This window comes from Dipodomys spectabilis, unplaced genomic scaffold (genome assembly GCF_019054845.1).
Source record: "Dipodomys spectabilis isolate Male_0828 unplaced genomic scaffold, ASM1905484v1 ptg000612l, whole genome shotgun sequence".
In the NCBI taxonomy this organism is placed as follows: domain Eukaryota; kingdom Metazoa; phylum Chordata; class Mammalia; order Rodentia; family Heteromyidae; genus Dipodomys; species Dipodomys spectabilis.
In genome coordinates, this window is record NW_024871289.1 from 1,913,101 (window position 1) to 1,985,189 (window position 72,089).

A 72,089-nucleotide genomic window follows, 5' to 3' on the forward strand; every position below is an offset into this window, starting at 1 on the left:
TCAGTTGGTTCACCCACTGGGTCAGCCGCCCGGCCTCCTCCTTCTGCATGGACCTCTCAATGCTCAGGTCTTCTGTGAAGGTGTCTCTCTCTAGATTCGCTGCAGTCACCATCCAGCTCAGGTTATTCAGTAGTCCCTTCAGTCACCATCCAGCTCAGGTTATCCAGTAGTCCCTTTAGTACCTCACGCCCCGCCAGCGCTTGTTGGAACTTGCAGATTCTGCTCTTCATGTTGCTCCACTGTGTCCAGAGTGCTTCCAGCTTCTCCTGCAACTCAGTGTTCACTTGCTCCAAGTCATTGAAGCTTCTGATCCTTTCCTCCAGCTGAAGGGTCACATCATTCAGCTGTTCGAAGAACATTTCGGTCTCATTCTGTGATCAATGACCACAGAAGCCACCATCTCCAGCTCTGCCATGTGCTACTCTGCCGTCTGCAGGCAGCTGGTGAGAGCTTCATGCTCCCTTTCTCTGTCATCAGTCACCTGCTGCACGCGGGCTGGTGAACATTGTAAATCACTTTCTGCCCAAACCAACCTCTGTATGGGTGCCTTGTGGATCTCTAGCTCCCTTTTCATTGCTGCGTGCAGTTGGGCTATCTTCTCCCTCTCTTACTCCTGTTCATCCTGCAGGTCTGTCTTTTCCTGCTTCAGTGGTTGGATCTTGGCACAGAGCACCTCTTTTCTTCTTTTGCTGGGATCCAGGGTGGGCACCACATGTCAGTACACCTCTGCAGATCCTTGGTGTTATCGGGACCATTGACACTTTGGACCCTAGTGGCTGTGACTGTATCCAAAGGCAGGGGAGGCCCATGGTCAGCATCACATTTGGCTGGACTCTCCTTTGAATCACACTCCCCAGTGGCATTTGTCTTGGGGATTCTTCACTTTTTCATGTTCTTAGTTTTCTTGAATGTTGCAGATCTGTTAGGAGGATTCTTCTGCCAGTGTTCTTGTGGCAATTTCTTGCCCGCAGCTCTCTCATGGAGTCCTGTTGTTTCAGACATCTGAGCGCTGGGACAGGAAAGATGGGCTGGCCACTTTCCCAAGGTCTGGGAAATACTCTATTCACCCACTCACTGTCAAGGACCTCAATTTCTTACTCTACTCTAATGTGGCCTCAAGTATCTTGCTCACCACTCAGCCACCTCTACCTTCCTCAACTGCTAGTAGTGGTGTCATCCAACTGAGGGAATCCAGGTGCTACCGGGCAGCATGGAATGTGGGCATGGCCACCATTCCTGTTTCCGATTGTTCAGAAAGAACCATGAAAGAATGGGGGTGTGGACGGAATCCTGTGATGCAAGCAAAATGGGCAGAGTCAAGATGACAGCAGCCCCTTTCACATCAAACTCTGTCCAGTCCAGTTGGGGACAAGAGGGTGACCTGCTTTAGCTGGATGGCTGCACAGATTGTTGTGTATGTCTGTTTGTTGCCAGTCCCTGACCTTGTCAGGATCTGGACACAGTCCTTGAGCTGCTTTTGCTCAAGTCTAGCCCTCAACTAGTGAAGCCACATGGCTCTCCTTCTGCTTTGTTGGCATTGAAGTTGGACAGGGGTCTCAAGGACTTTCCTGCCTAGGGTGACTTTGACCATGACCTTCCTATCACAGCCTTGTAAGTATCAAGGAGGACTGCTGAGAGCCATTGGTGCCTGTCTAATCATTGGTCTTGCTGATGTTCTTGGACAGACCAGTGATTTCCTTATCCTCAGGTTTAAGAGCTGGAGCCCACATCCTGGTCCTGCCACCTCTAAATGGCAGGTGATCCTAAAAAACTCAATCCTATCCATATGAATATCAATGGCATGTGATATATGTGATTGAATGGGCAGTTCTTGAATTATTCTAGGATAAAATTATACACAATTATATTATAGGACACTGCTCAATTTTAATCAATACTTTATGAAGCATTTAAACAATCACATTCATTAAATGGAGGCAGAATGAAATACCTAAGAATTGGACTTCACTTAGTATACAGCTGCCATTTTTTCTGTCAGGACTGGAATCGGAACTCATGGTCTGGGTAACTCTTTTGCACTGTGTGGAAAGGGGAAGCTCCCCTCCTTGAAGTCATGAAATTCAAATCTGTTCCTTAGACCTGAAATCGATCCCCAGCACTAGAAAACATCTTTTTCATGTACATTTTAAATATATGATTTATATTTATATACATAGGTTGACTCCATATAGCATTCAGTGCATTCATTTTTATTTTTTGTTTTATTCATGTATTGGCCATTTATTTTATTGACAATTATAGCACATAGAACATTGATTCCATAGGATATAGGTCTGCATATGTGTTCACCTTCATACCTGACTCCCAGGACTTTCACAAAAAAGGAAAACGTTTGTCACCATCAGCTTCTTACTCCACGATTCATTTTTTGGGAGTGCTGGCATCTGAACTCATGGCCTACAAGGCCCAATTCATGAATGGGTGAGTGTCAACACACCATCCTGGGGCAAATTGAGCTGACAGGCAGTTCCTAGGCAGTTCCTAGATTGAGCCCCAGGGTTTGACAAAATAAGAACAGAGTAACACCCAGATGGTAGTATGCTAATAAATATATATCTTTATAGAGTGTCAGACATGTCTACACATTATTCAGTTATGTAGACTATATTCCTACCAATTCTTGTGTATTTATTATGCCTCCATGTAATTAATGTTATTGTTTTCATCCTTAATAAACTATTAAGTAAATCAGTGTCCTGAAATTATTGTGTCTCTCTAAGAAATAGTATTCTTTTAATGCTTCATATTAAATAAAATCAGTCTACTGAAATCATGCTGTCTAATTTTATATGAGTAGTAGTCACGATCAGCTCATTCAACCCTGCCATTGATAACATTCCATCATTATTACTATATAAACATACTGTTTATATACATTATAAAGATAGGATTTCTACTTACATACGGATATTTAGTCCATATTGTGGACTAAATGAATAAAACAAAAATACAATATTTTTGTTTTATTCATTTATTTACCATTTATTGACTGTGATGACACATGTTCCATTTATTATATTGATGACATCCCATCACATAGTATCTAAATTTGTAGATGTGCTCTCCATCATGTCTGACACCCAGGACTCTCAGAGAAAAGGAAAACAAGTGTCACACTCGGCTTCTTACTCCATGATCCAATTGTTTGCAGTGCTGGGATCTGAACTCAGGGCCTAGCAGACCCAATTCATGAATGGGTGTGTCAACATGGCAACCTCTAGCCAAGGAAGCTTCCAATCAGTTCACAGACCCTGAGATTGAGCCGCAGGGGTGGACAAAATAGCCATACGTGGACAGGCAGATGGTATATATCAATAAATATGTATTTGTATAGAATTCCAGAGACATCTACCTAGGATTCAATGACATCAACTACATTCCTACCAACTCTTAGGTATTTATTATGACTCCATTGAAGGAATAGTATTGTTTTCATGCTTAATAAACCATTCATTAAGATCAATCAACATCCTAGGATCATTGCATCTAATTTTAGACTAATTTTAGTTCACTTTGCCCAGAGTTCAAGCCCAAAGACCGACAAAAAAAAAAAAAGAAGTAACATCAACTGTCCCAACCTTCTAGGGAGAAATGATATCCTCATTTACATTCTCACTCTTTATGGCAGATGGTCAAAAACACCAATGTACTATGCTGAAATGTAAAAGTTTAAATCTCTTTTTTGAAAAACTCTCATGTTATAAAATCAAAGTGTTTCAAATAAAGGCAAAGTGAACTTTAAAAAAATATTAAAAATGCTAATGAAACTCCTTGGCTTGGAATGTGCGATTTTTTTGTCTGCAAGGCCTGGGATTTGAACTTAGGGACTGGGTAACTATGTTGCACTGTGGGGGAAGGGGAAGCTCACTATGCTTGAAGACCAGAAATTCAGGCCTGTTTCCTATGCCTGAATTCATGCCCCAGTCATACACCTTATATATATTTTAAAGATAGGATTGAACTTCCATAGAGATGCTCAGTCTATATCATGTTTGGTGTGGTTATTCATTGTATTTGTTGTTTTGTTCATTTATTTACCCTTTATTTTACTGACTGTGAGGACACCTAAACATGTATTACATTGTTTACATACTATCACATAGCAGCAAGATTTGTAGACTTGTTCTCCATCATGCCTGACACCCAGAACTCTCCCAGAAAAGGAAAACAGGTGTCACACTTGGCTTCTTACTCCAGGATGAAATTCTTGGCAGGCGCTGAGATCAAGCCCCAGAGGTGGCCAAAATAGCCATAAATGGATAGGCAGGTGGTAGTATGCCAATAAAGGCGTATTAGTAAAGGGTGCCAGAGCCATGTATCTAGTATTCAATGATATCTACTATGTTCCTATGAAGTTTTAGGCATTTAGAGAGCCTAGATATTATAGAGAAAGAACATACAACCATCCAAGAAAAGTCCAAGAAATATGATAGATCTATTCAACATTTGGAAGACACCATCAGAAGGCCTAATCTGAGAATAATGGGTGTAGAGGAGCACCTAGAAACAGAAGTTAATGTTCTAGGAAATTTGTTTAACAGGATCCTAGCAGAGAACTTCCCAAACATGCAAAAGGATAAGCCTATTCAGATACAAGAAGCTTTTAGAACTCCAAATAGACCAGACCAGAACAGGACAACCCACATTATAATACTCACAGGAACAGTTCAGAACAAGGAAAAGAAACTTAAAGCTGTCAAGGAGAAAAAATCAATCACCTATAAAGGGAAAACAGTTAGAATCACCTCAGATTTCTCAGCAGTGACAATCAAAGCAAGAAGAGCCTGGAATGATGTATGCCATGCCGTAGAGACAAACAACAATCGATCAAGAAAATTGTACACAGCTAAACTCTCCTTCAAAAATGAAGGTCAAATAAAAAACTTCCATAGCAAAGAAAAACTGAAACATTATATCTCCACCAAACCAGCCCTACAAAAGATTCTTAAAGATGTCCTACACATAGAAAACCAACAAGACCGCAACAAAGGCCAAGAAACTGCACCCAAACTGAGAATCCAAGAACCATAGAAAGAATCCCATTGCCACAGCCCCCAAGAAAGTGGATAAAATAGCAGGTACTCCCAAATACTTCTCAGTTCTATCTCTCAACATTAACGGACTTAACTCTCCAATTAAGAGACATAGACTGTCTAGTTGGATTAAAAAGCAAGAACCTTCTATTTGCTGCCTTCAGGAGTCACATCTCGCCCATAAAAACAAACACATTTTCAATGTGAAAGGCTGGAACAAAATCTACCAAGCAAACGGCCCCCATAAAAAGGCACGAGTTGCAATCCTAATACCAGATAAAATAGGCTTCAATTTAAAACTAGTGAGAAGAGATAAAGAAGGTTGCTATATACTAATTAATGTATCTGTCCTTCAGGAGGATATTACAATTCTAAATATCTACTCACCAAACAACGGAGCATCCAAATTTATCCAAGAAACCCAACTTTCCCTCAAATCCCACATAGATCCAAAGACATTAATTGTTGGGGACTTTTACACACCACTATTCCCACTAGATAGATCAACTTGGAAAAAACTCAACAAAGAACCTGCATATCTAAACAACTGCATAGATCAACTAGATTTAACAGACATCTACCGAATATTTCACCCAGCAGCATCAGAATATACGTTTTTCTCAGCAGCATATGGAATATTTTCCAAAATAGACCACATTTTAGGCCACAAAGCAAACTTGTCCAAATTCAGATACATTGAAGTTATACCTTGCATTCTCTCAGACCGCAAGGGATTAAAAGTAGGAGTCAACACCAAAAGCCACTAAAGAAAGTCCTATAAGACATGGAGGCTGAATAACACACTGCTGAATCACGAGTGCATCATGGAAGAGATTAGAAATGAAATTCAAATGTTCATGATATTCAACAAAAATGAGCACACAAATTACCAGCTCCTCTGGGACACAGCAAAGGCAGTAGTCAGAGGCAAGTTTATAGCTCTGAGTGCCTAAATCAACAAATTGGAGAGATCTGATACCAACAATTTAATGAGACATCTGAGCCTCCTTGAAAAAGAACAGCAGAATAAACCCCTACCCAAAGGACAGAAAGAAATAATTAAAATTAAATCCGAAATAAATGAATTAGAATTCACAAAAAGCTATAGAAAGAATCAAGAAAACATTGGTTCTTCGAAAAAATTAACAAATTTGACAGACCCTTAGCAAATCTTATCAGAAAAAGAAAAAAACACATCCAAATAAATAAACTCAGAGATGAGAATGGAAACATCACCAGAGAAACAAACAAGATTCAGAACATTATAATGAAATACTTCTCAATACTTTATGCTAATAAGATTGAGAACTTGGCAGAAATGGACCTCCTTTTCCTAGCAAATACTGACATGCCTAAACTAAACCAAGATAACTTAAATCACCTTAACAGGCTCATATCAAGCATTGAAATATAAACAGTAATAAGAGATATCCCATCTAAGAAAAGCCCAGATCCAGATGGTTTCACAGCAGAATTCTACAAGGTCTTCAAAGCAGAGCTCACATTAATAACCCTCCAACTCTTCAATGAAATTGAAAAAGAAAGTTCACTACCGAACTCATTCTATGAAGTCATCATAACTCTCATCGCAAAACCAGGCAGGGTCTTATCAAAGAAAGAACCATAGACCCATTTCTTGGTTGAACATTCATGAAAAACTTCTCAACAAAATTTTGGCCAATCGATTTCAAAAATTCATCCAAAAAATCATACACCAAGATCAAACAGGATTCATTTCAGGGATGCAAAGCTGGTTCAATATACGGAAATCAATTAGTATAATTCATCACATCAACAGGAACAGGGATAAGAACCACATGGTTATCTCAATAGATGTAGAAAAAGCATTTGACAAGATCCAACACCCCTTTATGATGAAGGTTCTGGAAAAATTAGGAATCCATGGAACATTCCTCAATACAACAAAGACTGTATATGACAAAGCAACAGCCAGCATTCTATTTAATGGTGAAAAACTACAGCTATTTCCTCTTAACTCAGGAACAAGACAAGGACGTCGACTCTCTCCACTTCTCTTCAATCTAGTATTAGAATGCCTAGCTACAAATAAGACTAGATGTAAACATAAAGGGGATCCAAATAGGGAAAGAAGTAAAACTCTCCCTCTTTGCAGATGACATGATCTTGTATTTAAAGAATCCCACAGACTCCACTCCAAAATTACTCAAGCTGATTCAAAACTTTGGCAAAGTAGCAGGGTATAAAATTAACCCCCCAAAATCAATGGCCTTTCTCTATGCCTACAATGAGAAAAGTGTGGCTGAAATTAGGAAAGCAACTCCATTCATATTAGCCCCACAAAAAATAAAATGCCTAGGAATTAACTTAACCAAAGAAGTGAATGACATCTATGATGAAAACTTTGAAAACCTGAAAAAGGAAATCAAAACAGAACTTAGGAAGTGGCAAAAACTCCCATGCTCCTGGATTTGAAAGATCAAGATCGTGAAAATGGCCATACTTCCGAGGCCTATCTCCAAATTCAATGCAATACCTATCAATATTCCAACCTCATTCTTCAAGGAATTAGAAGAGGCAATCCAAAAATATATATGGTACAGTAAAAGACCCCGAATAGCAAAAACAATCCTTAACAGAAAGAACTGGGCTGGAGAAATATCAATACCAAATTTCAAACTCTACTACAAAGCCATAGTAATCAAAACAGCATTGTACTGGCACAAGAACAGATCTCAGGACCAATGGAACTGAATTGAAAACCCAGAAATGAACACACAGACCTATAGCCAACTAATCTTCGATAACGGAGCTCAAAAAATAGAATGGAAGAAAGACAGCCTCTTCAGTATATGGTGCTGGCAAAATTGGTTAACTACTTATAGAAAATGAAAGCTATATCATTCTGCACCAGAATAAACTCCAAATGGATCAAAGACCTCGGAGTCAAAGTAGACAATCTGAAAACATTACAGGATGGAATAGGAGAAACCCTAGGTCTCCTTGGCACAGGGTGAAATTTTCTTAATAGAGACTCAGAAACACCACAAATCAAAGAAAGGTTGAACAAATGGGATTGCACAAAATTGCAGAGCTTCTGCATGGCCACGCACATAGCTAGCACGATCAATAACGCCCACAGAGTGGCAGAAGATCTTCACTAGCCATACAATGGACAAGGGCCTCATATCTAAAATGTACCTGGAACTCAAAAAATTAAATCCCCCAATAACAAATCTCCAAAGAAACAACTGTTCAATAAATATGTGGGCTAAAGACTTACAGAGAAACTTCTCTGAAGAGGAAAGAAGGATGGCCAATAGACACATGAAAAAATGCTCAACCTCTCTAGCCATAAAAGAAATGCAAATCAAAACAACATAGAGATACAACCTCACCCCAGTTAGAATGGCAATAATCGAGAACTCTAATAACAACAGATGCTTGAGAGGATGCGGCAGAAGTGAACATTACTACATTGTTGGTGGGAGTGTAAACTTGTTCAACCACTTTGGAAAGCAATATGGAGGTTCCTTAAAGGACTCCACAAAGAGCTCCCCTATTTCCCAGCAATCCCACTTTTGGGCATTTACCCCAATGATCACAAACAAGACCACACTAAAGCTACCAGCACGACTATGTTTATTATTGCAGCATTATTTACCATAGCTAAGATATGGAAACAACCCAGATGCCTCTCAGTAGATGAATGGATCAAGAAAATGTAGTATATATACACAATGGAATTCTATGCCTCCATCAGAAAGAATGACATTGCTCCATTTGTTAGGAAATGGAAAGGCTTGGAAAAAATTATATTAAGTGTACTTGTTAGATTGGTAGTTAAATAAATGATATTATTGTCCATATGAATTTTAATGCAATTTCAGGGAACTCTCCTGTCTCTGACCTCGTAACACTTGTATTTTGGGATTTGTCTCTGGACATCTAGGAGTTAGCAGGACTCAAAATAAACCAATATCTTGCCCATGTAGTTGTAATTACTTTGTGTGGTATTCTCACAATTATAAAAAAATAAAATAAGCCTAGAGTATTTGAATTCTACTATGATAGATCTCTACTGATCTTTCTCTTAAGTGTGTTGAGAAACCAAAGCTGAAATTAACTTGGACTTTTGTGCTGGATGTAGATGTCTTAACTACCATCTCTGGTAGTACCATTGAATTTCAATTAGCCATCACATGCTCAAGCCTGTAATCCTAGTTACTCAGGAGGCTGAGATCTGAGGATCGTTATTCAAAGCCAGCTCGGATAAGAAAATCCATGGGACTTTAACTCCCGTTGACTGCCAAAAAGACTAGAAGTGGAGATGTGTCTCAAGTGGTAGATTGCTAGCCTTGAGGGACAAAGCCCAGGTTCTGAGTTCAAGCCTCAATACTGACCATCAATTAACAAATTCAGAGGTTCCACTGTGAGTGCTATGTTCTTTTAGAGACTGAAGTATTTTTTTTTCGCATAGTCTTTCAAGCATCAGCATCTCTAATGGACAATCATTCTAGATCCTTCTTTTCCACTTGAATAATTGTTATTCTCCAGGAGTAGAGTGGCCAAGAGGCTTGCAGATCAAGAGCTCAGTCATTAAATTGGCTAAAAAGAGATCAAATTAAAATTTATTCTTTGGTTGCAAATACCACATTTTTGGTATGTGTTTGCTAGCCCTGGCACTTGAACTGAGGACCTGGGTGCTGTTCCTGAGCTTTTGTGTCCAAGACTATTGCTCTACCACTTGAATCACAACTCTACTTCGGGGTTATTGGTGGTTAATTGGAGATAAAAGTCTCACAGACATTCTGGACCTGGGTGGCTTCAAACTAGAATGCTGAGTAGCCAGAATTACAGGTATATGCCACCAGCATATGGCTCAAATACCACCTATAATGTTAAAAGTCAAGGATATCTGTTAACATCTATCTCTGACAGATGTACCATGTTTTACTCCTTACTGAATGAATGTTCCTTTGAACAGTATTGCATCAAATGGAGTGGACTCAAGTTAGGTCTTGAACACCAACAATCTGGTTTGTTGGAAGTGGCCTTGTTTTTCTACACCTTTGTTTTATCATTGGAAGACAAAATAGGTACTGGTAACTTACTAGCATTTGCTTGTGTGCCTTAAACAACTTAGGATTTAGTAAGTACTCTGTGTGTGTGTGTGTGTATGTGTGTGTGTGTGTGTGTGTGTGTGTGTGTGTGTGTGTGAGTGTGTGTGTGTGTGTGTGTGTGTGTGTGTGTGTGCTATGTGCTGGGTACTGGGGCTTGAACTTATGGCCTTTGCATTCTTGCTTGGCTGATTTTTCCTACAGTAAGTAGTTTTTCTCAACAGATTTAAATTAACTTAAGTTATCAAGAAATGCTGACATGCTACTTTAGAATATTATTCTCATTTAGTCTTGAATTCCTGACAATGTCACAAGCCTGGTAAAGAAGAAAAATATGCTGTTAGAATCAAAGATGACATATATCATATTGATAAACAAAAGCAAAAACAGACAATTGTCATATTTATTAGTATTTTAGTGAAAATAATAGGATTGGGATATTATTCATTTTAGTATTTTTAATTTTCATGTGCCAGTACTGGGGCTTGAACGCATGGCCTGAGCACTATCTCTTAACTTTTGCATTCAAGGCTGATACTCTACCACTTGTGCCATAGCTCCAATTCTGTTTTTGCTGGTTTATTGAAGATGAGTCTCATAGAGTTTTCAGGCTGGGCTGGATTTTAACCACAATCCTCAGATATCAGTATTCCTAGTAGCCAGGATTACAGGTGTTTGACCATGTTATTATATTTTTTAACTCTGTACATACTTAAAATTAGACTCAAAGACTATGGGTGGAAGAACTTAAAGCCATGAATTGATGGGAAGAAATAAAACAGGTTGTTATATTCAAGGAAGAAAAATGGAGGAAAGAGGAAACAAAATTGATAAAATCCTGTGCTGGATAGCACAAAGACAAATTTTCCTATTTCAATATTTTATAATAAGCAGGTTCCTGAAACCATGAAAATAATTATCTTGGCTGGAATTCCTGTGCTAGAGTAAACAGAAATTTGAGCACGTCAACATATTATTTAATCAAACAGAGTGGGTGGCAGTGTGAAGGCAAAATTAAAATGTTCACTAAGATAATATGAAGCTGGCACTGGTGGCTCACACCTGTCATCCTAACTACTCAGGAGGCTGAGGTATGAGGAACCTAGTTTGAAGCCAGCTCAGGCAGGAAAGGCCAGGAGACTGTATCCCTAAGTAACCAGTGAAAAGCCAGACGTGTATATGTAGCTCAAGTGATAGAGCGCTAGTTGGATCAAAAAAGCCAAGCAAGAGTTCCGGGAAGATGGCGGAGGAGAAGCTGGAATCTGAACAAGCTCTCACATAGAAAGCAGTTTTAGAGTTCCAGTGAACAGTCCTAAGCCAGAGAATCACACCAAGTGTGCCATCACAGGACAGAGAGTTAGACAAGAGAGGGGAAGCCAAGACAAGGAGACACATCTGAGCGCCTGCCACCAGCCGCGGCGGCGGCGGCAGGGTCGCAGCGGCGACCGCAGCCGCGGCCATACCTGAGCGCTCACACAGAGAGTCCGGGATGAAGGAGCCAGACACAGCGGGCGAGAGGATTCTACTCAACACCAGCAAGAACCGACAAGGAGCGGACATCTTCATCCTGCAGTTTGCAGACCAGAGACGACCCAGGACCCAAGACTCGGTGTGAGTAGAAGCCCGACATCCTCACTCCTTCTCAGGCAGCAGAGGAGGGAAGGCCACCCCTCCCCCCCCAGCACCGGTGATCTCCATCTTGGATACCGACAAAGCTTGGAGGAGCTGCTAGCTCCAACTCAGGCCTTGGAATAAAACGAGTCATTTAATAGGTCACAAGAACTTAACGGCGAAGTGACCTGCCAGACTCAGCTCCATCCAGGGAAAAGTCACCCAGCTCAGGCACCAGCCATTGGAGTGGCTTTCCTCACTGGGTAACCAGAGCCAGAGGCTGCCCCTCCCTCTAGCAGCCTCCACAATCAATTGAAAAACAGAAACCCTGAGAATGGCTCCAGGGTGGGCTCTGTGAATTTATCACAAAATAGCCCCAGGGAAAAGCTACTGTTTATTGAAAGGCCTCAACTCTACGAGAACCTAGCCTCATCACCCCTCTTTTGTGATTCTCAAAGCAGATCACCCTCCCATTAAACTAACCTGGGAGGGGGATCTCAAAATCTTGGGTAAAGCAGAGCATTTTTCTGCCTGTTAGAACAAACTGACTTAAGAAACCAATCAAGCCACAGGACCTCAAGCTGACCAGAGACTCCAACAAGAGCCTGGTTACAGACAAAAGGGAGATACAGGATTCTTCCCACCCCTCCCAAAAAAATTAAAAAAAAAAAATCAAAGAACTTTTTTTTCTTCTTTTCTTTTTTCTTTTTTTTTGGTACCTTATATATATAAAAAAATTTTTTTTTCCTTTTCTAAAACTTTTATTAATCTTTAATTTTTGCCTTTTTTGAAAAAATAATTGTTTTCCAGTAACTTTTTTTTCCCTCTTATACTTTTTATTTTAGGAATACGTAAATGTACGTTTTCCTTTCTTTTCTTGTCTTCTCTCTCTTTTTCTTTCTTTCTTAATTATCTTTTTGTTTTTTGTCTAGCTCTACTGAAATTCTGATCTTTTTTTTTCTCCCTTTCTTATCCTTTTCACCTTTTCCTTTCTTTTGTTCTTCTGTATGTGACTTAACTCTTGTCCTGCACATCCTCAGATAAACCCATAGTTAACTAGTAGACCCTATCCCCCATTGTGTACACACTTAATCCACAAATTTATTACTCAATCCACAACCTCTGAGACTTAAATTCCTTAATAGCAGTTCTACCTCTTTATACCTATATAATATTTTAAGCATTTTCTAAGTTTTTCACATCTCCTCTATCTCCCTCCTGTTTTCTCATTATATTCACATTCCTTTCTAAATAGATGGTCTTTCAATCTCCATAACTATATTAATTTTTACGTTTCTAATTTTTTTTTCTGGTCTCTTTTCATTTCCCTTTCCCTTTCTTCTTTTTCTCTCCCTCTCTACTTGCGTCCTACCCAACCTATTTCCTGCATTGAGATTAGGACATAGTTAACTCTCCCTGTGCCACCCCACACCAATCTATTCCTAATTTTTACCCACATCTCTCCCTAACCCTAAAAATTTCTGGTTTTCCAAATTCTTCTCTGCGGTTTGAAGCCCATTAACATATAGTTGTTTGATGTTGAATACATGTATCTGTTGAACTAGATTGTATCTGTAGACTATTGACTGTATAAATGCAAACGTTGGTTGATGGTTGCCTTAAGATGGTGTTCTAGCACAAAACTGGTGCTATTTTCATCTCAAATGGGCAGAGTAAGCCGGAAAAACACAAGAAAAATGGGAAATCTGGGTATCTCAATTCCCAATCTTGATAATCAGGGGTCAGATCAGATAATGAACAATCCAGAGGAGAGTTCCCAAATAGCTCTACAAACACTGGTGGCAAACATGATAAATGAGAAGTTTGACAACTTACAAAGGACTCTGTATGAGCGTGATAGGGAGAGAGAGGAGGCATCCCAAAAGTTTATTCAGGAATATCATAAGTGTGAGGAAGCTACTCAAAAACTGATACAGGATTTGCGTGAACAACTTGAGAATACTCAAAGAGAAAGGGAGGAATGACGTGAGCAGGCTGAGAACACTCAAAGAGAACTGCAGGAATCCCACGAACGGGAGGAAAGAGAACTGCAGGAATCCCACGAACAGGAGGAAAGAGAACTGCAGGAATCCCACAAACGGGAGGAAGCTAATCAAAGAATAATTCAGGAATTGAGAGACCAGGTGGAGAACACACAAAGATCACTAAAGGCATTCATGGAATCCATTAACAAAGAGCTGAAGGAAGTCAGGGAGACCACAAAGGGAATGCTGAATGGAACCCAACAGAAGGAATGGGAGTCCAAAGAAACCATAACCAATCAACTAAGTGATTTGAGAACAAACACTGAACACCAAATTAAGGAAGTAAAGAAATTCATACAAGACCTAAAACAGAGCTTCAACAAAGAACTTGAAGCCATTAAAGCTGACCAATTAGAAGGAAAAGAGATAAAAAACAAAGTAGAGAGTCTTGACAGCACGTTAGACCATGCAGAAGATCGAATCTCAGGGATTGAAGACAGCCTAGATATTATAGAGAAAGAACATACAATCATCCAAGACAAGTCCAAGAACTATGATAGATCTATCCAACACCTGGAAGACACCATCAGAAGGCCTAATCTAAGGATAATGCGTGTAGAGGAGCACCTAGAAACAGAAGTTAATGGTCTAGGAAATTTGTTTAACAGGATCCTAGCAGAGAACTTCCAAACATCCAAAAAGATAGGCCTATTCAGATACAAGAAGCTTTTAGAACCCCAAATAGACCAGACCAGAATAGGACATCCCACCGTCACATTATAATCCACACAGGATCAACTCAGACCAAGGAAAAGATCCTTAAAGCTGTCAAGGAGAAAAGGTTAATCACCTATAAAGGGAAACCAATTAGAATCACCTCAGATTTCTCAGCAGAGACAATCAAAGCAAGAAGACCCTGGAATGACGTATGCCATGCCCTAAAAACAAACAACTATCAACCAAGAATACTGTACCCAGCTAAACTCTCCTTCATAACTGAAGGCCAAATAAAAACCTTCCATAGCAAAGAAAAATTGAAACAATACATCTCCACCAAACCAGCCCTACAAAAGATTCTTAAAGATGTCCTACACATAGAAAACCAACAAGACCGCAACAAAGGCCAAGAAACCACACCCAAACTGAGAATCCAAGAACCATAGGAAGGACCCAGTTTTCGCAGCCCCCAAGAAGGTGGATAACATGGCAGGAACTCCCAAATACCTCTCAGTCCTATCTCTTAACGTTAACGGACTGAACTCTCCAATTAAGCGACATAGACTGTCTAGTTGGATTAAAAAACAAGACCCTTCTATCTGCTGCCTGCTGGAGTCACATCTTGCCCGTAAAAACAAACACATTTTCAATGTTAAAGGCTGGAACAAAATCTACCAAGCAAACGGCCCCCATAAACAGGCGGGAGTTGCAATCTTAATATCAGATAAAATAGACTTGAAATTAAAATTTGTGAGAAGAGATAAAGAAGGTCGCTACATACTAATTAAAGGATCTCTCCTTCAGGAGGATATTACAATTCTAAATATCTATTCGCCAAACAATGGAGCACCCAAATTTATCAAAGAAACACTACTTTCCTTCAAATCCCATATAGATCCAAAGACATTAATTGTTGGGGATTTTAACACACCACTCTCCCCACTAGATAGATCAACTCGGCAAAAACTCAACAGAGAAACCACAGATCTAAACAGCTGCATAGATCAACTAGACTTAACAGACATCTACCGAACATTTCACCCAGCAGCATCAGAATACGCGTTTTTCTCAGCAGCACATGGAACGTTTTCTAAAATAGACCACATTTTAGGCCACAAAGCAAACTTGTCTAAATTCAGAAACATTGAAGTTATACCTTGCATTCTCTCTGACCACAAGGGAATAAAATTAGAACTCAACACCAAAAGCCACCAAAGAAAGTCCGGTATCACATGGAGGCTGAACAACACACTGCTGAATCAAGAGTGGGTCATGGAAGAGATTAGAAAGGAAATTCAAATGTTCATGCTATTCAACAAAAATGAACACACAAATTACCAGCTCCTCTGGGACACAGCAAAGGCAGTACTCAGAGGCAAGTTTATAGCTCTGAGATCCTACATCAACAAATTGGAGAGATCTGAAACTAACAATTTAATGACACATCTAAACCTCCTTGAAAAAGAGCAGCAAGATAAACCCCAATCCAGTAGACGGAAAGAAATAATCAAAATTAAATCAGAATTAAATGAATTAGAATCCAAAAAAACTATAGGAAGAATCAACAAAACAAAGAGTTGGTTCTTCGAAAAACTTAACAAAATTGACAGACCCTTAGCAAATCTTATCAGAAAAAGAAGAGAACACACCCAAATTAATAAACTCAGAGATGAGAATGGAAACATCACCACGGAAACAACCAAGATTCAGAACATTATAAGGGAATACTTCTCAAAACTTTATGCTAATAAGTTTGAGAACTTGACAGAAATGGACCTTTTCCTAGCAAATATTGACATGCCAAAACTAAACCAAGATGAGTTAAACCAGCTTAACAGGCCCATTTCAAGCATTGAAATAAAACAGCAATAAGAGACCTCCCAGCTAAGAAAAGACCAGGACCAGATGGTTTCACAGCGGAAATTTACAAGGCCTTCAAAGCAGAGCTCACACCAATTCTCCTCCAACTCTTCAATGAAATTGAAAGAGAAAGCTCACTACCGAACACATTCTATGAAGCCATCATAACCCTCATCCCAAAACCAGGCAGGGACTCATCAAAGAAAGAGAACTATAGACCCATTTCTTTGATGAACATTGATGCAAAACTTCTCAACAAAATTTTGGCCAACCGACTTCAACAATTCATCCAAAAAATCATACACCACGATCAAACAGGATTCATTTCAGGGATGCAAAGCTGGTTCAATATACGCAAATCAATTAATATTATTCATCACATCAACAGGAGCAAGAATAAGAACCACATGGTTATCTCAATAGATGCAGAAAAAGCATTCAACAAGATCCAACACCCCTTTATGATGAAGGTTTTGGAAAAATTAGGAATCCATTGAACATTCCTCAATACAATAAAGGCTGTATATGACAAACCTACAGCCAGCATTATACTCAATGGTGAAAAACTAAAGCCATTTCCTCTTAACTCAGGAACAAGACAAGGATGCCCACTGTCTCCACTTCTCTTCAATCTAGTATTAGAATGCCTAGCTACAGCAATAAGACAAGATGCAGACATAAAGGGGATCCAAATAGGGAAGGAAGAAATAAAACTCTCCCTCTTTGCAGATGATATGATCTTGTATTTAAAGAATCCCATAGACTCCACTCCCAAATTACTCAAGCTGATTCAAAACTTTGGCAAAGTAGCAGGTTATAAAATTAACCCCCCAAAATCAATGGCTTTTCTGTATGCCAACAATGAGAAAAGTGTGGCTGAAATTAGGAAAGCAACTCCATTTGTAATAGCCCCACAAAAAATAAAATACCTAGGAATTAACTTAACTAAAGAAGGGAAGGACCTCTATGATGAAAACTTTAAAATCTTGAAAAAGGAAATCAACACAGAACTTAAAAAATGGCAAAACCTCCCATGCTCCTGGATTGGAAAGATTAACATCGTGAAAATGGCAATACTTCCCAAGGCTATCTACAAATTCAACCCAATACCTATCCAAATTCCAACCTCATTCTTCAAGGAAATAGAAGAGGCAATCCAAAAATTCATATGGAACAATAAAAGACCATGAATAGCAAAAACGCTCCTGAATAGAAAGAACACTGCTGGAGGAATATCAATACCAAACTTCAAACTCTACTATAAAGCCATAGTAATCAAAACAGCTTGGTATTGGCATAAGAACAGACCTCAGGACCAATGGAATAGAATTGAAAACCCAGAAATGAACCTACAGACCGGTAGCCATCTAATCTTCGATAAGGGAGCTAAAACAATAGAATGGAAGAAAGACAACCTCTTCAGTAAATGGTGCTGGCAAAATTGGTTAACTACATGTAGAAAACTTAAGCTAGATCCTTATATATCACCCTGCACCAGAATCAACTCCAAATGGATCAAAGACCTTGAAGTCAAAGCAGACACTCTGAAAACATTACAGGATGGAATAGGAGAAACCCTAGGTCTCCTTGGCTCAGGCCGAAATTTTCTGAATAGAGACCCGGAAACACAACAAATCAAAGAAAGGTGGGACAAATGGGATTGCATAAAGTTGCAGAGCTACTGCAGGGCAAATGACATAGCTAGCAAGATCAATAGAAAGCCCACGGATTGGGAGAAGATCTTTACTAGCCATACAACGGACAAGGGTCTCATATCTAAAATATACTTGGAACTCAAAAAATTAAACCTCCCAACAACAAATCCTCAAAGAAACAACTGCCCAATAAACAAGTGGGCAAAAGACTTAAAGAGAAACTTCTCTGAAGAAGAAAGAAGGATGGCCAATAGACACATGAAGAAATGTTCAGCATCCCTAGCCATAAAAGAAATGCAAATCAAAACAACATTGAGATATCACCTCACTCCAGTTAGAACGGCAAAAATCAAGAACTCTAACAACAACAGATGCTGGAGGGGATGTGGACAGAAAGGAACCTTACTTCATTGTTGGTGGGAATGTAAACTTGTTCAACCACTTTGGAAAGCAGTATGGAGGTTCCTCAAAAGACTTCACATAGAGCTCCCCTATGACCCAGCAATCCCACTTTTGGGCATTTACCCTAATGTTTACAAACAAGACCACACTAAAGCTACCAGCACAACTATGTTTATTGCTGCATTATTTACCATAGCTAAGGTATGGAACCAACCCAGATGCCCCTCAGTAGATGAATGGATCAAGAAAATGTGGTATATATACACAATGGAATTCTATGCCTCCATCAGAAAGAATGACATTGCCCCATTTGTTAGGAAATGGAAAAACTTGGAAAAAATTATATTAAGTGAAGTAAGCCAGGCCCAAAGAAACATAGGTCCCATGGTTTCCCTTATTTGTAATATCTAGTATATGTATGAGTCAAGCGGAAAAGGTCAGATAATGTGATGTCAGGAAAATGAACCCTTAGATGTGTATTTTAATGTTTTTTTCTTTCATGCATGTGTTTCTAACACATTTATAAGATTATCTCTTTGTTGCTTTGTATGTCCCTCCCCCACAGTATAACCCCTGCTTTCACTATATTTGATGTCAGTATAACTTGTGGAGGAGGTGGGGAAAAACCAGTTGTTTAAGGATACAGGTGGACCTGTTGCAACAATGAGAAGTACATGTTGTCATGTCCAAAACGAGCTTTACAACGTTGGTGCGGGAGGGTGGGGGGGTGGGGGGGAGAAGGATTGGGATTAGGGGTGGAGGGGGGAGGCTGGGAAGGGATGTGAAGGGTAAACAAAGGAGGAGGCTGCAATGCTTGGTAAGAAATGTACGCATTATCCTGCCCATGTAACTGTAACTCCTCTGTACAGTATGTTCACAAATAAAATTAAATTAAATTAAAAAAAAAAAAAAAGCCAAGCAAAAGCATGAGGCCCTAAGTTCAAGCTTGAGTACTGGTAACAACAACAACAACAAAAGACAATGTCTGAAAAACTTCAATAGGGATGGAGTAAAGAAAGACAAACTCTCATATATACATAAGTATATACATATACACACATATATGTATATATACATATATGCAAAATTGTTTTTTGAGCACCAACTTAATCAGAAGAAAATGAAACAAAAATAAGATTAGGAAAATGAAATTATATTACCGAAGAAAATATACACATTTGCATCAATCTGTTGAATTTTAACAATTTTTTGTGTATGCCACTACTGGGGCTTGAAATCCAGGCCTGAGCATTCTCCCTTAGCGTAGTGCTCAAGGCTGGCACTCTGCCACTTGAGCCACAGCTCCATTTTCAGATTTTTGCTGATTAATTGGAGATAAAAGTCTCATGGACTTTCCTACCTGGTCTAGTTTTGAACCTTGATCTGCAGATCTCAGCCTGCTGAGTAGCTGGAATTAGAAGTCTGAATCACTGGTGTCCAGGTGAGTCTTCTTGCTAAGTTGGAGCCTGGGGTAATTTTAAACAGCATTAAGACATTAAGACCTTGGAGCAGGAAGAAGCCAGGATGAGGAGTCCCTGTGTCTCTACATACCAGAAATAAGGGCACAGTTATCTGGAGGAAATCAGGAAGGCAAGTTAGCAAGCTAAGAGCTACCAGTACAAAGTCAGGAAGTACCAAAAGAAAATAAATATTCTGTACTCCAAATTCAGAGCTTCTTATTCTTGCTTGGCTTTTTCACTGAAGGCTGATGCTCTACCAATTGAACCACAGCTCTACTTCCTTTTTTCATTTTTTGCTGGTTCACTGGAGATAGGAATTTCACAGACTTTCTAGCCTTGGCTGGCTTTGAACCAGAGTCCTCAGACCTTAGCCTCCTGAGTAGTTAGTATTACAAGTATGAGAACTTGGCAGTTTTCTTTTCTTTTTCTTTTCCTTCCTTCCTTCTTTCCTTCCTTCCTTCCTTCCTTCCTTCTTTCTTCTTTCTCCTTCCTTCCTTCCTTCCCTCTCCTTCCTTTTTTCCTTCTCTCCCTCCTCTTCCTCCCTCCCTCCCTTCCTCCTTCTCTTCTTTCTTTCTTTCTTTCTTTCTTTCTTTCTTTCTTTCTTTCTTTCTTTCTTTCTTTCTTTCTTTCTTTCTTTCTTTCTTTCTTTCTTTCTTTCTTTCTTTCTTTCTTTCTTTCTTCCCTCCTTCCTTCCTTCTTTTCTTCCTTCCTTCCCCTTCCTTCCTTCCCCTTCCTCCCTCCCTCCCTTCTCCTCTCTCTTGCTTGCTTGCTTGCTTTTACCTATATCTTTTTAATATATTGCTCTTTCTGTCTCTCTCTGTCTCTCTGTCTCTGTCTCTGTCTCTCTCTTTATCCCTGTCATGAGGCTTGAACTCAGGGCCTGGGCACAGCCCCAAGCTCATTTCCTCAAGGCTAGTGCTCTACCATTTTGAGCCAGATAGCCACTTTAGTGATTAATTGAACATAAGATCTTATGGACTTTCTTGCTTGAGCTGGATTTGAACCACGATCCTCAGATCTCAACCCTCTGAGTAGCTAAGATTACAGTTGCTAGCCACTGGTGCCAGTTTTTTCTCTAATTTTTATTTCACTTTTCAAGCTTTCATAATAAACTTAGTTGTGACATTCTCCTTTCTTTTTAAAAAATTATAAACATTTCTGTCCCTTGCAATATCTAATGATATCATTCTTCTCCACACTAATTGAACTATATACTTGCACAAGAATGGTTCCTTATTTTTAACTCTTACACAAATAAATTTTGTTTGTCTAACCCCTTCCTATAGCAATAGGAACACTAGTTCCTTTCCCATAGTTATGACCAGTCGTACGAATCATGTATTCTAGTACATATAGAATATGTACAATGTCAGATATGTATCTGGCATTGCAAATATTGGTACTTGGTATTGAATTGGGGACTTTGTTATACCCAAGCCAGTGGTGAGAAATGACACATAAACCGTGCCACAACCCACACCTGCCAAGTCAGACAGAATAATTCCATGGAAAGTTGTTAGATAACTGAAACTCCAAACGAGAAATGACAACAAACTTCAGATGAGCAAAGTTCAGTACAAAGAACACACAAATTATACAAATGAAAGGCAATTAGAGGCATTAAAAAGTAAGTGATATTATAACAAAGGCTCTGCATGATAGTAAGGGGATGGAACCTCATACACTGAGATCAACCAGGAGAATGATGATAAGAACATTTAATGAGAGAAAAGAAGGTATGTATAAACACTTCAATGAAATCCAAGAGAAAATAAATAAATACCTAATTGAATCCAAAGGGAATATAAATGAATAACTAAATGAGCTGGCAAAAGGATACAAATGGGGGCTGGGAATGTGGCTTAGTGGTAGAGTGCTTGCCTAGCATTCATGAGGCCCTGGGTTCGATTCCTCAGCACTACATAAGTAGAAAAAGCTGGAAGTGGTGCTATGGCTCAAGTGGAAGAACACTAGTCTTGAGCTGAAGATCTGAGGGACAGCGCCCAGACCCAGAGTTCAAGCCCCACAACTGACAAAAAAAGGAGCAAATAAACCCATAAATAAATGCAAAGAAGATGCAAATTAAGAGCACAAGAAACAAGAAAGATATGACAAATAATTTTACTAAAGTTGGAATTATTGAAAAATCAAACTGAAATCCTGAATATGAAAACTCTACATGAGAAATAAAAAGAAAGTTGAGCTGGGCACTGAGGGTCATGCCTGTCATCCGAACTACTCAAGATTCTGAGAACTGAGAATCACAGGACAGGTGGCTAGCAGAGATTCTTATCTTCAAATAACCACCCAAAAACTAGAAGTAGAGGTGTGGTTCAAGGGGTAGAGCTCCAGCCTTGAGTGGAAAGCAAGAGTTCAAGGCCCTGAGTTCAAGTTTCAAGGACTGGGAGGAGACAGGGGGAACCCCTAGTCCTGAGCCACAAGGTCCCCACATAATCTCCTCCAGCTCTATGTCCTAGAGTCTGAGCCTCAGACCACAGTGGGGGTCTAAGGCCTCAAGGCACCCTCAGCACCCCCTCCCCCCAGCAGTCTCTGGCTCACCTCCTCCTGGACTATTTTTGAGCCTTAGATCCCCAGGCCAATCCCCTGTTATGGAACTCCCTCCTCTTCAAGCCCCCATGGTTCCAGACTGGGGTGCAAATACCTCAGGCCCCCCTCTACAACCTGCTTCCCACACAGCACCAGGTCCTGGGGAAGCCCCAGCTGAGGCCCCACTTCTGTACCCACCAGCTGTCTAGCCAAGGCCTGCAAGGATTTTCCCATGAGCTCTTCTCACAGTGACTAACACAGAGAAATGAGAAGACCACGGATTTTGAGAAGTGAAGAACATGCCTAAGTATTTAATATGCAAATAATGTTTGTATGTTAATAGATGCAAACACATGTATTGGAAGACTACAATCTGAAAGGCCACTGTAAGTCACAACACGGTCAGAAGTACAGACAGTACAGAGCAGAATCAGTGCCATCCTCAATGGACAAAGCAGGGGCTCGAGTGTCAGCTGGGATGGAAGAGAACACCCTGGGCATGACCACTTCACAACAGACCACAAGTGTGGATAGGAGTTACAACTCGACTGAGACCAACTGATTGTCATGGGTATTTGCATAAGGCCATGAGTTCACGATTGGCCTAAGGCTTTCCAGACCTCCGTGGTTGGCAGAGTCCCATCACATGACCTTTGCCACCACTGCAGTTACCAGCCACTGAGGTATTTTACTTTAATGCATTTTTTACTGTTATTTTAAAGATGATGTATAGGTGGGCTTACAGTTACATAAGTCAGGTAATGAGTCCATTTCTTTTTGGACAATGTCCCCCCTTCCCTCACTCTCTCCCAGTTTTTCCCTCCCATCCCCACCCACAAGCTGTAGACTTTATTTTCCACAGTGTCCAGTGAATACCACAGCTGCGTTTGTTTCTCCTTTGTCCCTCCATTTCTGTGTCCCCGCATGCCCTCCAAAAGACAGATAAATGGACAAGAAAAAATAAAACAAAAACAGTAATAAGAAACAACCTCTTGTTTCATTTTCCTGGAGTTCATTTGGATAAATATTATTTTGTATGATCAGAGGTACATAGGCATAGTGCCTTTGTGTTCCTCTTCTAAGATATCCTACTTTGGTTTCATTGTGTGTGATTGTCTAGAGACTTGTCTAATTTATCATGTCCTAGTGAATTGTGTTTTTTTAAAACCATCCAGTGTGTTTATTTATAGATTTATTTATAGCTCCCACAAACGAGGGTAACCACATAGCCTATGTTTCTTTGTACTATAGTTTCTCTTCAGATCGTATAAATCTTTTGCCTTTCACTTCGTTTGATTTATTTGTGTTGCTGAGAATCTTGAGGTGACTGAATAACTCTCCTTGGTGGCAGGATCTTCACTGGAATATGGCTTCGTTGTGGTGGATTGAGACAAACCAAGCATCCTCGTGCCGGGCAGGTTTCTTAACTGCAGCTGCACAGGGTGGCATTGACCTCAGAATCTGTCACTCTATGCGGTATCAGGTAGGGTCAGGTCATTAGGCAGTGAGACATGTCACGGATGCCTTTGACACAAATCTCTGTGCTTCAGCCATGCATCAGTTAACGTGACCTGAAACATGACCCAGAATCTCCAAGACCTGCTTGTGTCAGAAATACCCGTGGTTGAACTTGGGTCATTTCAGATCACACAAATGCCACGCCTTGGTCCTCCTGAACTTTGGCTACCACTGCAGGACTGTGCACAGATGGCACCTTGAATGTGTTGGTCCTATTCCTGCCACTGCAAGGTATAATTGAGTTCTTTCCTCTGCTGTAGTTGCTTTCTGGACTTCCAGGATCACCCCTCTTAAATGAGCCAACACTGGCCTTTCTCCTTTGTCAGTCCATGGTCCACTGTGTGAACTCAGGCCCCAAATGGCAGCAGTAGGTTGCTGATTCCTGAGCACTGTTCTTTTGGAAGCCAGGAGGAAAAAAAGAATTATGACACAGTAAGGTTTTATATTTTTTAAGCACAGACAAATTGTTTATTTCCTGTTTAAATTAGTCTTCACTTACTATATTTTCACTTATTAGGAACAGAAAATATATCTTACCTTGTACATAGCAAAAGCAAATGGGTGCAATCATTCAAACATTAAAAATTGTAATTAAATATGTACAACAGATAAATAAATGTGTACCTCTAAGAGTTATCTTATACAAAAAAAGCTAGCACAAAAATGCACACATTTATTGCCCAAAGTCACAAGTTCACTCCCAATTCTACTGTGGCCATCCATCTCAGTCACAACTTGAATCTTCATGACACTGCACAGGCTTAGATAGACAAATATTGTTTAAAAATAGGCAGGGTTCATAGGAAATAGCCAAATGGCTATGAAGAACTTTCTAAACATTGGAAATAATACACAGAAATTAATTAATAGGAAGAAAACATATCAAATGGGTCTAAAGAGTACCTGACATTATACTGATGTAGTATAAGGAAAACAGACAGGTGAGTATTTGACCTTTTTGTAAAAAGAAGCAATGACAGTAACCAACAATGACAAAACCCTGTCATAACTGCTCATAACAACTCTGTGAGAAACTAAGTGAACAAAGATTTGGGCTTTAATAAGTACAACATTTCTATTTTCCAGTTGGTATTGAATACAATTTTGAATTTAAATTTAATGCATAAGAGGTGTCCTTTTATGCATTAAATTTAAATTCAAAAATGTATTCAGACTTATTTGCAATAACTAGTATATATCTGAATGATGACTTTAAATATTCATATTTCTCTCCCCTTTTAATGATAGATTTATCTCTTCTTTCAATCAGAATATTTTGGATGATTATTGAAGTAGTTATTGGCTTGATAAGAAATGTACTCGTTATCTTGCCCAAGTAATTGTAACCCCTCTATATGGTATTTTCACAATAAAAAAAAGAAAAAGGAAAACTAAGAAAAGAAAATCATTATTCATAGAATTATACAAATGCTTGAGGAAAAATTATGTCAATATCATTTTTTGAATCTTAAATGTAAGAAAAGTTCCAAATCTGGATATACCTTTAGAACATAAATATGTATCATTCTAAAAGCCATGCTGAAAGTGGTAAAATATTTTTCCCAGCATAAACACTATTTAATGAAAATAATAAATATTTTCAAAGTAACCCAATTGCTAAGCGTTTATAGCAGTTCCAACTTCAGCTCCAACTCCTTCAGTCAAAGATAAACAGATATTTAGGTGCAGAAAGCAACTGAGTTATGAGCTCTTTGGTGGGGGGGGGGAAGTGCTGGTACTGGGGCTTGAACTTAGGGCCTCATGTTCTCACTTAGATTTTATATTCAAGATGTAGCTCTGCCACTTGAGCTACACCTAGATAATCTGAGATAAGAGTCTCAAGGACTTTCCTGCCCAGGCTGGCTTTGAATCTCCCTCCTGAAATCTCAGCCTCCTGAGTAGCTGGTAGTACAGGTATGAACATCAGCACCCAGCCTTGTAATTCATTCTTTAATGATCAGATATTCCAATGATAAGAAACATTTTTAAATAAACAAGGCCTAGAACAGTTAAAAATGAAGTGTATTTTCTAGAATATTGTACAAATATAAATTTCTTTTGCTCACTTGTCCAGTTTTCCCTCTCATCATCATTATGGTCGCAGAGTCTTAGTTAGAATACAGCTAGATAGAGCAAACCCCCACCCCCAAGACAATTCAAGGGACCGTGTCTCTAAGGTGTCGCATAGTTACTAATGCTAGAAACTTGAGACCAATTTTGTGGAAGATAAATAACTAAAACATCAAGTGTTCACTTAACATGTTCCAAATGTTGTAAAGCAAAGTTTTAATCCTACCAATCTGGGTGGCAATTGCTCACCTGTAATCTCTCTTAACTATTCAGGAGGTTGACATGTGAGGATTTAGGTTTGAAGCCAGCTTAGACAAGAAAGTCTGTGAGACTATCAAAAACCCAGAAGTGGAGGTGCGGCTCAACTGGTAGAGCACCAGTCTTGAGGGAAAAGCTAAGAAGAGACAGTGGCTAGGCCCTGAGTTCAAGCCCTAGTACACAGAAACACAGAGACACAGAGACACACATGAGTCTCAACTGGCCTCCCCCTCACCCCCACGTACACACCATTTTTAGTCTTTCCAAAGTTCTATGAGAAATCACAATGAGTGTCTTCATGTTGAGAATGAAGGAGTCTAGATACAGAATAATGCATGCTTCAGGGTGAGGAATTAAAAAGTGGCAGAACAAGGTTAGGCTTAAGCATTACTTTGCATTGTCAACTATCTTTAAACAAGCCATAAAACCAATAACTCAGTGTGATTAATTTTATTTCAAGAAGCCAGGGAACTGTAAAATAACCGGCTCAAGATTATTTAGAAGATTAAGTGTCAGTGCAAGGGTTTAAACCTGAGTCAGGTTGACTACAAAGCCACCTTCCTCCTGCTTTGCTGCTTTATATCAGAGTTGAGACCAAATTCCGTACCATACACTGGCATCTGGAACTTGGTAGAGTCTTGATATGTGGTCATGGGTCTTTTGAAGGCACTGATTCAGTCAATGGAGTTGGGGAAGAGAAAAATCCACAGAAACTCACACGAGGCAGGAACTGATGGTTCACACCTGTAATCCCAGCTACTCAGGAAGCTGAGATCTGAGGTTTGTGGTTCAAAGTCAGCTCAGTTAGGAAAGTCCATGAGACTCTTATTTTCAATTAACCAGCAGAAAACTAGAAGTAGAGCTGTGGCTCAAATGGTAGAGCACTAGCCTTGAGCTGAAGAGCTGAGGGACAGCCCCCAGGCCCAGAGTTCAGGGCCAAGACCACCACCACCAACAACAACAAAGTCAAACTAGATATATCAGTGGTAATAAAAGAAGTATATAATATTAGAATCTTTAAGAACTAATAATATAACTTATGCAACGTAATAATATATAATATAAAATGTAATATTAGAGTTTCTAAGAATTACATGAATTTTAAGAAATACATTTGAATACATGCATACAACTAGAATATTGCAACTTAGAAACAGGCTTTTAATCAATTTACCATTATAGGATTAGCAATCAGCAGAAAAGCCAGAAGTGGAGCTGTGGCTCAAGTGATAGAGCACCAGACATGAGGGAAAATTATCTTAGGGACAGTGCACAGGCACTAATACTAGCCCACTCAAAAATAGCAGCAACAACAAAAACCAAAGTAAAAGCATAATGTGAATAATGTTATACATATACACTATATTAAAAGGTTATATACACTATTATTAAAATGGTTAAAAGGTTATACATATATACTATTATTAAAATAAGATTATGTATACTATATTATTTTAAAAAGTAGCCAAGTTTGGTAATGCGTGTCTATAATCCTTGCACTCTGGACGCAGGAAGATTAAGAGATCAAGGCAGTCTGGGCTACATTGCAAGACCCTGTCATGAAAAGAAAACCCAAAACAAAAAGCACTAAAACTAAACCAAAACCAAAACAAGATATTATTCTTCTTGTATTATTATCATTATTATTATTATTATTCCTGAATGCTATTACATATAGAAGTCTGCTTCCTTTTTTTGCCAGTCCTAGGGCTTGAACTCGGTCTGGACACTGTTTCTTTCTTTCCTTCTTTTAAATACATTTTTGTAAAAATACTGTACAGAGGGGTTACAGTTACAGAAGCAAGGTAATGAGTACATTTCCTATTGAGCATTGTTACCTCCTCCTTTGTTTTTCTCCTACCATCCCTTCCCTCCCCATCTCCCCAACTACACTCTCTCCTTCACCCCTTCCCCGCTTAAATTGTAAACTTCATTTTTCAACATAGTGTCTTGTACATCTCATTGTTACAATGGGTCAATCTGTATACCTACTTAAGAATTTTGCTTTTTCCCTTCCCCTCCCCAAGTTACAGAAGTGTATATATAAGATGCAGAGAACGACATCAAATACAGTGAAAACGGGTTATACCATGGGGGAGGAACATACAAAAAAACAGAAAAATCACATGTTTCTTTGGGCCTGGCTTACTTCACTTAATATAATTTTTTCCAAGTCTTTCCATTTCCTAACAAATGGGGCAATGTCATTCTTGCTGATGGAGGCATAGAATTCCATTGTGTATATATACCACATTTTCTTGATCCATTCATCTACTGAGGGGCATCTGGGTTGGTTCTATATCTTAGCTATGGTAAATAATGCTGCAATAATAAACATAGCATGCTGGTAACTTTAGTGTGGTCTTGTTTATGAACATTTGGGTAAATACCCCAAAGTGGGATGGCTGGGTCTTAGGGGAGCTCTAAATAGAGTCTTTTGAGGAACCTCCATACTGCTTTCCAAAGTAGTTGAACACTCCCACCAACAATGAAGTAAAGTTCCGTTCTGTCCTTATTTGCAATAACTAGTATATTTCTGAGTCAAGCAGAAAAGGTCAGATAAGTTGATGTTAGGGAAATGAACCCTAAGATATATATTCAAATGTATTTTTCTTACATGTGATTGTCTCTAACACATTTATAAGATTATTTCTTTGTTGCTTTGTATGTCCCTCCCCCACAGTATAACCCCTGCTTTCATTGTATTTTTGATGTTGGTATAATTTGTGGAGGGGAAGGGAAAAAACAAACCGTTTAAATAGGGATACAGGTGGACCCATTGCAACAATTAGATGTACAAGTCGTTATGTCGAAAACTTTACAATTTTTGTGGGGGGTAGGGGGAGAGGAGGATTGGGTGGAGGGGCGGGGGGGGGGGGAGGATGGGAAGGGATGGGAAAGGGAAACAAAGGAGGAGGCTGATAAGAAAGGTACTCATTATCTTACCCATGCAATTGTAACCCCTCTGTACAGTGTTTTCACAATAAAATAAAAAAATGGGAAAAAATCACATGGTACATTATAAATTCGTTAGGAACAATAGCAAGAAAGAAAAAAAAACTTGTGTCCCTATCTTGGGGTTCATTTCGCTTAGACTTCACATAGAGCTTCCCTATGACCCAGCAATCCCACTTTGGGTATTTACCCAAATGATCACAAACAAGACCATACTAATGCTACCAGCACAAATATGTTTATTGCAGCTAAGATATGGAACCAACCCAGATGCCCCTCAGTAGATGAATGGATCAAGAAAATGTGGTATAAATATATAATGGAATTCCATGCCTCAATCAGAAAGTTAGGAAATGGAAACTCTTGGAAAAACCCTATATTAAGTGAATTACGCCAGGCCCAAAGAAACATAGGTCCCATGGTTTCCCTTATTTGCAATGACTAGTACATGTGTAGGATAAGCGGAAAAGGTCAAAAGCTCTGTACATAGAACCAGATAAGATGATGTTAAGCAAAATGGACACTTTCTGAGCTTCTTTTGCTCAAGGTGATCACTCTACCACTTGAGCCACAGCGCCATTTCTGATTTTTTTGAGTAGTTAATTGGAGATAAGAGTCTCAAGGAGTTAACTGCCTAGGGAGGCTGTAAATCATGATCCCCAGATCTCAGCCTCCTAAGTAGCTAGGATTACAGGCATGAGCCATCTGCACCCAGCTGCTTATTCCTTTAAAATGATACCTGAGAGAGTGTGGACACTCCACATACACATGCAAGTATTAGAATTGTTTAATTGTGTATAAGCTGACAATGGGATGAAAATTGTTGGAATCATTAGAAATGTGTTTCTTCCAATGGATCTTTCTCCCTCCTCCTCTTTCTCTCTCTTTCTCCCTCCCTCCCTCCCTTCCTCCCTTCTTCCTCCCTCTCTCTCCCTCCTTTCTTCCTTTCTTCTTCCTTCTTTCCTTCCCTCCTTCCTTCATCCCCACCTTTCTTTCCTTCTCTTTTCTCTTTTCTTTCCTTCTTTCTTTCTTTCTTTCTTTCTCTCTTTTTCTTTCTTCCTTTCTTTCTTTCATTCTTTCTTTTGTTCTTTCTCTCTCTATGTGCCTCTGCCTCTGTCTCTCTGTCCCTCTCTCTCCTCTCTCTCTCTTTCTCTTTCTTTTTGCAAGTCCTGAGGCTTGAACTCAGGGTCTGGGCACTGCCCCTGATCATCTTTTGTTCAAGGCTCTACCACGTGAGCCACAGTGTTACTTCCAGCTTTTTCTGTGTATGTGGTACTGAGCCATTGAACTGAGGGTTTCATGCAGGCTAGGCAAGAACACTACCACTGAGCCATATTCCCAGCCCTCTTTTCTTTCTTTTTTTTTTTTGGTGAGTGGACAGCCCTTTTGCACTTTTCCAAAAAGGCCACAGAGATGAAATACTGGAAATATTAGAGAAATTATTAGAGAAAATGCTGGGTAGAAAGAGTGCTCCAAATGGGAAGTGCTTTGCTGAGCCCCATGACCTTTCAGGGTTGCTAAGGAAATTCTTGTAGCAGGTTTTTTTGCTTTCCTGCCTCCCCCCATCAGTGAAATAGTCAGCAAATGAAGCAATGTATCTGAGCATGCTCAAGTGCTAGGAAAACGAAACTGCTGTTTAAAGGACTTCTCTAATAAGAAGCAGAAGACAGATGACAGAGCTGGGTTGTGTTCTGTTCCCTTGGGGGACATTCTTTGGTGATGAACTTTTGCAAGAGCCCAGGGCTGATAAACTTCTCACCTCAGGAGCTCCTGCCAAGCCTGTGGACATTAAAAACCAGACACAGAGCAGAGACCAGTCCCACTGGCTCAGCCAGGTCTACCCTTCTTTGGTCACAGGGAAGAGACAGCAGGGCAACAAATACAGATCCAGTGTGATTTAGGGACTTTTTAAACACCTTTAAGTCTAAAGAACTGGCGACTATTCCTGAAGAAATAACCCCAACTTCTTTCATGATATGAAATTACTATAATTTAAAAACCGCACCATTTTCCCTACTGAGGAATCAATATTATTTCAATTAGTTTAAATATGTCTTTATTCTGGCAAAAAAAAACAAACCCTCAATGTCAATAAAATGTGACATACTAGGTGGAAAAGTTAAAATATAGAAATAAAAATGTAAGTAAAACTACTACAGCCTGACTACAGGGTACATGAATGCAGGGCTTCCATGATGTATTAATTTACCATTCCCTTGTAAGTCTCTACTCTACCAAAATTGCTGCCATCTGTTTTTATGAGTACAGTTAGAGCTAGAGTTTGGGTTTGGAGTCGTTTAGTTTGCTTTTTTTTCTCCCACTACCCTCACAGCTTTGCATATCAAGAAAATCCAATTAGGTTAGTGTAGAGAGTTGCCTGTTTGAGAAAGTTCATGATGCTCAACCATTAAGGAGTATGTCTTATATGAGATTCATCTAACCACAGCCCAAGTTCTCTAAGCAACAAAAGAAAAGACTGATGAAATTCAAGGAAGATTCTGGAAGGATGACTCAATGGATTTTTAAAGCTACTAAGTGATTCACTATTGTAGTTAGGAGGTAACTCTTCCCTTCAAAGTTCATGGATACCATGGAACAAGTTCAGATTTTATACAAACAAGAGGTCTATTTGCTCAGAATAAAAGATCTTATATCTCAAGTCCTAGAAAAGAATGGTGTGAAACATGCTTTCAGGAAAAACAACAACAAAAAGACACCATGCTTCTGTTTAGCCATGCTGGGAATAAATTAAAGGTTTTATACCATAGGTAAAAACAGTTTTAACGAAGTTGTTTATTTTAGAGAGTGGAAATTTGATGATGGGGAAGGTGGAGAGCATGATGTGACTCATCCTGTCTGGCATTTATTTCTTCCTCTGATTCTTTTTACGCTCTCTCCTATCCAGCATCTTATAAATTGCAAAAATTCTTATTTGCATTGCAGTGGTGCTTATTTTTTATATCTCTGTATAAAAATTTGAGCGTCTTTCTTGCTTTGACCATTGGAAGAAATAAGAGTTCCATTTCTGTCTGCTTTGCTTGACTTTTCTTTTCGACTTTTGTGTAGGACTTTTGTTTGCAAGAGAACTATAGTTTTGGGTCATTTTAACTACTTTATACCCACAAGTGATCCCTAGATATCTACGTATCTTAATGCTCAGACATTTACTTATATGTTGATAGTTTTAAAATATTTAATCATACTTATATTAAAAAGAGAAATATCAAGTACTACATTTTTGTTTTTGCTTTTTTTTAATAGTAGCCAAAGTTAAATGTATTGAAAAGGGGTGGGGATAGAAAAGGATAAGTAGTGTGATGGCTTGTTTATCTAGAAATATTATTTACATTAAACTCCCTTTCCTGTGAATAAAATAAGAAAAGAAAATGCGGGAGCAGTCAAGTTCAAAGTGAAGTTGGGATGTTTTCATATTTGTCTTTTGTTTTTGCTATTATTTCTTAATTAGAGAAGTAACATAATTGCAGTAACACCTAGACAAGCATTCCCTTAAGTTGCACAGCCCCTAAGACCCACGAACCTCTCTTTCTTCCCTCTCTCCACCAGTCCCTCCCTCTCTCCTCCTTCCTCCCTCTCTCTTTGTCTCTCCTGGTACAAGGGCTTGAGTATAGTCTCTTAGCTTTTTCACTCATGGCTGGCACTCTAACACTTGAATCACAGTTCTACTGCCAGTTTTTAGTGATTAATTATCAAGACTGTCATAGACTTTGATGCCTGGGCTAACTTTGAACTTTGATTTTCACAATCTCAACCTCCTGAGTAGCTAGGATGATTGGCTTGAGTCACCAGTGCCCAGCTAGATTTATATATTTATGTATTTATGTATGTATTTATTTATTGGAATTCCATAAAATTATATCTGAACCCTAGTTATGGAACTCAGATATTAGGATTGTGGAAAATTGGGTCTGAGGTAGTGCCTTCTCCCCTTATAATCGCAGAATTTATGCCTATATTATGCATTTTGAATATTTGATGTCTTGAATGCTAAGATGGTCGTTCCTATAGTTCTAATATCTTAGTCTTCAGGCTCTGTCTCAGAATCCAGGCTACTATCTCTAATTTAGGCTTTAGAATTTTATATAAATGTAATTTTAATCAAGAATAGTTAATACGGTATCTTTTTTCCATTTATTGTTTTATTTTTTGTGCTGTTACTGTAGCATGAACTCAAGAGTTTTATCACTCAAGCCTAGCACTCTATTACTTGAGGCACATCTTTACTTCCAACTTTTTTGGTAGGGAATTAGAGATAAGAGTCTCATGGACTTTCCTATCAGGGCTGGCTTTGAAGTGGGATCCTTGGATTTCAGTCTCTTGAGTAGCTAGGATTAGAGGCATGAGTCACCGAGGCCTGGCTTTATTTTTTATTTTTATTATGAGGGGACCTTTTTTTAAAAAAATCTTTAAGTAATTGTACAAAAAGTTTTCAATTCAACGTGGCTGTTCATTAGTACAATGCATCTAGAGTCAACATCATCTAGTACTGTATTCTTTTGCCCTCAATTATTTAATTTGCAGAATATGGCATTGCAAAGGAAAGTCGACTGAAACTGGACATGCAATTCATGGAGGGACTTCCTGTGGCTGAGATATAAATGGAAGAACATCCTTTGTGAAACACTGTGATAGCTTGCACACTTCAAAGCCACTTTCTTTGAGAAAGCTTGGTGATTAAAGTTCTAAACAAAACCGAGGTCAAACGGCCTGGGGCAAACTGAATTAGGGAACAAGGATTTTAGGGGGTTCAAAAAAAAAAAAAAAAGTAAAATTGCAGTTTCAGTGCTTGCCCTAATGAAGGTGTTAAAGAAAGCTTAGCTATTAACATTATATTTTTATATTTTATTTATTGTTTCTGTTTTATATTATAGACACTTATATTTCCTTCACATATAATCAGAGGCTGATTATTGTTTAATTTTTCATGATCGGCTCTAATATCATATAGACAGGAATCATTTTATCTAAAGGAAAGGGAAGAGAATGCATGTCTTTTCTACCCCCACTCTGCCCTGCTGCCTGCCAATCCTGGTGTGCTGTCCCTGAGCATTTTTCCTTCTTCTCTTCTCTCCTCTCCCCCTCTCTCTTTCTTTTTGTTTCTTTCTTCCTTGCCAGTCCTGGGGTTTAAAACTGGGCACTATCCCTGAGCTTCTTTTGCTCAAGGTTAGTGCTCTACCATTTGAGCCACAGCACCACTTCCAGCTTTTTTTGTGTATGTGGTACTGAGGAATCGAACCCAGGGCTTCCTGCAGGCTAAGTGAGCACTCTACCACTAAGCTATATTCCTAGCCCTGGACCTGAACTTTTTTGCTCAAGTCTAGCACTCTACCACTTAAGAACCAGCTCCACTTCTGGTTGTTTAGTAGTTAATTGGACATAAGTTTCTCTGACTTGTCTGCCTGGGTGGACCTGTGATCCTCATATCTCACCCTTCTGAGTAGCAAGGATTACAAGTATGGGCCATAAGTACCCAGTTAACATAAAGGATTTAAACCATTGATTAATCATAAAGAACAAATCATAAGGTTATCTCTATATGATAATAGTGTGACCGTGACCCTTCCCTTCCCTTCTTTATTTTCTCTTCATTTCCCCTCCTTTCTTTTCCCTTCTTTCTCTCCCTCCTCTCCCTGACTCTGATCTCCACAGCAAAACAACATGGCCACCAAGTGCCTTCTCATACAAGCAACATATTTGCAGTGAACCACAGATTGCATCTTTCTAAAAGATTTATTTTAGCCAAGCATTCATGGTTCAACCCAAAATGGCAATACTTCCCAAGGCTGTCTACAAATTCAACGCAATACCTATCAAAATTCCAACCTCATTCTTCAAGGAAATAGAAAAGGCAATCCAAAAATTCATATGGAACAATAAAAGACCCCGAATAGCAAAAACGCTCCTCAACGGAAAGAACACTGCTGGAGGAATATCAATACCAAATTTCAAACTCTACTATAAAGCCATAGTAATCAAAACAGCTTGGTATTGGCATAAGAACAGACCTCAGGACCAATGGAATAGAATTGAAAACCCAGAAATGAACCTACAGACCTATAGCCATCTAATCTTCGATAAGGGAGCTAAAACAATAGAATGGAACAAAGACAGCCTCTTCAGTAATGGTGCTGGCAAAATTGGTTAACTACATGTAGAAAACTTAAGCTAGATTCTTATATATCACCCTGCACCAGAATCAACTCCAAATGGATCAAAGACCTTGAAGTCAAAGCAGACACTCTGAAAACATTACAGGATGGAATAGGAGAAACCCTAGGTCTCCTTGGCTCAGGCCGAAATTTTTTGAATAGAGACCCAGAAACACAACAAATCAAAGAAAGGTTGGACAAATGGGATTGCATAAAGTTGCAGAGCTTCTGTAGGGCAAAGGACATAGCTAGCAAGATCAATAGAAAGCCCACGGATTGGGAGAAGATCTTTACTAGCCATACAACGGACAAGGGTCTCATATCTAAAATATACTTGGAACTCAAAAAATTAACCCCCTCAACAACAAATCCTCAAAGAAACAACTGCCCAATAAACAAGTGGGCAAAAGACTTAAAGAGAAACTTCTCTGAAGAAGAAAGAAGGATGGCCAATAGACACATGAAGAAATGTTCAACATCCCTAGCCATAAAAGAAATGCAAATCAAAACCACATTGAGATATCACCTCACCCCAGTTAGAACGGCAAAAATCAAGAACTCTAACAGATGCTGGAGGGGATGTGGACAGAAAGGAACCTTACTTCATTGTTGGTGGGAATGTAAACTTGTTCAACCACTTTGGAAAGCAGTATGGAGGTTCCTCAAAAGACTTCACATAGAACTCCCCTATGACCCAGCAATCCCACTTTTGGGCATTTACCCAAATGTTTACAAACAAGACCACACTAAAGCTACCAGCACAACAATGTTTATTGCAGCATTATTTACCATAGCTAAGATATGGAACCAACCCATATGCCCCTCAGTAGATGAATGGATCAAGAAAATGTGGTATATATACACAATGGAATTCTATGCCTCCATCAGAAAGAATGACATTGCCCCATTTGTTAGGAAATGGAAAAACTTGGAAAAAATTATATTAAGTGAAGTAAGCCAGGCCCAAAGAAACATAGGTCCCATGGTTTCCCTTATTTGTATTATCTAGTATATGTATGAGTCAAGCGGAAAAGGTCAGATAATGTGATGTCAGGAAAATGAACCCTTAGATGTGTATTTTAATGTTTTTTTTTTCTTTCATGCATGTGTTTCTAACGCTTTTATAAGATTAACTCTTTGTTGCTTTGTATGTCCCTCCCCCACAGTATAACCCCTGCTTTCACTATATTTGATGTCAGTATAACTTGTGGAGGAGATGGGGAAAAACCAGTTGTTTAAGGATACAGGTGGACCTGTTGCAACAATGAGAAGTACAAGTTGTCATGTCCAAAACGAGCTTTACAACGTCGGTGCGGGGGGGGGGGAAGGGGGGAAGGAGAAGCATTGGGATTGGGGGGGGAGGGGGGAGGCTGGGAAGGGATGTGAAGGGTAAACCAAAGGAGGAGGCTGCAATGCTTGGTAAGAAATGTATGCATTATCCTGCCCATGTAATTGTAACCCCTCTGTACAGTATGTTCACAAATAAAATTAAATTAAATTAAAAAAAAAAAAGAAATTGCTTACCTTTCTGTGTCTTAACCAGTTTGTGTTTTAAAGATTTACACCACTGACATAATCTACTGTGTGTCACAAGAATGTTATCTTACATGCAATTAACAAGGTTGAATGGTATAAAGGAGAGAAAATCATACTGCAATGGGAGTGGGTTCCTTAAGTATACACCAAATTTCCTAACAAATGGGGCAATATCAGTATTTCTGATGGAGGCATAGAATTCCATTATATGTAGATATATATGCATGCATATCACATTGTCTTGATCAATTCATCTACTGAGGGGCAACTGGGTTGGTTCCATATCTTAGCTATGGTAAATAATGCTGCAATAAACATAGTTGTGCTGTTAGCTTTAGCCACTTACATTTAAATCAGATGATCTACTGAGTGTTTCCCTGTTCTCTTTTATGAAAATACACCTACCCAACAGCAAAGGTAAAAGAACAAGTTAAAAGTTGTTCTGATACCCCCAACCCAAAGAAGATGCATGACATAATTATTTAAATACTAAGATAAAAAATTTGGAGTTGTTGAAAGACTGAGTTTCTTTAGTCACATTTTGGGAAAAGTGAATCAAATATTCAAAGTATTCCTAAAGAGAATAAAGTAGACCTGTTTTTTAAATAAGTAATGAGAAGAAGAATAGTTTTTGTGTCATTACTGTAGCCTATTTAAAAGAGTTGGAAGGTACAGATGATCAGGTATATTTTTTGTGTAGCAATCACTTAATTCTAAAATTCTTAGTTTTCTTCTGCATTTTCAGTTTGTTCTCAACAGGTGTTTTATTTGAAACATATACCTTGGTACTAGGTGTTTCTGTAGTTATTTTACTTTTATGAAAGTAATTTTAGGTTTTTTAAAGCCAGAAAAGCTAATAATGATAGTCATTCTCTGATATCCTTCACCAAGATCTCCACATTTCATTATATTTGTTTAATATGCTTTCAGAATATTTATATGCTATAAAGTTTGGTGTTGCTTTTGGTTTTTGTGCTGGTATTGGGGTTGAAGTCAATACATTGGTCTGTCACAAATGCCAGTCATTAATGGATCATGCCTGTAATTCTGGCTACTGGGAGGCTGAGATCTAAGGATCAAGGTTCAAAGCCAGCCTGGGTAGGAAACATTACGATACTCTTGTCTTCATGACTAAAAAGTGAAGTGTTGTTCAAGTGGCAGAGCACTGGCCTTGAGCAAAGAAGCTAAAGGGGTAGCACCTAAAGGATAGTTCCACACAAACCACACACACACACACACACACACACACACACACACAGATTTTCTTTCTCCCCAAATCATATGGTTCTTTGTGTGGGGGGGAGAGGGTTCTTTTTTATGTGACCCTGAAATACACTTTGTTTTCTTTTTCATTTATTTGGTGATTTTTGCACAGGGAGAGCAGATTAATGGGGTTACCTGAGTCCTGGGTGCCAGTGATTACGCTGGATGACTGAGGTCTGACTTAGTGAGCAATGGGACACCAGGAAAACTCCACGAACAAATGGATGGAAACATGGAAAGATATGCATTCAGGTAATTCTTCAGTCTATCTTCTTCCTTCCAATTGTCTTTCTCTCTCTGTGGGGTGAGTTCTTTTTCTTGCCAGGCAAACCTGAACATTGCATGGCTTTGTGTGTATACCCATATGCGAATAAGGGTTTTGTAAAATGTCAGCCATCACAAACTTGCTCTTTTTTCTTCTCTTACTATTAGTGAGTTTGTTAGCAGCCTTCATTGTTCTGAGAAAAATGGAATGTTCTAGATATTTTCATGGGATATTTATAGATGTAGGTCAGAATTTATTGTTTTTGCTCTAGTGAATTGAGAAACATCTATGTAAATTTATAGGTAGCCTATAGTTAACTTATTTCTACAGTATGGATGAATTTTTGTATACGATATCTTTATGGAAAACCAAAGACATCTTTAAGTACTTTATCTAAATGAGGCAGAAATTGAAAGCACTTCAAAATTTTCAGTTTTAATCAGAATCTTGTACTAATTTGGCATAAAAGATTTTTTAAGTGCTGCAATCAATTAATTTCATTTGTAGGAAAAATGACAGAAAGGAATGTCCCTTAGATATAGAGTAAGTTTTTCCTTTTGATTAATTAAGAACATTATCTTTAATTGCAACTAAGGTATTGTGAGAAATGCCAAGATATGAGATTCAGTTTCTACCAATAATTAGATTAAATTAGGAGGAAAAGTCCTCTGTTTGCAGTAAAAATTGCAATATGATATATAAAAAGTGTGTGGTCAACACATTTGTGTCGTTGTGTAGTTATAGAATTTTAATAAATTTCTTCAAGCACAAGGAAAAGTTTAAGACATGTTAGAGTTTTACACACTGCAAAGAAAATACCAGGTTGTTTTCAACAAATGTTTTCATTTTTTAATTTGTGTGTGTGTGTGTGTGTGTGTGTGTGTGTGTGTGTGTGTGTGTGTGTGTGTGTTGGTAATTGGTCTTCAACTTAGGGTATTGTGCCATACCAATTTCCAGGGTTTTTTTCTATATGAGTATCACAGACATTGCTGCTTGAAATCCCTTTGAATCTACATCCTCAGATCTCAGACTCCTATGTAGCTGGGATTACAGGTGTGAGCCACCAGCATTCTGAGTGAAGTTTTTGTCATGTTGTGTGGCAAGTTACCAGAAATTTAATGTTTGCTCACTGAATACCAACTATTGTAGGCTACAAGTTTGGGCTAGTAGATTGGGTGTGGCTTTTTTTGTAGCAGTTGCTCAGTTACTAGCAGGAGGCCACCAGGCTATAGTCTCTCATGAAATGTGTGGACCTCTTCCAAACTTAAGGATGCCTGGTAGGGTTTAGGTCCTCTAGCTGTAAGATTGTGGTTTCTGCTGTCTGGACACCTATCATACAGCCAGTTGTCAGCTCCCAGATACCCCCATACTTCCTGGACAAACATACCCTACTTACTGTTTCATTCACTCTGTGTTACTTACTTCTAGATAGGTCTTACTTTCACTCACTCCTTGGAAGTAACTCATAAGCACCTCTTGTGGGAACTAATTACATCTGTAGACTTTAAATTTGTTATCTACCAGAGCATATTGTGGGGTTAGCGGAAAATAAAAGACTTCCCTAGCATCTAGGTTTTTGTGCATTGACTTCGGTAGATTATTAGCAATTCATTATTAGCTATTTATTAATCTAAGTGTCCTCAATTTCAAACACTGGAAATATTGAGTTATTGTTTGATTTTAGCTTATCAAGTGTGCAGTTTAAGAAAATGAAAGATAATTCTTTCGATGGAGTAGAAAATAATTTGCGTTACAGTGAATGAAAGGCAGTTAGGAGTGAAACAAATAGATTCAAGAGCACTGGCAGTGGCTTCAGAGATGGGACAGAAATAAACAGGTTAGAAATATTTTTTAAAGAGAACATGTGGGAATGTGATTTAGTGGTACAGTGCTTGCCTAGCATGCATGAAGCCCAGGATTCGATTACTCAGTACCATATAAAGAGCAAAAGCCAGAAGTGGTGTTGTGGCTCAAATGGGAGGGTGCTAGCCTTGAGCAAAAAAGAAGCTCAGTGATAGTGCCCAGGCCCTTAGTTTATGCCCCAGGACTGCCAAAAAATAAAAAGAGAGAACATGTCAATAATGGATGAGGGAGGGATCCAGAGGCCAAATTCATCACTGAATTTTTCTCCTCTATTTCAAAATCAAGACATCATTCTCAGAGAAACAATGGGGCAAAAAGATGATCCAGAAAAAACATACCTTATGAAGTAATACTAGAATTTTTTAGTGCAACTCTCCTGTAGAGATAATTTATTAAGTATAATTGTGTCATTTTTTCTTTTTTTTTATTGTGAAAATACTGTACAGAGGAGTTACAATTACATGGTAAAGATAATGAGTACATTTCTTATCAAGCATTGTAGCCTCCTCCTTCCCCTTCCTATCCCTTCCCAGCCTCCCCCCGCCCCCTCCACCGATTCCTCCACCCCCCTCTCCCTCACCAAAGTTGTAAAATTCATTTTTCTACATAACGACTTGTACATCTCATTGTGTCTTGCAATAGCACAAGAGCTCATTGTAATAGCCCATTGTTATCTGGAGATTTTGTTTGGGTACTGGTCCTGAAACTTGATCAGAACTCAGTTGTTATTCCTATTTTTCTTCCTCAAGGCTAGTACTCTATTACTTAAGCCACGGTTCCACTTGTGACTTTTTGGTGTTTAAATGAAGATAAGAGTGTCATGGACTTTTCCTGGTTCACCTGGCTTCAAAATATGATCCTCAAATATCAGCATTCTGAGGAGCTAGGATTACAGCTGTGACTCACTAGACCCAGAGAAGCAATTTTTTTGAGTGAAAGGAATTAAGAATACAGATCATCCAGGAAGATTCACTCTCAGTACTAAATAAATCACCATGACCAATTTCAATGAACACACACACATACACACCACACACACGGAACTCAGTGGTCTGTATCATCTTTCCCCAAAAGAATAGTGCCTTCTTAAGTGGCAAAGTATGGTGTCACAGGCCCATAATCCCAGCTACTGAGAGGCAGAGGTATAGGAGGATTGGGTTCTGAGGCTGGCTTGAGTGAAGCTAGCACAAGACCCTATATGAAAAGCAAACTGTAAAAGAGAAAAAGGTTGGAGCCTTGGAGGGCTCCAGTGGTAAAATATCGGCCTAGTAAGTGAAAGGCCCTCAGTTTTATCCTCAGTTCTATGGAAAAGACAATAAAATATAGCATCTCGGTCCATTTTGTCATGATTTAACAAAATCCAGAAGCTGTATACTTCATACAGAATAAGAGGTCTATTTCACTCACAATAGTGGTGGCTGGAAACTCTAAATAGCATAGTAGTGCAAGGGACAAGGCCCCTAGGTGCATCACATCATGTAGGATCTTGGAATCATGGCATGTTCTAGAATGAGAGTGAGTAAGGGCTTAGGGTGTTTTTTTACAACTGCTAACAGTGATCATGTTAGTCCCTTGAGAGTTAATGGGATGGCATTAACCCATTTATGACGGAATCCTCTATTAAAGGTTCCACCTCCTGACACTGTTACATTGAGAAGTTAAACTTCAGTGTGAGGTTTGATGGTGACAGGCCATTAACAGGCTTCTGGCAGAGACAGGTGAGACCATTGGAAGCCGAGGACATTCATACAACTAGGAACTTGGACAGCTGTTTGGATCTCATTGATTCTGGTATTTGCTATATTTGGGACCATATCACAGCCACGATCCATCGAGTCCATGTCTGTTCCATGTGCCAGCTTCAGTTATGCTGACTGACACAAACTGCTGGACAATAAGGAGAACAAGGATGGAGATGGGCACAAAAATGGAGGTTTGACATTCTTCATGACACTTAATTAACATTAATTGACTTATGTAGAAAAAATCATTAGAAAGCTGAATGTCTACATAGAGCCATGTAATAACTACTGTATGACCCAGAAAGATACCTTGTAGAGCAGTCTGTTTACACATAATGCAGACATTCCTCTGAACACAAAAGATTAAAAAAAAAACAAGTTCTGGCCTACAAAATTAATTTTCATTAAATGTATGGTTATGGACCAGTACTAGGTCTTGAACTTATGGGTCTTCTTCTTACTTCCACACTTCCAACTGGGATCTATACCTGTCTTTAATATTTTATTAATTTTTTCAAGATAGATCTAAACACTGACCCTAATTTTTGTCTAAAATAAATTTTGAAAGTTTTCCAGTGAGTGAAGTGTTCTATTTCATTTCGTCATTCTATTATCTTCAAGTTTCTAGTGTTTCTTGGAAGTTAAAGACAGGCTCTCGGTAGCATTTAAAAGGAAATCTTTTTTGCCTAGCCCCAGTCTATAATCCTAGATTCTTAGGAAGCTGAGATGAGGAGAATGTTGTCTTAAAGCAAAGGCAGAGAATTCCATGACATACCATCTCCAAAATTGTGTATTTTTTACATATATAATATTGTATGATATATTTAATATGTAATATATTTGTGAAATATATACATACTATGTATGTATATATATAGATATGTGTGTGTGTGTGTGTGTGTGTGTGTGTGTGTGTGTAGAGCATGTGGGCAGCAAAGATGGCGCTGAGAGGGAGTAGAGTGGGCAGAGCCCGATTTACTGTAGAGCACATGGGAAGCAAAGATGGTGCTGAGAGGGAGTTGAGTAGGCAGAGCTCAATTTGCTTTATGTTCAGTGTGTAAACAGCCCATGGAAGCTTAGGTGCATGATAGGGTGTGACCTTGACAATGATTGGTTTCTCTTCCTTCCCTGCCATGCCACCCACTCTTTTTTGCTTTAAAAATGGCTTGCTCTGTGTTAATAAACGAGTTTTCCTGCTTGACTCCCCACAGTGTCTGATTGTCCCCTGGGCTGAGGGAGGCTGAGGAATGGGTGAGCCGCCGCACTTACCTTTCCTCACACCCTGTCCATCTTTCATGGGACAGACGAAGACCCGACATCTGGTGCCCAACGTGGGGCACGAAAGGAAAAGATACCACCGGCCAAGGCTAAGTGGTCTCTCAGGGTAAGTGAAACCCTTAGTATGGGTAATACTATCTCACAGAAGTAGGAGGAGGAGGCAACATTAGGCTTAGAAGGAGTAAAGGAAGATTAGGACTTGGGAAGTGAGAAGGAAAAGGAATGGGTCAAATTCGACGGAGAACGCACTGAAACATGCACAGTGGAAGTCAAAACAAGGGTGAAGGTTACCCCCTCTGATTCAGGTGCCCCTGATGGTCCTAGGCCCCCTCCCTATTCCCCTGATTGGAGAGGAGGTACGTGACCTGCGAGAGGGATCTGCAAGACTTGGACCCCTACCAACCTTCCATGGAGGGGCCGAGGGCTGGGGAAGTAACCTACTCGGAGGCCTACCCTGGAAGGAAAGGGCCACCCGAAAGCCTGGACCCTAGGCCACTGGATTCACTTCCCTAAGCGTATCCGGTCACTCTGGCACCAGGAACTTATAGGCCCTTAGAATGCTATCCATGGGAATCTAAGGATCTTAAAGAGCTCCATAAGGCGGTGGCGGAGTATGGCCCAAATTCTCCTTGGGCCCAGACCCTATTACAGGACAATGCTTTTCACCCATGTGTCCCTAAGGACTGACTAGATGTGGCCAAGGCTATCCTTACTAGTTCTCAGTTTATTAAATGGTGTTGCTTTCTTTAAGGAGGAATGCAGCGTGAGAGCAGAGAATAACCCATGATACCTATTACTTATGCCATGTTAACAGGGATGGGGGAAGGGTACTACACTGGCATCCAACAGGCCACAATACCTGGCCCATACTGTGACCAGGTGAGGCAGGCAGGACTTGCTGCTTGGTGCAAACTGGATGATGGGCCTACTGAGTCCCCCATAGCAGGAGTGAGACAAAAACCGGGTGAGCCTCTAGCTGAGTTTTTAGACCAACTCCAACAGAGTATTAACCACAAGCTGCCAGCAGGAAACCTCCGAGATCAGTTTATAAAGCTGCTAGTCTGGGAAGGGATGAATGTAGACCACAGCATGGCCTGCAAGGGATTGAGAGAGAGAGTTCCCTGAGCAGATGGGTGGCCTCACAGGATGGGGTAATGCAACAGGACCAGTCCCAATCATTAGCTTTAGCTTTACAGGTTCAGACATCTGCTATGACTGAGGCTATTACCCAGGCACTGGCAGCCCGGGGTCGAGGAACTCCAGGACCAATGGGGAGAGGGACTGGTTTTAAATGTGGGCAGGAGGGGCACTTTAAGAGGGACTATTCACAACAATCCCTCCGCCAACCGGCCTGGGTGGTCCAAACCGCCCTCTACACCCTCCCCCAGGTGCAGGAAGGGCTACCATTGGAAAAAGGATTATCAATCCAAATTTTTTGTAAATGGGAAGCATTTAAACTAGGGGAGGGGCATCCTCTAGCCCCGTTAACTCAAGAAGGAACCCCCTCTGCTGTGAGGCCCAGGCAGCCTCGTGGCTGAGTGACCCAGGTCCATTGGACCATCCCCCTGGTGGAAGGAATCCACCCTAAAATGAGTATTCTCATAGGCAGAAAGAGGTTTCACTGTTTAATTGACACGGGGGCAGATCAAACCATACTCAGGGAGGAGGAAGTACCCTTGGACTTTAAGCTTGCACATGGGCCTCCGATATTGGGGGGTAAGGGGCAACTCCCAGTCCAAAGAGACGGTCGCCCTTATGAAATGGACTAGCCAGATGGAGAACAGGGAAAGATATGCCCTTTAGTGGCAAAAAACCTCACTGCCAATTTACTAGGGCAAGACATGCTAATACAAATGGAAGTCGTGGTCACTACAGACCATTGAGCAGCCTATGATGATATCCTGGATGGAGAAGAAGTACAAAGGCTTAAACAGGATCTAGAGGGAGTTAAGGAAAAGGATTTTTTTAACTTTCATAATTACAGAGAAGAACATAGGGGACCCATTCAGTGCACCCCCAATCCTAAAGTACCCCCGAGTACCTCCCATTAGCTGGAAAACCCAGAAGCCCTATCTGGGTGGAGCAGTGACCATTGACCAAACCTAAACTTGTAGCCCTCCATGTTTTTACTGATGGAGGTAAAGCAGGCTCTGCGTATGCAGCCTTTGAGGAGCAACAATAGACCCCGAGCCAACAAAAATTTCAACCTTGTCAAGGGTCAGCACAATATAAAGAAATGCAGACCATAATTATGGCTCTTCAGGACATTCAAAAACCCTTTAATTTGTATTTTGATAGCCTATATATGATTAACTTGCTTCCTCATATTCCCCAGGCACATATTAAGCTGGATGAAAATCCTATTTCCCCTTGTATGGTTACCCTTAAAGGCCTATTAGAAGGGCGGGGAGCCCCTATTCATATTCAGCATTTGAGAGGGCATTCAAAACTTCCTGGGTTTTTATCCCTAGGCAATAATTGGGCGGACCAGTTAGCTACTAGCTGCAAGTATTAACGTTACAAGAGGCTACCTGTTTGCATGATTTAACCCACATCAATTGGAGAGGTCTTCAGCATAGATCTCCTCAGATTCCTGTAAAGGACCTCAAAAGGATATTACATGTAAAACATGCCAGCCCTTCTTAAAAGTACCCCCATTACAACCACCAGAGGTAAATCCCAGAGTTCTTAAACCTAACATCCTCTGGCAAACGGATGTTACTCATTTCCTAGTTTTTGGTAAGTTTAAATATATCTTTGTCTCTATAGATTCTACTCAGGAGCATAGTGGGCCACATCATATACAGGAGAAAGAACTAAACATTCATAAGCACATTTTCTTCAATGCTTTGCCACCTTGGGTCTACCAGCACAAGTTGAAACCCATAATGGACCCTGTTTTGTTAGTAAAGCAATGTCAAAGTTGTTTGACAAATGGCACATTAAATACTACAGGAATTCCTTATAATCCCCAAGGCCAAGCAATTATAGAAAGAAATCACCAATGTCTTAAGGAGCAATTATTAAAACAAAAAGGGGGAGTTAGCCCCCATATACAGTTACAGATAGTTTTGTTTAGCGTTAACATTTTAAATTTTTCAAAAGGGGCAACTGAATCCAGATTTTAGAAGCACTGGGGACAACTAAACTCTAAACCCCAAGTGAAAGTCAGGTGGAAGGACCACCTGACACAAAAATGGAGAAGACCTGACCCCCTAGTTAATATGGGCAGGGGATTTGGATTCATTTTTCCCATTGGGGAGACAGCCCCCATTTGGATCCCTGCCAGGAACCTTAAGTTTTTACCCATCTCCTCTATAAAGTAGGATGCCTAAGGATAAGCTAACCAACAAGGAAAGAAAAATGGCTTTGGTGGTGGAGGCTTGTGTTTTAAAGAGAAAAGCCAGAAAGATAACTACTAACCATCCCCAAGGGCAACCAGCTCTTGAGAAGCTCTTGTGTTCTCTAACAATTGCAGATGTTGATACTCCAGCTGTTGGCTGTCCTGACCCTCTCAGTCTTGGCAGTGTACCTACGGAATCTGCATCAACCTCAATGGGTGACCTGGGCAATGATCAGCCCTGGCAATGCAGAAATCATCAATAGCACCACAAGAGAAGCTGTTCCTTCGACCTGGTGACCTGACCTTCATTTTGATCACCGCCCTATGTCATTATGTATGGACTGTTTAATATTTCTGTAGGAGCTAATTATTTTAATGTTACCTGCTCTAATTGTTCTTTTACTAATTGCTCATATAGTAGCATTGTTGAATCCATGCTTACTTGTTGCTAAACAACCACCTTTTGTTATGCTTCCAGTTTAGATCTTTTTCAACCCCACAGGCAAATAGCTGGATTAGAACAAGCCCTGCCTCTGGACTCTGAAGTGGCAAAGACTGCTATCCCATCCTTGACTAATGTAAAAGGACTGCTAATGACATACTTTTGGCCTGGTAATTCTTTTGCTGATGGTTTTTCTATGACTTCCTTGCAAAACTCTTATGAGCTTAGCCAGCCAGTACATAAGATCAAGCTCCAAGTGAATAACTTTCCCCAAGAGGAATCGCAGCCAGAGATGGATAAGAGGGGGTGTCAGTCTGACCAACCTAAGACAGGGCCTTCAGCTTTGCTTTGAAGAAGTTCCCAATGACGGGTAAGGCAGACAAGGCAGTCCACCCAACCTAAGACAGGTGGGTTCACTTCTTTAAACAAAGACTGGGGAGATGTTGGGAGCCTTTGGGAGCTGACAGTAAAGCTCAAAGGTCATTTTGACCCCTGTGCTGGCTTAAAGGCACATACAAGGAACTGTCTTACTTAAAAGACACCAGTTGCCCAGGATTGCTTTGCTATGTCTGCAGAATTTGTTTTAAATTTTCCTTGTTTTTCTGGACTATAGTAGAATGGCCTGAGTGTGGGGTCCCACGAGGATGTACCATGTCACATGTGTGGAACTCCCAATACCCAGGCTGCTCCCATATTCTGAAGAGGATGACCTTACGAGATACTGACTTTTATATATGCCCAGGAATTAATTGAACTGCTTCGGACATTTCGGACTGTTTATTACTGTGCTAGGTGGGAATGTGAGGTAACTGGGACGGGCCCTTAGATCATGCAAAAGGGCCCTCCCTATCCTTATCTGGCGAATCTCGCCCCCCAGACTTGCCTTGAACCCCTTGCGTAGCCAATGCTATCCTTACCAAAGTAATCCTGTTAAAATAACCTTTACAGTGGAGGGAAAAGGACAACTAACTGGGAGGTGGGTCTGCATTAAAACAAAAAAGGGGGAATCTGTAGAGCACATGGGCAGCAAAGATGGCGCTGAGAGGGAGTTGAGTGGGCAGAGCCCAATTTGCTTTATGTTCAGTGTGTAAACAGCCCGTGGAAGCTTAGATGCATGATAGGGTGTGACCTTGACAGTGACTTGTTCCTCTTCCTTCCCTGCCATGCCACCCACTCTTTATTGCTTTAAAAATGGCTTGCTCTGTGTTAATAAACGAGTTTTCCTGCTTGACAACTCCCCGCTGCGTCTGATTGTCTCCAGGGCTGAGGGAGGATGGGGAATGGGCGAGAGGCCGCACTTACCTTTCCTCAGACTCCGTCCCTCTTTCGTGGGACAGATGAAGACCCGACACATATATATATGTGCATGTGTGTGTGTTTGTGTGTATGTGTGTGTATACCTCACAAATTAAGCCAGGTTCAGTAACTGAAAGATTCAATAAGTAAACTTGAATAAAACAAAGAACTGCAAGATTTCCTCCCATATCCATCCTTCCTTTAAATGTTATGTGGGTTGTAGTCTAAAAAGGTAAATCTTCGACCAAAAAGGAAAACCTTATTTTTGACACATCCTAGACTTTTTTTCTCCAATATTTAAAGTACTAAAACACCTACCTGAACAATGGGTATTGTCCATGTCATCCAAAATGATGAATGATTGTTAGATGAACTGTCCAAGTCTGTAGATAAGGATTCAAGCTGGAATTCCCCAGTGTAAAATTGAATTGAAGACCTGGGTACTGTTGTTTTATTATGGAAGGGCTCTGAACCCTTTCTCTTGAAAAAACTTTCTTTGTAATCTGTGAATGTTATTTTTAGGCCTTCACACAGCATCATATTCTGCAAATAGTGGTAGGTATCCTGCTAGCAACTCTCCTCCAATCTTGTCTCTTATTTGAGATAGAATTTGTGATCTTATTGTCCAACTATCCAAAGGGAAGGACTTTGTCCTCTTACCAGCATCTCCCATTGTTCCTCAGGAAGAAAGAGGAACTAAACGAAACCATAGATTCATGGTGTGTGATCATACTGGAACAGGAGTTCTTCTGCAGGAAGCAGAGGAGAATGGAAGGAAGAGTGGCAGTTCTCTTCAGTATTGTTGGTTTGTCATCATAGGACAATTGAAATTCCAATGACAGGCAGGAAGTCAGGTTTTCCATTGTAGAGGAACAGGAAAGGTGTAAAGTTCTACATGAGATGGGCATACTGGAACAATTGTAGGCATTGACTTAATTTTGCTGCTGGCATTCTAGTTTAAGTCATTTTTAATAATAAAAAAATAGATGGTCATGATTTCATTGAATGTCCTGTCCAATATTGATTTGTGGATATCAGGCAGGCTGTAACTCATGTCACACATGAGTGCAAGAATAATAGGGTTCAGCTCATTACATAGTGGTTCATCAGGATATAGGAAATATTCCTCAACTTGGTTGAGCTAGTCTCCATTATTTGTTCTATACTCTGCCTATGCTTTGAGTCTGCAGTGTACAGTTTCAAGATGATATTTTGTCCTTTTGGAGACAGGTGAATGGAGCAATGTACGTGACCTCCAAGACAATTATCTGTATCTGGCTAAAATTCATGTATTCAAATGGGAAATTTGCCATCTCCATAAAATACAAAAGATGACTCCCAAGCATCAGATGTCTACTTTGCAGCCATTGTGGTTTTCATGCAGGAATATTTTTTTGGGGGGGGGGGTCCAATCCTGGGGTCTGAACTCTGGACCTGGGAGCTGTCCCTCAGCTCTTCAGCTAAAGGCTAGCACTCTACCACTTGAGTCACAGTGCCACTTCTGGCTTATTTTTTCTGCTTATGTGGTGATGAGGAATTGAACCCAGAGCCTCATGCATGCAAGGCCAGCGCTCTACCACTGAGCCACCTTCCCAGCCCTGCAGGAATATTTTGTAGGGACAAAATCAAGGTACCAAATATGTCCTTAAGCAACCACCCTTGGGTAATCCTTGTGCTCATGCCAAAGTCATTGACCTTCACATTGCATTTGTCATCCAACAGGATGATATTGGGTTTAAGGTCTCAGTGTGCATTTCTATTTTTGTTAAAGTAATGCACAGTACACACAGTCTGTTTGAACAACCTAATTATTGAATAGGCGGTATGATTTTCACATTTATCTCAGGAGGTCTCTGGGTGGCCAGTTCCATTACCAAGTATTGGTGCTCATCCTTCTCCCTCACCTGGTACGACCTGATCATGTGTGTGTGATGCAAAGTCTTAATAATATCCATCTCAATTTTGATCTGACAATTGTTGAACTCTCCCTTCACTACCATCTTGAGGTTTATGAGGTGGTGCTAGGCCAAATTTACATTTGGATAGCTACCACAGCAAATGATCTCCTTCATACTGTATTGTTCAGTGAAAACCTCTTCCATCCATAGCCAATGATTGAATTCACACTGTATTATTCAATGAAAATCTCATCCTGCCATAGCCAATGATCTTCTTCATAATGTATTGTTCAATTAAGGTCTCCTCCTCTAAAGAGTTTGAGGATAATTCACTGTGTTCTCCCATCTTTCTGCTAGGATGGCAAGGAGTAAATCTACCTAAACTTGGCTAAGAAAATAAAAACCCCAGAGCAATAACCAAAAGGAAATACCCAAACCCAAACAACACAAAGTTCCCACTGCCCCCAAAAAGTACACACACACACACACACACACACACACACACACACACACACACACACACACACAATTGTCAATGTAGCACTGAGTCAAGCAGGTCACCAGGAACTTCCAGCACTGTAATAGATTGCATAGACTGTTCACAATGGCTGCAATAGACCAATCACAGCTTGGCATGAGCCCACTGGCTCTTTTGGTCTTGAGCCTAGAGGACTACTGCCAAGGTTTGCACAGGGATGTGAGGGTAGAATAGGATGTCACTGCTGCTGCCATGGCAGTGTTGCAAGAAGTACAAGGGAATCATCCAATGCCTTCTGTCCTTGGTGGCTGCCAGGTCCTAGTTTTTGCTCCCAGAGGGACATCAGCCAGTAGACTTTGTCCTTGAGTACAATCTATTTCCTTAGGCCTGATCCTGCTAGATCCCTGGCCATGTGCAGGAACCAAACATATACCCACCAGTGGCTTCCATTCACCACATGTGTAGGTTTTGGAGCTTGCTCCAACACTCAAACAACAAAGTAGATTCCTATGTATTTCTAGGAGAAAGGGGTGCATGACAGAGTGTCGAATTGGGAAACTTTCACTAAAGTGGATCCAGATATTTTTAACTTGACAATAATTCAAAGAAGTAATTAAGGCATATGAGATGTCCCTATTTGTTCAATTATAACCCCCTTGTACAACTGCTTAAAATAATATAAAGTCCTAAATTTTTATGGACTTGAGTTATTGTTGGGACCACACACTAGATCATTTTGATCTTTAAAAAGTTATATCATTATGCACTTTGGTGTTTTCTTTTTCTTTTTGGTCAGTCGTGGGGCTTGAATTGTGTTCCTCCGCTCTTCAGCTGTTCCTCCGCTGTTCCTCCGCTCTTCAGCTCAAGGCTAGTGCTCAACCACTGTAGTCACAGAACCACTTCTGGCTTTTTTGGTGTTTTCTTACTGAAATACAACATGAGCCCCATAGCTCTTGAGTAGAGCTAAAACAATATCACACTCAACAATAGCATGTGGTTGAAAGAAGGTAGGTAGTATTAGCCTCCTATAAAATGACTATTGCCCAGATGAATCCTCTGTAGAAATAAGTTTTTCCTTTTCAGTATTTACTAATACAATACATCAATGTATTAATGATAACATATTACTACTTTAATATAAATTAAGCATGTTTTCTATTCAACTCAAGAATTTTGACAACTATTTAAATATGTAATGCTAAGAGTCCTCTTATACATCAATAAACTGGCACTTTTTTCATTTACATTAAAATGCAAAGAAACTAAGACCAAGAACGTTTTTGGCTTAGGTGGGTCATGGAAGCTGCTGTTTTCTTACTTATAAATTAAATCCAGTAGGATGCTACATGGCATTCATAATCTGAAAAGCTGCTCTAACTTTTGGCTTTTAAAAACCTCTTCAATTTACTCAAGATATTCAAGGACTTTTTTTTTTATACCTGGAGTGACTGATATAAAAAATATAGTGGTATCACTTCAGAATCTTCCGATAATGTAGCAAAATTCCCTATTCCATACAGCACCATGGAGTGGGTTACTAACATCTATAGGAGTGAGAGAAAAGAGAGCATCATCATACCCCATGATAGTTTCTTATCAGATAGTTTACAGCAGAAACCTTGAAATCCATAAGTCATTGTGTTGATATGTTCAAAGTGAAGGACAAGGGATGGAGTAGGGGCTTATGTGGTTGAACCCCTTCCTAGCAAATTGGAGGGCCTCAGCTTGAATTCTGACTGCCAAATCCATCAGTCTTTCCTACAGCTAGAGAAAGAGTACTTCCTTTAGAGAAAGAGATATATCTGGGTGTTTTAACGCCATTGTGATGCTATAACAAAACTCCTTCAGATCAGGTCCCAATAGCTTAGAGCAAGTTATTTGTAGTAAACAGACATTCTGAAGGACAAGATCTAGAACCTAGGAAATTCAAGATACAGAGAGGTCAGCTTCACCAGGTTTAATGTGCTCACTTGTTGCTGCGTCCTCATATGGTAGAAAGACTAGAAACTTATTTTAAAGAAAACAATATAGCTGACAGACTTCTTTCCACCATCCAGATGAAGTTTTATTTGTTTCAGATCTCTATTTTTTTTCTTCTCCCATGGTCCTCCTCCTCCTCCTGTTTATTTGTTGTGCTTTTTTAGCTGACTGGTCTTGAACATTTGAACCACCAAAGAAATGGAAGTTTGGATTCCAAGTATGTACCACCAAAATCATCTGCTGCTACTTCTATTTTGGAAGTAACACACTTACTTGCCCCAAACCCTGTGCTTTATTGTCCTTCATGTATTATATTTTTAAATTTTTGGTCTGTTTTCAATTTTGCAGGAGATTTATCAAGGACCCTTCACAGATAATAGGCAAATATTCTACCACTCAGCTACAAATTCCTTGCATAGATTTTATTTCTTCATTGGTTGACTTCATGTTAAACCAACTTACTGAATAGTTCTTAATGTATACCTGTAAACATGTTTGAATTTTTGTGTAGACTACCATATCATCTTGCTCACAAATTACAGTGTTTTCCTTCCATTGTGATCTTCTTCTTCTTCTTCTTCTTCTCCTTAATTTTTTTTTTCGGGGGGGGGGGGTCCGGTCGTGGGGCCTGAACTCTGGGCCTGGGCGCTGTCCCTCAGCTCTTCAGCTCAAGGCTAGAGCTCTACCACTTGAGCCACAGCGCCACTTCCGGCTTTGTTCTTTTTGCTTATGTGGTGCTGAGGAATCGAACCCAGGGCCTTGATCATGCAAGGCAAGCGCTCTACCACTGAGCCACCTTCTCAGCCCTCTTCTTCTTCTTCTTGTCTTCTTCTTCTTCTTCTTCTTCTTCTTCTTCTTCTTCTTCTTCTTCTTCTTCTTCTTCTTCTTCTTCTTCTTCTTCTTCTTCTTCTTCTTCTTCTTCTTCTTCTTCTTCTTCTTCTTCTTCTTCTTCTTCTTCTTCTCCTTCTTTATTAAAACATCAAATGTGTCATCGAATTCCATCACTGAAAAAAAATTTATCTCTTGATTGCATCAGAAATACCTCAGCTAATTTTTAAAAAACAGTGTATGGGTTTGATAGATATTCTACATAAGCTAAAGCTATTTTCCTTCCGTTTCAGAGTTTTCAGAAATATTAAAATATTAAATACTTTTGTGTCATCATCTGTTCCAATGAATATATGGGATTTCTTTGTTACTCAGTATGATAAATTGCATTAGGTTTTCTAAATTTTAACTATGTAAGTAGGGTTGCAGCTTGGTGTTAGAATAACTTGATTACCATGTGTAAATCCAGTGTTAAATCTTCAGGAAAACACACGCATAGGAAAGAGGAAAAAAGGATAAATGTAAACGGTCCTTCATTTCTGATACATATTTTCTTTTGTTTAGGATTTTTTGCCTTTCTCTTCATGAATAAAATTACTATAAATACATTCTCATTTTTTCATGGGGATTATAAAGTTAATTAGGAGGTGTTTCTTCTTTTTAAAAATTTCTGCAGTAGTCAAATAAGAGATATATTGGGTGAGGTGGCATATACCAATTATTCCAGCTATTCAGGAGGTAAAAACAGGAGGATCACAAGTAGAAGACTAACCTGAGCTAAGCATGGCCTATCCTCACAAAAAATAAATAAAAAGAAAAAAACAAAAAAGAAATGAAAACTACCAACCAAACAAACTAAAAAACACCATGTGAATAAAAAGGCTCGGGGCATACTGAAGTAGTAAAGAACTTGTTTACAATGGGCAATTTTCCGGGTTTGACACCTAACAATAAGGAAAAAAAGAAGATATTTTCTTTGACACAATTGCCCATGAAATATTTGGTTGGAGTTGTTTATTCTCCCTTTCATCTTTTTCCTTTCCCTTTCTTTTATTTTTGAGACGTACTTTTGGTATAACCTATATAACAACTTTCAATCCTCCAATTTAGCCTCCTAAGAGTTGAGATTACACGCATATGTTATCACACCTGGCCTTTTTGGCATTTTTTACAATAAATTGTGTTGGCATAAGTTTAGTATACAGAAAAGTTCAAATGTAGTAAACATTTTGTATGTCCCCTCATTCTCCTACTGGTAATGGAATGTACCAGCAGTATGTAACCACTGGATATTTGTAAAATAAAAAAGCAACATTGGTCTTCTGTTGTTAAATAAATTGCAACCTTTACTTCATTTTGCCAATTTTTGTAATACTCTTCTGTCCTTTTCTAGTATCCACTATTTTTGCTTTTGCCTCTGGCTTTCTCCTTTCTTCATGTTACCTAATCAGCTCTTCCATCAATGAGGAAAATTAAAAGTAGGTTAAAAATCACCACTTGCCAGGCACCAGTAGCTCATTGTTTGTAATCATAGGTATTTAGGAAGCTGAGATCTGAGGATCACAGTACAAAGCCAGAATGAGCAAGACAGTGGAAAACTCATGATAAAAATGGCATTTAAAAGATAACCCAAAGGCTTGGAATGTGGCTTAGAGGTAGTGTGCTTGCCTAACATTTATGAAGGCTTGAGTTTGATTCCACAGTGCCACTTAAACAGAAAAAGCTGGAAGTAATGCAGTGGCTTAAGTGGTAGAGTGCTGGCTAGCCTTGAGCAAAAGACATCCAGGAACGGTGCCCAAGCCCTGAGGTTAAGCCCCAGGACTGGAAAAGCAAGCATAAAAGTAGCTCCTCCCATTGTTTTTTATGTAGTGTTCCAACTCCATGGTTCACATTATCTCTACAGCAAAACCAATACAACAAACTGCAATTTACAGTGCTTAGCAGCCCTATATGTTCAGTAGCCATCATATTGTACACCAGATGTACAGAGGTAAGGAAGAAATGTAAAGAAAGAAGGTCAATATAATAACCTATCTTGAGACTATACAATAATCTAGTTTCTATAGTGTCCTTTGACTAGATATGTGGCTAAAAGAATCAGGGAAATGTTAGGTTTTGACCTTGCTCCCTGTAAAATGAGGGCAACCATACCTGTCCATCACTAAATCTAAAAAGGAGTGTTCCAAGAGCATAAGCCTTGCTAACCTAGGCTCCTGCTGAACAGGAATATGGAGTTCCCCATCAACAATGCCTGGACTCAAAGAGAGAACTTAACAAATGGGATTGTGCCAAACTAAGAAGTTTCTGCATGGAAAAGGACATCATTAGCAAGCTAAAAAAGAGCCTAAGGAAGGAGAGATCTTTACCAGCTATACATCAGAATATACAAAGAGCTCAATAAATTATACTAGCAAAGAATTAACAACCCAATTAACAAATGGGCAAACAAGCTAAGTAGAGACTTCTCAGAAAACATAAAATTGGCCAGTAATCATATAAAGAAATGTTTAGCCTCTCTGGCCATAAAGGAAATGCAAATCAAAACACTTGAGATTCCATCTCACTTTAGAATGATCATTACCAACAATACATGCAACAAAAATACAATAGATGTTGTCACAGATGTGCAGGCAAAGGAACATAAAACAGGGCTGGTGGGAATGTGAACTTGTTGAACCACACTAAAAAACAAACAAACTAGGACTACCCTGTGGTCCAGAATACCAGTGATGGGCATTTACCCAAAGGACTACAAATCAGGATAAAGGAAGGCAACCCATATAACAGTTCATTGTCAAGATATAGATATAGCACAAATGCCTTCAATAAATGAATGGATCAAGAAAATATGTTATATATACACAGAGGACTTTTACTCTTCGATTAGATTTTTACATCATTTGTAAAGTAGTGGATAGACCTGGAAACTTTTTTGTGAAGTCAGGATGCATGTTTTCTCTCACATGTGGAAGATAGGTCCACTTTTTAAATATACAAGTAAACACATAAAGGTTTTGTGCACATATACATAAACCTATTGCACAAAGTACAGTATATGTAAGGAAGACTTTAAATGTAATTAGTTGGAAAAACTAACAGTACAATAAAATGAGTATGAAGAAACTGAAAATTCAAAAGTGGGGAGCAGGTGAATGAAGTCATATTTTTCAATGTATATCCAATGAAACTAGGAAAATTGAGGGGAAAGAATTGAGTTTCAGGGATGGGGGAGATGATGAGAAAAGTGTCATTGATCAGGATTCAATGTACTTACAAATAAATATGTAATTACTATAATAATGCGTGAGCTTCCCACTTATGATTTCCATATTCACACTTCTGGGAAGCCATCCTCCTTCCAAACCACCAGGAACCACCTCATCTTACTTAGAAAGGGTACCACTTTACAGTCTCTGTGAACCAAGGAATTGTAAGCAGATCAAATTAATGCTGTCCACATATCCCAAGCCATCAATATAAGGCCAGACACCATGAAACAATTACAAGAAGTGGCAGGGGAAATACCATGGCTCCTAGAACACAGGTCCAAACTTTCTAAGTAAAGATCCAGAATTACAACAAATCAAAGAAAGACTAGATAAATAGCATTGGATGAAACTTAAACGTTTCTGCCTGTTAAAGGACATAACAAGCTGAATAGAAAACCCACCAAATGGGAGAAGAATTTTATGAGCTTGCATCAGACAAGGATTAATAGAAAAAGGTTTATATGTCCTGTGGGGTATTTTTGTGTCTCTGTGTATGTATGTGTCTATCTGGTGTAGGTGTGTGTGTCGGTGTATGCATCTGTTTGTGCATTTACTTTTTATCTTGCTTATTCTCCAGCTGGGTTAACAATATTGGCAGACTTGAAAGGTGGACACTACTGTTTAATGTTAAGACAATTTTCCAAGATTCTTTTTCAACAAGTTACATTTGAATTGGCCACTGAAGGACAGAGAGTGTGGGGAAAGAGAGGGGGATAGAAAGTGGACTTGTAAATCTAAGACTACAGCAGCCATATTCCAGAACAAGTCTGTAGAACTAGGTGTAAACTAGATCCAGTGTTGTATCTTCTGTCAGCTATCTGTAAGAAAGCCCCCATTTGGCCACAGTTGTGGATTGTAGGAAAAAAGACAATTCTGTAAAAAAAAAAAATTCAAATGTTCTGAGACATTTACACAAGTTCTGGACATCACTTCCACTTGAGCTGCTACTGTTGTGCAGGCTCAGTATTTGATCTGAAGCAAAACTTGCCATTACAAAAGTTAAGCCCCAATGTCTAGTAATCTCTGAAAAGCCTGTGTAACTCCTTAGTCCTCATAGCTGATACCGTGACCTATTGGGAAAGACAGAGAGTGGACTTCCAGCTATTGAAGATTTCTTCCTTGGTGAATTAGGAGCTATCACCTTCAGTCATGTGGTTCCAGCACAGACTTGGCTCAGGGCTGTGAACCTGAGTGTAGAAGTTTCAATCTCTATAGTGTGAAAGGAAATTTGGCCTTGTTCTAAGCTAGCAGTTTGGTGGACCTCTGGTAGCTGTGGACAATAAGTCTCCTTTTGTGAACATTTACTTTAGATATAGGAATTCATAACTAACTAGTAGCAGTGGTCACCCCAGGTTGGAACAAGAGAACCACAGTAGAGGGACAGGGGTAAAGCTCACACTATCTGCCATTTTGTGCTTCTTGAATTGACAGGTTCTGCATGCATTTTAGTAATTCAAGAATAAAAATTAACATTACATATAGATTTTTTAAATTGCCTCTTTGTTTTCCAATCTACAAGATTATTTTTCTAAGGGAGCATTGTGAGAATCAAGGAGTCAAAAACCCCCACTATTAACCAAATGTGAGACCTACAGTAAGTCTTTGCCCTTTTGACCTCAGTTAATGTATCTTCTAAATATCTTCCTGCTGTCCTCTGGAAATTCTATGGAGCTAACCTTATGTGTCAGATGAACGTGTGGCCAAAAGGACAAAACTGTCCTTCCTGTGCCAAAGATTAGATGGGGTTGGGGTGAGGCCAGGCCAGGCCAGCCCATGGGGGACAGTGCTAGGATAGCAAAACCTGCGTCCCTCCAGATCAGGCCAGTAGCCAACACTGGCATGTGATCCACATCATCTTGTCTCCAACTTGTTGGTCAAGCTCCTGTGAGTCCCTGCTCCAAAGTGCTGGCTGTAGGATCTGGTCCCTGAGAGGCATTCATTGAACTTCTCTACAGTTCATGGTCCACTTTACATAATGAAGACTGCTGCCAAGTATGTGTGTGTGTATGTATACAGAATGTTATACTTAACACTATGTCATGATATTCTTATGAGAATTTTTTTGCTTAATCCATGTAAAAAAAAACTAGTGCCAAAATACACAAAAAGTGTCAGCTAATATTCCCAGGCATGGGTTAGTATTAGCACTAGCATTAGTATAAATCAGAGCACATAGAAGGACCCATCTGATCTAACAGTTGAGAATTCAGGTATCATTTCCTTCTCTGCTGCATTTCAGGCAGTGAAAGACAAATCTTTTCAGTAGACTTGGGGAAGAAGGAGTAAATACCTGTGAGAACCAAAAGAAGCCCCATGCTGGCATATGAGTACTGTCACACACACACACACACACACACACACACACACACACACACACACACACACACTTGTGGGTCCATCAGTATTCTCAAGCATCTCCCCTCATCTGTGAACTCTATACAGCAAAGGCTAGAATTGAGTGGAAACAGGATTAGAGCAGCTTGTCCACACTTCACCAGCTGTTTGAATGGTCTTCCACTGCCCAGTAATAGATAGATGTTATCTTAGATGCTCTGCTCTGAGCTGGAGGGACAGTATCTTCCCTTGGGAAGACAGTGAAGAGATTAGACAATCTACATAGGTAATATGAGCAGTCCTGCATCATAAAAATACTTCCTTTAAATGCTAGTTTATTAGAAAGCTTTGAGCACGCTTGTCCAGTACTGACATATATTCATGTCGTCTCCCTATTTTGTTTAAATAAAAATCTGTATTTATGAACTCTCATTTCTCCTTGCCCCTTCTGGTATATTCGTGTAGTATCTAATGCCTCACTTTAAAGCTTCATTCCCCCCTCTCTCTGGTGAACTTTGGTGAGAGTTATCAAGTAATTTTCTTATTTAATGCAACCAAGACAAAGCTGATGAAAACAATGTTACCTTAAGGTTAGCATAGATATCTGCTCTGATAAAGGAAGATGATGGTCTTACAACCATCATACCAAAGGTCCCTCTGGAGATAGGAGATTGCATTTCCTCTGCCTTCCTAGCTTCCAGGGTAACCTCTGGCCTCCCAGTAAAGGAATTCCTTTCCAAGAAAAAAAGCATGCCACCAAATTGCAGAAGGCCAGCATATCCACATTATTTCTGCTTAAGAACACTTCTCCTACCATATACTGCTGATTCACACCCATAACCCTAGCCATTCAGGAGTTTGAGAGCAGAGGATCTCCATTCAAAGCTTGCTGGGGCAAGAACAGTCCACAAAACTTTTTATCACATTCACCACAAAAAGCCAGTAGGAGAGTTGTGGGCCAAGTGGTACAGTACTACCCTTGAACAAAAGCACTCAAGGACAGTGCTCAGTCCTGGAGTTCAAGCCTAATACTGGCACACAGACACACAGACACACAGACACAGACATTCAGACACACACACACACACACACACACACACACACACACACACACGAAAAGCTAGATGTGAGCTGTGGCTCAGTAGTATAAGATTAGTCTCTTTTTGTACATTTTTATTGTAAAAATGCTGGACAGAGGGGTTACAGTTACATGAGCAAGGTACCGAGTACATTTCCTGTTGATCATTGTTACCTCCTCCTTTGTTTTCTCCCTACCATACCTTCCCTCCCACCTCCACAAAATACCCTTCCCATCCCACCCCCACCAAAGTTGTAAAGTTCATTTTCAACTTAGTGTTTTGTACATCTTATTGTTACATTGGGTCAACTGTATCCCCAAAAAACAAAGTTCAGTCTTATGTGAAAATTTTCACTAAGGTAAAATGTTAATGCCCAGAGTTCAAACCCAAATATCAAAATACATTTTTTTAAAAAGACTACTTTTAATAAGCTTTTCAAACATAACTGGTTCTCTTCCTTTTATGGTACTGAGGTTTGAACTCAGGGCCTCATGTTTTCCAGATACACACTGTAGTATTGAGCCACAGTTGTGTAATTTTTGCTGTTTTTGAGACAGGGTCTCATTACCTGCTCAGGTGTGCAACTGGATTTCAGTCCTCCCACTTTCCTCTCCCATCACTACTGGGATGAGAGGTGAACACCCCTGTGCACAGCTTTTTCTGTTCAGATGAGGTCTCACAGAATTCTGCCTGGGTTGACCTGAAAACACAACTTTTGCAGTCTTAGCATCCCCAAAAGCTAAGCTTATAGGTTCACATCACTATGCTCAGCTTATTGAAGCCCTAGATTCAATCACCAATACAAAAATTGAAAATGAAAATAAATTTAAATGGAAAGGCAGTATGGTAAGAGCAGGGAAAAGGGATGCAGCAAAGATCTTGGGCAGCTCCTGAAGTTCAATCTGATGGCTTTATTTACCAACATTGGAGAATAAAATGAAACTATGTAACAAGACAGCCCTGTCTGTTTTTCCTTAGCAACAAGACAGCCCTGCCTGTCTTTTCTCATTTATGCCAGAGCCAAAGGGCTCAGTAGACCATGACTAAGGGAGGAAGTTAGAGCTGTGTAAGATGAAAAAGACAAGCCCCAGACATGTCTGGAAATCAAGAAAGCCTCTGGAGCCTTAGAACTCTTAGTTCTTTCAGAGACTACTATTCCAAAAAAAAAAAAAAATGTCCAGAGAGAAAGGCAAGATGTGCTCTGAGGTGTGTAGATTCCCTTACTCAAAGAACACACAGACCTCCCAATGGCACAATCCTCCCTGCCAACTATAGTTCTTCACAGTGAGTGTCAGGGGGTAAACACACTGCCCTTTTCTACCCGCCAGACACCAGCCCACATCCTGAGAGCACCAGGACAGCAGGGAGGGAGGGCTCAGCCCTATAACAGCCCAAGGATGAAGCTCAGAGGACCACACCTAATCACATAATGTTCTCAGACCTCATAAAGTTCTAACCGCTGCCAGAAGGTGTCCTCAGCCCTTCAAAAAGATCAAGCTGTAATACCCAGCTTTACAGCCTGTCCCGACCCACAGGACTTCAACGAGGGCAATGAACCTAGGCGAGAAGGAATGAAGGGACAAGAGACACGAAGAATGACAGCAAGACAAGGATTCTGATCAAGCTGCAAATTTTTATTTTTCACACAAGGGTATTTATATGCTTAGAATAAGCATAGAAGTTTTTTCATTGGCCTTAGCAGCTGCAGGATGTTTGCTTAGGACAGTGTGAAAAGGTGGTCGTTAGCAGCTACCTGGTGTTTATTTGGGGCAGGATGAAAAGACCAGTTTCTGTAAACAGCCTCAAGATGTTCCAGTGAGATAGTCAAGCCTATCATGCAGAGACACTCCCTTTAGAGCTCCTGACCACAGCCCAAACTCCCCACCTAGTATTACTCCTGCTGAGTGACATGCAAGCCAAGTAGAGCTCTCTGATAATTTTTCTAAAATTATCAGGCTCCATACCAGTGTCCACTCATTTGTCCTCTGGTGACAAAGTCTCAGGGTCCTTCAAGACAGAAGCAGCCATGACCTCAACTCCACCTTCTGTGGGCAGTTCAGCAATCCTTACTCTTTTGTTCCCTCAGGGGTTTGTTTCATTTGGGGATAATCTCACAAACACTGTCTCCTAATATCACTGTCCCCGAGGGGTGACTCCCTACCCAAGCAAACAGCCAAACAAGCTGGAGGTGCTCTCTTTGGGAAAGACACACCAGCCTTCCCATTAGCCCATTTTGAGGAGCTCCCCTTTCCCCAGAAGCCTTGGAAGGGGCATCTGCTCCCTCCAGCAGCAGGCCTGCCATTCCTCCCAGACCCAAATTGACCACAGCATCCTCTAGTGAGCTGAACACTCATTTCCAATTTGGGAAAGCTGCTGTCCCCAAGTTCTTTGTCTGAGTAGATGCTAGGCAGCTTCTTGTGCCTTCAGGTGCCTCAAGTTGCAGACTCTGCAAAGCTATCCAGCAAGGTTTCACCTTCCAGCATGTCTAGTGTACAGCTAGCCAATCCTGGTGTCTGCTTGAGCTCTAGCTTCCCTGGACATGCAGTGTTAGGGAACCCGCAGCTCCTCCTGCCAGTGCCAGCACTGAATTGCCCACCAAGAGCGCCAAGTACTCCTGGTCTGTCTACTTTGGTCTTTGGGATTTTGCCCCTCACCAGCATGGGACTCTCTGGTGCATCCAGTTTTAGGGGGATATTTCTGGGTAGCAAGAAAGTCTAACTTTTCATTAGGAAGCCGGCAGTCTACTAATACAGGCTCATCACCTGTCCCCCTGCCAAACTGGACAGCCCTGTTCCTCCAAGATCCATTGCCCACCCTGTGTTTAGGGGCCCCTTGAGCTCAGCTTCTGCTTCCTGAACATGCCCATGTATTCTGAAAAGAGCCCAGAGAAGCCTTTGACATATGTTGTTCCCCAGAAGTCAGGCCACAGTGAGGCTTCTGCAGTGCACAGCCTTGCTCCTAGCACAGTCACCAACAGGGCAATGCCCCCAGGATCCAACGCAGACCTCTGACTTGGGTAAAAAAGAGGCTGTGCTTGAGTCACCCACAGTCAGCAGTCAGCAGTCCTGGCACATTGGCATCTACTAAGTCCACCCCAGTAGCTATGGGGGCTTTGACATAAAGAAAGAGGCAGGCACACCTGTGTAGGCTGACTTTGGAGCAGCTCCTCTTCCAGGTGCAGGCGTGGTGGCCTTTGAAGCACAATATGACAGTGCACACACTAGAAGATCACAGCACACACTAGAAGAACTTGGTAAGCCATGGTCCTGTGCTCAGAGACCTGACAGGCAGGAAATCAGAGAGAGAGAGAAAGAGAGAGAGAGGCTAGCTCTGATTTGTACCAGTTTAAATATCCTTGCCGAGAAAATTTTCACCAAGAAATAAAATGGAAAACTTCTAACTCTAACTCTCATGGAGTAGCTGGGATCAATCTAGACTTCCTACCATAAACAATCACAAAAGAGGATGTCATGTGAAAAAAAAATATGTATATAAATGTATATATAATATAAATATGTAGGCATATATATGTGTATTCACATATGCAATGTGAATATGTATTGTATGTATAATGTGTGTGTGTGTGTGTGTGTGTGTGTGTGTATATATATATATATATATATATATATATAACATACAGGGAGAAAAAAAATACATAGTATTTGAAGGAATAATGACCAAAACCTTCCCAAATTTGATTGAAAGCATGAACCCTTCTATGCAGGAATCTAGCAGCTTAAAGAAGTCAATTAACATAATTATACAGGTCCACACTAAGACACATTCTAATTAAACAGTCAAAGACAGAAAATCTCCCAAAGCACAGAGACACAACTCATCACACACAAGTGATCTTCAATGATATTATGACAAATTTCTCATCAGACACTAGATTAACTATTAGACAGCAAGGGCAACAAATTTAAGGTGCTAAAGGACGTATCTAATACCAACCTTTCTAACAAATATATATACTTCCTCCAAATGTGAGAGATGAGCTAAGTACCTAACGATGGCTCAGGCATATAATCCTAACTACTCAGGAAGGTGAATTGTGAGGATTGTGGCTCAGATATTCTGGACCTTGTCCCCTCAGGAGCAAGTTGTAGGACAGCTGTCCTTGAGAAGGCAGAGGCCTTTTTGCCATTTCATTGCTGGAACAAGATATAGGATAAGGTGGCATCAAGAATGGAGGCTATTGGTTAGTGTCTCCACAGAAGCAATTTATGAGATTCAGGAGTCTTCTATAAGGTCAGAGGACTTTGAGTACTGTCCTAGTGGTTTCAGGAATGGCATAATAGTGACCAGAGCAACCTCAAGCCCACATGGAATCCTTAGCCACAGTCTTTGAAGCCTATGAGCTACAGTAGCAATGCTGGCAAGCTATGATTGGTCCACTTTTTCTCTGACCTCACTGGCCCAGACTCTGATTGGTCCATTTCCTCTATGATGTCACTATGCCGGGCTGTGATAGCTCCATTTTGAGAGGTCATGCAGGATATATAGGAAGCCACTATACTCCAACCTATGTCAGTTAACACCTTTAGGAGCTCTTGATTGGTGACCCGCTGGACTGTCTCAAAGCTAAATTCATGATTTTTTTTGGCTGGGGGGTGAGTTGTTATTTGGATTTTAGTATTTATTTTTACTTTTTCTGGGTTTTTCCATTATTTTATTTAGTTAATTTTAGGTAGACTTGCTGCCTGCCACCATAGCAGAAGCATGGAAGAATACAAAGAATCATCCTCCAGATCTTTGAAGGAGGAGATCATCAAACAATACCAGATGAAAGAGCTCATTGACTATGGTACTAATGGACAAGTGAAGCTGGCCCATCCTCACCTCACACACATGGAAGTGGCAGTTAAAATACTCCTGAAAGGAGAGTTCTCCAGTCATCAGTTAAAGAATGAGGTGGACATTTTTAAGATGGTATGGCACAAACACATCATGAGGTTGTACCAGGTGATGGAGAAGGAAGAGTATGTGTATTTTATCATGGAACTGGCCAGTAGAGGATAGCACCTGGGTTGGATCTGAAAATTCTGCAACCTATATGAGGATGAAACCAAGAGGCTCTTCACACAAATTATAAGTGCTGTTCACTACCCACACTAGAATAGAATCACACACCAAGACCTTAAGTCCAACAACATCTTGTTGGATACCAAAGGCAATATCAAGGTCAGCGGTTTGGTCTGAGCATCTGGTTCACCCTGGGGCAGTTGCTATCGAATATATGTACTGCTGTGCTATTCAATACCCCTAAATTTTCCTGGAAAAAAGAAATGATGGCCGGGTGCCAGTGGCTCACACCTAGCTATTCAGGAGGCTGAGATCTGAGGATCACGGTTCAAAGCCAGCCCAGACTGGCTCTACCCTCTGAGCAGACTCATACTGATACCAAAGACTAATTTGAGGAGGAAATGGCAGTGGATAGAGGAGGCTAGCAAAATAGCTACCACTCTTCTCAGAACAAGCTATTGAATGTGGGCCTAGGAACTGAGCAGTTCCAGACAAAGGGGAGGAGAGCCCTAAGAGATATCAAAGATAACTTCACTTGAAACACAGAAGACCCTGTTATTGAGATGGGAGAGATTTGTAGGTGGTCTACTAAAAAAGAGTTGTAAGTGGGATTCAAGAATGGAGATCAAAACATTTTGCCCAGCAACACCCTCAGTCCAGCCAAGAAGACAGATGCATCAACTGCCTTAGGTTTCCTCAGGAGAGATCCCAGCCAAGGGGCACCTTATACTGCAGTGTAACTGAACATTGTAGTTATCAAAGCATGTAATTTTTGTGCATTGTATCAGTTCCTTGCACATTCAAAACTACTTGAATTACACTTGAAATACACCTTAGTCTTTAAAAATATAGTTTGATTTATTTTATTCTTTGCAGTCTCATTATATAGCCAAGTCTGATCTTAACTTCATAATTCTCCTGCCTAGTATCCCAAGTGTTGGGATTACAGGTGTGTACATCTATGTTATCCATCATACTATTATTTGCATGTTTCCTTAAGTTATAATACTTTATTTTATCCCTTGGCAGTACTGTGGTTTTGATTCAGAGGCTGGTGCTGGGCAAGCAAGTGCTCTACCCTTTGACCCTCTCCCCAGCCCCTGTACTTCATTTTACTTTAGATGAGTTCTTATTGTATTATTTTGCTTGGGTCAGAATCAGACTGTGATTGTAATGTATTTTCCTGCTGGGAAGTTTTTTTGTCCTTTTATATTTTTTGTAAATATAATTTTTCTTCTTATTAAAAAGAAGGTACACAGAGGTGTTACATTTATATAAGTCATTTTGAAATTCAAAATCTTATTTTAAAAGAGTAAAAATGCAAATAAGCACTAAAATTTATCTCTAGAAAAAAATGACTACCAGATTAAATTTTTTTTGGAGGCTGGGTATGTGGCATTTGGTATTGTTCTCACTTCAGCTCTAGACAATGCTTCACAGTTCCAGGCCTGCATGACCTAAATAAAAACAAGTAAAAAGTAAGAAAAATGATCCTTTAGGGCACTGCTGTGGAAGAGTTGAAATACTCTTGTGTATTTTATTGACCATTTTTACATTTCTGTGGTAATGAAAAGTGATATAACAATTATGGTAGAATTTGACACATTCTTCTAACATAGCATGACCACATTACCCAGCAATCCCATTGCTCATTGCATAACCAAAAGAACTGAAAAGAAAAAACTAATAGCTCATATGCCAATGATAACAGCAACATTTACAATAGTCAGAAGTTGGAAATACCTGGAGTGTCTATCAGATGAACAGGTTTATAAAATATGAGGTATGCATAAATGGATTATGACTTATCCACAGAAAAGCTGCAATTTAATATATGTCTGTCATGGATGGACACCAAAAATAATCTACTATTTATGTGAAACATATTGACTAAACCATTTCATAAGAGAAACTGGAAGATTAAAATTTCTGGGGCAGGTCATTGGGGTGATTATTACTCAATGATTGTGTGGATTCCATCAGTATCGAAAAGATAGTTCACAAATAGAGGTAATGGTTACAAATCAGTGTGGATATAATTAATGTCACTGAATTTTATACCTGCCTAGCAAGCATGAAGCCCTGCTTTCAACCCCCAGCACATCCAAAAAAAAAATGCTAAATCTTCCTTCTGTTACCTACCTTGAGTGGTAGGTGCTTTCCTACTGTTTTGATTGTATTCCTCAGAGGATCTCTGGTGGATCTCTGATGTTTAGTCATGTATTACAGAAAATCCATTATTTGAATATTAATTCTGAGTTTTAAAGGAAACCTCATATATTAAAATGAGAGCAATGCTTGCAGTATTAACTCAAGAGGCTAAAGCAGGAAGATCCTTACACAGTTAAGGCTTCATAGAGAGGTCATGTCTAAATCACTGTGGTATCTGCTGAAACTGGAGGGACAATTATTTGTAGGCAATTACAAGTGAGAGATAAGAGAGAGATAAGCTTTTGATCACATTATATTTTGGTCATGTCAGCTTGTATTTAATATTTACATGATTTTTAAAAATTTTCCTTTTTCCCTTACTCTCAGTATGTCATTTTGAAACTTTGTACTATGTTCTCATTTGCCACATTAAAAAAAAACATAATTTTTCTTTATATCATATTAAACATGTTTTTTATTTTTCCTATATTACAACTACTTTTATTTATTTTTGAAAGATTTTAGCATTTTTTTTCTGCATATAGGGAGTGGCCACTCTCTCAGAGATTTTTCTCAGTTCTACCAATTGAACCACAGATCAACTTCCAGATTCATTCTTTTGAAAAGTCTCATGCAAAGCCCAGCACAACTAAGGAGGCTGAAATCTGAGGATCTTGGTTTGAAGTCAGTCTGAGCAGCAAAGTCTGAGATTCTTATTTCCAATTAATCACCAAAAAGTGGTGGGTAGTAGAATTCTAGCCTTGAGTAAAACAGGGCAAGTTCAAGCCCTAATACTGGTAATTACACAAACAAGTCTCATGGACTTTCTTGCTTGGGCTGGCTTTGAACTGCAGCCCTTAGATTTCAGCCTCCTGGGTAGTTAGAATTAACAGGCATGAGAAACCAACTGCTGACTTATATTAATTTTTTTTGGTCATTCATGGGGCTTAAACTCTGGGCTTAGGTGCTGTCCCAGTGCACTTCAGCTCAAGGCAAGCACTCTACTGCTTGAGCCATAGAACCACTTCCAGTTTTCTGGTGGTTTATTGGAGATAGTCTCACGGACTTTCCTGCCCCGGGTGGCTTGGAATTGTGTTCCTCAAATATCAACCTCCTGAGTAGCTAGGATTACAGGCGTGAGCCACTGGTACCCGGCTTATTTTACTATTTTTAACCATCTCTTTCTTGCCTTCAACCTCAATACTTTTTTAAATTTTGTCCAGTAGACTTGATCTTTGGGCCACAATGCTGTTTCTTAGTTATTTTGAAGGGGGGTAGAGGTTGAACTCTCAGCTTGGGTGCTGTCTTTGTGCTCTTCAGCTTAAGGCAAATGCTCTACCAGTTCACCCACAGAGCCACTTCAGGTTTTCTGGTGTTTAATTGCAGATAAGAGTCTCATGAACTTTCCTGACCAGGCTGGCTTTGACCCATGATCTTCATATCTCAGCCTCCTGTGTAGTAGGATTACAGGCTAGAACCAGCAGTGTCCTTCTGTTTCTTAGCTTTTTGACTCAAGGATGATGTTTTACAACTTCAACCACAGCTCCACTTCTAGCTTTTTTTGGTTTATTGGACATAAGTTTCAAATGTAGTTTTCTGGGTAGTCTGGCTTCAAACCATGATCCTCAGATTTCAGCTTCCTGAGGTGCTCTGATGATACATATGAACCACAAACCCATTGATCATTTAAAAATATTAATATGTTTTATTCACTTTTATTTTTAAAATTTCCCTTGCTTTTATTGTTGTATATGTTCTAGTCCTGGGACTACAAATCAGGGCCTGATACAATGCCAGAGATTTATTTCAAGACTAGTGGCTTACCACATGGGCCAAAGTATAACTTGTGGCTATACTTGTTTTGTCTTCGTGCTTGAACTAAAGCCCTGGGTGCTGTACTAGAAAGTGATTGCCCAGTTTGCATCTTTGGTCACAGCTCAACTCCAGGTTAATAGGAGATGAGTTTTATGCAAAGCCTAGCATGAATCAGTGGGCTGAATTCTGAGGATCATGGTTCAAAGCCAACCAGGGCAGGAAAGCCCATGAGAATCTTAGCTCCAATTAATCAATGAAAACCTGAGTGGTAGAGCTCTGTCCTTGAACAAAACAACATAAGTTCAAGCCACAAGATAGCACACAAATGCACATACAGAGAAAGCTTCATGGACTTTCTTGCATGGGCCAGCTTTGACCCATGCTCTCAGATTTCAGCCTCTCTTCATCCTCTCTCCTTTGAAAATTTTATTGGTCCTGTGGCTTGACCTCTGACTCTAAGGCCTATATGTTAGCTTTTAAACTCAAGGCTGGTGCTTTACCACCTCATCCACAGCTCAAGGCTTTTTGCCATGTGGCTAGAGATAAGAATGTCAAGCACGTTCCTTCCTAAGCTGACTTGACTCTGCAATGCTCAGTTGTCAGCCTCTTGTGTAGTAAGGATTACACACATGGCCATCAACATTTGGGTCATTTTAAAACTTTAATATGTGCTTGCTTCCACCTTTTTTTTCTTTTCCTTTTTCCATTTTTGCTTGTCCTGGGAGTAGAAATTGAAGCTCAGATGTTGTCTCACGGCATACATGGGACCAACCATAACATTTGGCTTTTGAGGAGAGGTTAATTGGAGAGAAAAGAATCATATAGATCTAGGCCAATTTCAGGAGGCTGAAAATTTAGGAGAGTTCATGACACTCCTTTCTCCAACTAACCACTAAAGTCTGAGAGTTGTAGACCATTGAGCAAAATAGTGCAAGTTCAAGCACCAGGACTGGCAAACACACACACACACACACACACACACACACACACACACACACACACACACACACACACACGTCTTATGAACACCTATACATGAGCTGCACTTTAAAGAGTATCCTCATATGTCAGACTGAGTATATAGAATTACAGACATGAACCACCAATGATTGTCTCATCAAAACCTCTGTTACTTGGTCTTTCTTCTCTTCTTCTACCCTTCTTTTCATTTATTTCATTTCTTTTGTGTGTGTTGGTGCTGGAGCTGGAACTCATGCAAGGCCTGGCCTAATTCAGGAGGCTGAAATCTGTCCATCATGGTTTGAAAGCAGCCTGAGCAGGAAAGTTCATGAAACTCTTATCTACCTTCAATCAACAAAAACCTATCCCCAGTGTGGCCACCACACACAAAACAGTCTCCTGGAATTTCTTGATTGGGTTTGCCTTTACACAGGATCTTATATTTCAGTCTCCTGCATTTCTAGAATTACAGACATGAGCCAACAGTCCTTGGTTCTCTACTTCCAAGCATTTAATTTTCTTATTGTGATCCTGAGGCTGGATCTCTGAGCCAGGGCACTGTTTCAATAAGTTATTCTTTCAAGGCTGGTGCTTTACAACTACAACCACAGCTTTATTTCTGGCGTTTTTTGCTGGTTAGTTGGAGACTTATGCACTTCCTTGTCCAGGCTGGCTATGAACAACAACCTTCAGATTTCATTCTTGTGAGTCAGTAGGATTACACATATCGAGCAAACATTCATGCATGGATCATTTTGAAAATTTAATTGGATTTTCTCACACGGTTTTTTTTTCTTTTTCCTAATCCTGGGGCTTGAACTCAGGCCTTGGGCACTGTCCTTGAACTTCTGTTACTCAAGGTAAGAACTCTACTACTTGAGTCACTGTGCTACTTCCAGCCTTTTTTATTTATGAGGTACTGAGGATACAAATCCAGGGATTAAAACATGGTAGGCAAGCACTCTGTCACTAAGCCACATTCCCAGCCATTCTTACACCTTTCTATTTGTATTTTCTTTCTATTTGTATTTTCTATTTTTATTTTCTTGTGTATGCTGGTTCTGGGTCTAAAAATCAGCCCAGTTGCAGTCCCAGAAGTTTTTATTCAAGACTAGCACACTAAGACATGAACCACAGCATAACTTGTGGCTATTAGTTTTTGTTTTGTTTTAAGTAGCTACTTAGAGTTGAGTCAATGAATTCTCCTACTGGGGCTGGCTTTCAACTGTGATCCTCAGATTTGAGCCTCCCGAGTGGCTACCATCACAGATGTGTACCACCTATGCTTGGCTCATTTTAAGCTCTGGAATTGGTCATTTATTCTCCTAACTTCTCTGTATTTATTTATTTTATTGTTTTGTGTACGTTGGTCCTGAAGTTAATATCAAGATCTGGGTGCTGTCCAAGAAATTATGTTCTCATTTCTGCCATTGAAGCCACAGCTCAATCACCAGGTTTTATTTTTCTTCCTTTTGGTGGTTAATTGGAGATAAGAGTCTTATGTAAAACCCAGCAAGACACAAGAGGCAGAAATCTGAGGATTGAAGTTGAAGCTATCCTGGACAGGAAAGTCCAGAGACTATTTGCATCAACTAAATACTCAAATTCAAGCCCTAGGCACACAGTAAAAAAGCCCCATGGACTTTCCTGTTTGGACTGGTCTTAAAATGTATCTTCAGACTTCAGCTCCATGAATAGCTAAAATAATAAGCAAGAACCACCAGCCCCAGGCTTATTTTCAAATCTCAAATGGTCATTTCTCCTCTTCTTTCAGTTTTGTTTTTGGTCGAATTTGGGCTGAATTATGGACTAGGGAACTGTTTCCCAGTTTTTTTCATGAAATTTCAGTACTTTACAACTACTATCAACCTTCATTTCCAGCTTTT